Source organism: Agelaius phoeniceus, chromosome 1 (assembly GCF_051311805.1).
Source record: "Agelaius phoeniceus isolate bAgePho1 chromosome 1, bAgePho1.hap1, whole genome shotgun sequence".
NCBI lineage: Eukaryota > Metazoa > Chordata > Aves > Passeriformes > Icteridae > Agelaius > Agelaius phoeniceus.
The window spans coordinates 67998942-68071030 of record NC_135265.1 but is presented as its reverse complement, the minus strand read 5'-3'; the positions used below and the strand labels follow the sequence as shown (position 1 = coordinate 68071030).

The following is a 72089-nucleotide window of genomic DNA, read 5'->3' as shown; positions in this document are numbered from 1 at the left end:
CAACTGACCAGAGGAACATGACCCACCACAGGATGCTGCACTCATCAATAAAAGCTGGGAGAAAGAAGGAGAAAAAGGGAAGTTTAGAGTTATATAATTTTCCTTCCTAAGTCACTGTTATGGAAGATGGAACCCAACGCTTTTAGAGACAACTGAATATTTTCCTGCCAGTTGCAAAGTGTGAATGAATCCCATATTTTGCATTGCTTGTGAACACATCTTTTGCTTCACATACTAAACTGCCTTTATCTCAATCCATGAGTTTTCACACCTTGAGCCTTCTGATTTTCTCTCCCATCCCACTCACAGGGAGTGGCCATGAAGCTGTTTAGGGGCAGTTCCCCACTGGAGCTAAACTACAACATTTATCAAGCTACTTTTTGTAGATACTTTTTCCAAAAGTATCTACAAAAAGCCCAAAAGCCAAACCAAGATACTTTTTCAAATCTTTTACTTTTTTTTTTTTCTCCCCTTCTTGTTTGGGGAAATTTTGGAGAAGTTTTCTAAAACTACCCAAACTGAAGCTGTACCTTCCAGTCACAGTCAAAGGCTGTACTGAGAAACTTCAACTTAATGCTTGTTCACAGTAATTTGCAATATGCAATATGCAAACACTCAGTGTACAGCAGTAAATGCTATTAGAGCACAGCTGACTTCAAAACACCAGAAAAAACCTGGAAAATCAGAGCAGATTTTACTACATATTGTATGATGTGATAGAATACCAAGCAAAGGGAAAAGCCACTGGTCGTTGTAGTGCTGCCATTTGCATAAGCCAATGATTTACAGCAAACACTAGTTATTTTAATGTGTCATTTGTATCCTGTGTGTATCATTTAACTTACCATCTAAGTGTAGTTTTTTCATTAACTTTCCATTGTTAACTGTGCCTCTAACTCACACACACACAAAAAGATAAACTCTTATATGCAGCCCGCTAAGAGACTTTTAAAGCTCAAAATAGAGCAACTTGTATTTTGACAGCTGTCCTTTGAATCCCAAACTATAGCCCCTCAGGGGACACAGCATTATGTAATTTTAGTGACAGCCCAATTGTCATTCAGCTAGAAAGAAGGATGTTGTGATCTCAATGGAAAAGAAAAGCGATACTGCCATCTGTAAGCTTACAGACCTTTTTCTTTGGTAATTTGTACCTCTCATGAAGGGTTAGGAGTGGAAATTACTACAAGCTGTTGAGTAAAATGACATCACTTTGCCACCCACAAAATGTTACGACTTTGTCAGCCTTGCAAATGGCACAGCAGCAAGGAAAGAGCAGTCTCATGGCAAGTGAGGGCTCTTCTCTCTGGAGGAAACATATTCTCATTGTGCTGGCCAGCCACTGTCTCTGTGGGACTCTGACCACCGCGGCCACAAACCCCAGATTCAATGCTTGCTCTCTTCATTGTCTGCAGGAAAATAATATATATAATTGCTGGGAATGCTACTCACTCCATGGTCCTCTGATTTTTATGGTTCAGTCAAATGAAACTGAATTTTGTTTTCAGGCAATTTAGTCTCAATTGTAAGTCAGTATGTGGCAAAATTAATAAAGGGGGAAATTCACGTTTGCAATTAGAAGTTGTTAGGAAGAATAGGATAATGTAGATTGAAAATTTCATGGATCATAAAGAAGGAATTTCCTGCTATTAATTCTGCAGCTGCTTTAATGTATTCCTCTTAATGACGGAATACTGGAGGCTATTTTTTTTCCATGGTTGAATTCTCTTCCATTACACTGCACACACCCTCTTAAGTAACCTGCAGCTGCTTTTATCTGCCAGTACAAATGCTGATCCATTGTGATATTTGACACATTACAGAGCCCTTGTGATTTCTCCACATACCCTAAATAAAACCAACCAGAAGCTCAAGAAGTGGTGGCTGCAGGCATGAGAAGAATTTTAAAATGCTCTGACATATTGAGAAGGTGAGTGAAGATTAGGGGGAAAAAAACCCCAAAAAGCACATCGGTAGACAAGACTTACTCACTCATAGTTTTTGGCCAGCTCCACATGCTGTAAAGCAAGAAAACTGGTTTTAATTATTTTTTAATCAGCAGTTTCTCCCTGATCTGCCCTGCACTCTTCTGGTGGCTCACAACCAGCATACTCCAATATCCACCCAAAGAAAATTTGGACTCGGTTGTTACCCCTTGAAAGCCAGCTGCAATTAAGGGGACCAATAAGAGCAATTTTTTTCCCTTCGTTTTTCTCATTTGAACATTGACACCACCTCTTTTAGTAAAGAAGTCTTAAAACTGTAAGGACTGGACTGGGAAGGACTGTAATTCTAACTGACAAGGCTGCCATTACTTAATGTTTGTTTTATACTTGCAGTATGTCACATAATCTAATTTGGAAGTTTTGGAGCACTAATGAACTTCTTTTCCCTGCAACAGCTGATGTCAAATGCAGTCCTCACAGCTTCAGAGAAGCAAAGAGGGATGTACAGACATTAGAAAAATGAAACAAACACCCAACCTTTTAAATGGGAGCTAGCTGATTTGGATCTAAACACAAATGCCTTCATTACGTGCACTTCACTCACTTCCAAGCTGGCTGCTCTGAAGAGCACGAGAGGAGCTGTAACCTGCTCTGGCTGGCAGATCCCACCTGAGCCTGCTGAGTGAATCAGGGACCACAGAGCACACACCACACTCAGCACTGCAAAATGTTTGAACAATTTAGATTTTATAGAAACTCTTATGCAACTAACCACACTAGGTCAACTGCATAGTTAACTATTCTTTCTCTTCCCACTTAGATTCTGAAAATGAAGGGAAGATATTCAGTTATTTATACATAATGCTGAAGTTGTCATTGAGGCACATGGACTCCAATGTGCTATCCTACAGGAAAACAGCAGTAGCTTGCAAAAAGGCTGGAGCAACAGAAGTTACTGATGACTTAGAACATCCTACCACCAACCTTTGAACAATTTAATCTACTTTTTTCCTCCATCTCAAGCAGAACAACATTCAATTTGATCAGAAACAAGGAGGTACCAAGAATTGTCAGGGTACATACAACCAGTGGCATAAACCCACCAAAATTCCTGTTTCTTTGAGGCCACCATAACTGAAAACCCTTCACCAGGGAGTACTACCAGTTCCTCATGCTCTGTTGCAAGTCATGATACTCCTCTCAAAGACAGTAGGTCACCAGCAAAAGCCTCTCTACAGTTTCATTCTCTACAAGCCTTCCAGGTAAATAAAGTGCCTTTCCCCCTACCTCTTCAGCTACTCAACTGTCTGTTTGAAAAAGAGAGAGGGGAGAATCTCGCTCTGTTTTACAACATTAAAAATTAATGTATCCTCACATATCACTTACTGAACCTGTATTCTATATGCTGATCAATGATTTCATGTGCTCAAAACCAGCAATTGCCTCAGGGTCTGATTTTCTGTCACACTAAAGGACTCTCAACCTCTTCAAACAGCAGGGAAAAAAAGAAGCCATAACTGCTTGCTTTTCATGTGTACAAAGCACTACGTGGAGTCCCTGATGGCAAACAGATCATATCACTAAGTCAACAACACAATATAGGCATTTAACAGCCATTCCTGCTGGCACGGGGCACAGGAAGCAACAACAAACCAAGTGCCCTTCTCACACTGGAAAGAAAGGAAAGCACCTTTTCTCTCATACCAGCAAGACACCCTACACAGTGGATAAATTTTTTATTCAAATTACTAAGTTAAATTCAATGAATATTAAATTCTTCAGGAATATTGACTCAACTTTGAATCGCTATCTCAGTTTTGCACTGTGCTCTACAAACATTAGAAAAATAACAGGCAAGGGCTAAGCATGTTTTGCATGATAGGGCCAGGAGAGAGAGGAAATCCAGGGTTAACATAAAACACTTGTCCACTTGACAGACTCTTCATTCAGATCCATTCTACATAAGTTTAAATTAATTCTATTGTAAATCTGAAATTACTCAAGCAAAGAACAGGGCTGTGTGTCCTGCCTACAGAGTACCCCTGCTTCAAGGTATTGCAGTGAAAGCAACCATGAAGAAATTTTTAACATTCACCATTAAGGCTTATGTGCCAAGGAATGTTTCTACTTAGAGATTCATGTGATGGGCTTCCTTTGATTGGAAATATTTACCTGGTTCTAGGACCTGAAGAAGCTTTCAGCAAAAAAAGGAATCTCAGACTTTGAATTAACCACCTTAAAATGACAGGGCATAAAAAAATTCATGAAACCACCCTTTTCTTCCATGTGTGAATGAGATGGATCTGCATGAGCGCTGCCTGGAAAAAACATTTTGACCATAGCATGAGAAGAGAAAGACATTTTGGCTGTGCCTCAAGGCATGCAGGAGCTATCCCGGGGTTTACAGGCTCTGGATCCTGTTTGATACAGAGCAGATCCTCCTTGAGCAGGCAGCACCTATGACACAGGCGCTCATTTCATCCACTGAGATGTGTCCTGGCTAAGGTTTCTTTCTCTGTTATCTCAGAGCGGAGGCAATCTAGGGTTCTCTAGATAAGGCTGTGTACATAAGGCTTGTTTGGACACAGAAGTTATTTTTTAATGGCAGATCCTGCTTTTAAAGTTGATCTTTTATCGGCAGCATATGACTGACAGGCAGCTGGCTCGAGCTTCCAGCACTCCTGGCAGACAGGCACTGTCTGTGCAAAGCTACCTCAGTGGCCATCAGCCAAAGGATCCAAACCAAAGACTCCAGAGCTACCAGGTCTGGAGTGGCACAATAAGCTCAATATCTTCCTATTGAGCCACTGTATAGCGACAAGTCTGTACTTTTGCTTGGTTGAAAATAAATTTATACTCAATCCACAAGAGTATTGTAAGGACTGATTTATGAATACTTGCAAATTACTTTGGAAAAAAGATATAAATGGCAAATAAGCTTTATTGAGCAGTCCAGCTAGCAAATGCAGGAAAAACTTCTAGCATATGGTTAACTTTTGCTTCATTCTTCCTTTAAGTTTGTTGTTTCCTGTTCGTTATAGTTACTGAAATTAGGGTGGGGTTACACCTCTTAAACAACTCCACTTGGACATTCCTACTGTGTAGTAAAATATGAAAACATGAATTTCACAATGTGATTATGAGAAATCATGCTAAGAAATAAGCTTTGTAATATCTGCTGTCTCTCTTAACATCTCTTGCCACAGAGACACCTGGCTTGGGGCCTCTGTTTGCTGATAAAGTTCAGGCAGCAGAAGAAGGAAGTGCAGTTCCTTGACAGAGCCCCATAAGTCAAGAACATCATAAGCCGGTGTCACTGGCTTTATTGCAGTGAGTCACCCCTCCAAGCCTCTGTGTGCTCAGCACCTGCCAGTGAAAGGGCACTTCACCATTTCAGGTACCTTAGCACAGCAACTACTGCTCTTAGACTACAATTATGACAATTACTGCTTGTTGGAATCCCAGTCATAAATTTGAGATACACACCCAAGTTCTCACAAGGTTGGAGGGCACATTGACACCCAGGGCTTTGCCTCACTCTCATCTTCAGTGGCTCCTCACTGCCTCCAGATGCTTAAATCTTCAGCAGTTGTAGAAAATGAGACACTGTTGAGAAGGAAGTGGGGGTTTACATGCCACATTTCTCATATGGACATGACTGAAGTCTCACTGAAACAAATGGACCTGGCTGTAGTTTGTAAACTATTAATTTAATGTGGCAATATTATGCAACATTACATGTTTATAGCCATTCTTACAAGGCACTTCTGTGACATGCCTGGTACCTTAAGACATTGCATTTTCTAACTTTTTCAAAGAAATAGAGAGGGAAATGGGAAAGGAATCAGTTCATAAAATATACTAAAATTCTGAAAAAGGCTTTGACAGCAGCTTCCAGATACCACCTTCTGAACTGAAACCTCCAAACCAAGCTGTCACCCGACACATGCCTTTCTTTTGGTGGGGGCTGTCCCAGTGCTGTGCATGAACCATGTCTCAAACTCTGGGAAAGCCCTTGGTGTCCTCTTATTGAAGACAGAAAATTGCTTTTCCATGAGTGTATTTAATTATTAGTAGGAAGGAATTGTCCAGCTCAGAAGTATCTGTTGAAAAGTTAAGCAATCTTTTGGATCTCTAGGTTTCTGATCTGTTTGGATCCTTCTGGGGGACAGATTCTGCAAAACTTATAGATCTGCATTAAATTAGAATAGTTCTCACCTTGACCTGTAGCTGCAGGAAGGGTTATTTGCCTTTGCCACTTTCAAGTGCTATTTTGGAGCAACATCACGTGCTCCTTCTCAGCCAGTACAGTGAGCGTGTTTGGTGCTGTTTGTTCCTCAGTCCCAGAAACCCCTACCAGGTGCATTTGCCAGGTGCTAACAAAATAACGCTCCAGGGAGGGGGGAAAACCACAAACAGATGTGTCTGCCCATGTAGAATGTGAGATAGCAGTTGTAGGTGTTACTCAGCTTCTAGAGCCCTTTACTCTGTCAACAAATAGAAGGCTACTACCTGGTGCAGGTACCAGCTACACATTTTGGGTGTTGTCTTTAAGTTTGTTAACAATTGTGCTAAGAAAGGCCATGAAGAAGGACAAGATGCCTACTTAGAGTCCTCTAAGCTGATATTACTGCTGTGTGTGAATAAGAAACTCTAAAAGAAAAAGCTGAGGGTCCCAACACAATGCTCCCTTCTGATCTCATGAGAAGGTGTTCAGCTTCCTCTCTTCCTACATTCTCTTGGGAATCAAGTGTAGTTCATGCTCCTCATCCATATTTTGCTACTGATAAGACAAGAAATCTACAACACTTTATAGAATTACATAACATCCATTCAAGATGGAGAACTGCATTCCAGCTTCCTCAAATTCTTGTGAAAAGCCTTAGAATTCAAATGAAAAGCAGAAATGAATCTTCAGCAAAGTTAAGATGATGCCACAAAAAGGAAACTTAAGGAGATATTAGATGGGAAGGAAAGGGGAACAGTGAAAACACAATAGGGAAATGGAATCAATAAAACATCATTAAAAAATGTAGGTAAAAAAAAAGTACATCAAATAACAAACAGATTGCAGCATTCCTAATGCTTGTATGGCTGATTGCTTAGAAACACATGAGATAAGGTAATGGAGTGAACACCCCAATACCTTCAGGGGAATGAATATAAAAGGGTTTTTAAAGCCATGGTTGGCCTGTTGACTCTGGGGTAACGCTGGGAACAAAGAGCCACTCAGCCCCCACTCACCTGGCTGATGTAAGTAGAAAGTCATGATGGCATCAGCAGCTCCTGGCCCCTCCACTCCTTCTCCCTGCTCATCCCTTCCCTCTTGTGCTGGCACAGCTGTGCACACCTTCACCTGATGGAGCCCATTGGGGCACCAATCCTGCTCCAAGCACCTGGCACAAGGGAAGGGCACCAAGGCCACAAGGTAGGGAGCACTGCTGAGCCCCATCAGGGATTCAGGCAGCTCATGGAGCATCTCTGGCCTTGGCTCTGCAGCCACTGCCTGACAGTGGCTTGCAAGGGGGCTCTCGGTGACCGGCCCATAGTGCTGGTCTGCCTGGTCATTTAGGTGTCCCAAATGTCCTTGCACGGCATGGCAGTGTCTTTAGTCAGGAGCAGGGGTGCTACAATGAAGAGGTGAATTTCATTCATAACACTGGCTGTGTTGATTTGTCCCAAGAGCAATTGCATTTTGAAAGGAAAATATTTATATTTGTCAATTTCTTATTTTGCCTTGTGATCTAATGTACGTGTTTTTTTCTTTCCTTCCTCGGCACCACACTAGTTATTAGTTATTTATAGAGCAAGCAAAAATGGGATAAGCTCTTAAAAAAATATAAGTGGAAAAGGCATGGTCTCTGGTGCTAAAAATCTGACTTTATGGGGTAAAGTGGGAGTGAGAAGGGTGGAGGTTGAGATGGGCTCATAAACAAAGATTACAGCCTAAGTACATTTTGGATGTTCAGTTTTTATAATAATATTGGTGATTCAGAGGAAATCATTATTTTGCCATCCTGAACTCATACCTCAGAAATCAGTAACTTTCTCATCTCTTGGTCTAGTGGTTATGAAAAATTTCATTGCAAACCATCTTCATGATGTTTTTTTACCTCTGTTGTTTCTGCTGTGAAACAAAAATAATGTTAATAGTTCAGTAAAGCCTAACTTTAGAATTCAAAATACCAGAAAATTTAAAGTTTAAAAATTGATAGCAATTTCTCTGTCCTGTGTAGAAGGAACTAGAGTCCTAAATTAGGTACGATGCTTCATGGAAGCCAAATCTGAGATCCGAAGTGAGAAGTAGCATGATCAAACAAATATAAGTGGAGATGGAATTGAATACTTGTTTTGGGGGGGAAGCATGTGTCTCTGTGACCCTTGCAAAAAGCATGTTGCAAGCTGAAGACTAATACATGGTACAATAAAAGCTCAAATGAGAAAGCTGGATGAAGTTGCGGAAAAAACCACTCCTCAGAAAAAAAAGTGGAAGGATCTCAATACAATCTAGCTGTATTGACAGGGAAGAGGGAAAAATAACAAAAAATAATCTCTACCAAACCAGATTGGAAACACGGTTTCTGACATTGAGTCATATCAAGAAGTAAATTTGTTTTAAGGCATACAAGTGATGTAGAAAAAATTGCATGCTCCAGTTTCTCCTTAATCTGAAGTGGGTTTAGCATCATGAAGGCCAGCTGTCAACATACCACCACAACATACAATCCACAACATACCGTTTCCCTCTTCTGCCCACTCTAAACCCCCAGATTTTCTATATTCTTTTGTTAAACTAAACACATTGAATTGTATTTCATTAATCATTATGAGATTTGTGTAACAGAACTTTTATCTCCATCAGTGCTCTGCTTACATTTAACATGCTGTTTGGTAAGATGAGTCTTCTGTCCAAAAAGACATGCAAATATCAGCTGCAAAGCTTAATTTAGAGTTATCATTTTGGTGAAGCCTGAGTTTCTCTGATTAGCTAGCAGATGGATCTCCTCTCAGAGAGAACTGTAATGCAGTAACAAGCTCAAATTCTGATATAGTTTTTGTAAGAGAATTTGCCTCAGGTGTTGCTATAATTTTACCCTTGAGCAAAAGAGTCAGCCAGCTCAAACACAGAAGCATTGATATGAACAGATGATCACTATTTTGTAGAATAACACTGGAAAGAAACAGGTTGAAATGTCAAATGTGAACTGCTGTGAGCTCGTTTCACATCACCCTTACTACAGGACCTGACTGTTGCTCACATGTGAAAAACCCAGCACTTCACCTGAGAAGACCTCAACCATCTCAAGGATGTGTGTGCATTTTTGGACAACACTTACCTCAGGACCTAATTATCTCAGGGTTTTGTCAGTGTGGCTTTGGCACCTGAAGAAAAGCCTGCTGCATTAGGCTGGTACTAAGTGGTAGACCACTTAAAATAACTGGCTGGCTCTCCCGGAATGTTCCAGCAACTGCTGGGTGCCTCTGCCTCCTTCTCCTCCTCCACCAGGTAAAGCCTGCAAAGCATGTTGGCTCTGGGCTGCAGCCTGCTGTTTATCTGTGGCAGGCAAGCATCAGCCCCTCTGCTTCCAGAGCTTCTGCCTCTCCCTGTGCTGGTGATAAGTTACTCCTCAAGTCCTTTCTGTCAATTGTTCTTGGCAAAGGGACCAGGGAAGACTTTTGTTGTTACTGGCTGTTATCTCTGCCTCTGACTCCACTTGGCAGAGGTGCAAATCCATCTCTCTGGTGTGGAAACAAGCTGCTGGACTTTGGATGAGTCAACTCATTAATAAACAAAGAGTTACAAAGGAAGCAGGGATCAGTCTTAACAAAATAAATGCTTTGAAAGTTTGGATGCTAAGGTATTTGTCCTCCCCAGCATGACACTGCTTTATCTTGGGCCCCAGCCTTCCTATCAGAAAATGGGGAAGTTAGTAGTTTATCAAATTTTAATCAGCTTAAATGTTGATGTATTACTTACATAGCATGGAAAGTATTTTCTCTGTTGTTGGTGGTGAAAGTGGGTTATTTTTAATTATTAATTTATATCTGTTTCTATACCTTCCCTGCTTTGTGGAATATGCCAGTACTAACGGGAAAACCTTCCATCACCTACTGCTTACCCTATCTCTGTGAAGGAACCCAAGCCAGCTGCTCTGTGGGAAGCTCAGAACTGAAGTATTAAGTTCTCATGGAATTCTTCTCTTTGCTGAAGCAGAAGTATGTGATCAGATTCAGGAACATGGGACCTGGAGGATGGGGGATTGCAGCTTTTGGTGGATGGGGTTGATGGGGTTTACTTCGTGTTAGTTTATTTTTTTCCAAGGAGAGGATATTTGGATTTTCTCCTTGTCTATAGCCCACTGTTGACCAGGAAAAATTTCATTTGGATGACGCCTTAGTTTTTGTCCAGCAGCATCATTTTAGTGTAAAAGGAAAGCCTGGCTCAGCTTTCTTGATGCTCCTTATGCCACCCTTAAGGACAGCAACGCTACTTTCCTTGTGCCAGCACTGGGAAAACCTCACAGTTTCCTCATCTGCAAGATGCCCTTCTCTCACCTTCAGAAGTCAGTCTTGCTCTCCAGCAGGCACTGGAGTCAGCCTCCACTGAAGTGCACAACTATTCCAGTGGTATTAAAACAGAGAAAGATAGGTATGTTACACTTCAGAAAAGCTGGAAGCAAAAGGAGCTGTAGGCAAACATGCTGCTGGACTATTAATTCCACATAAAGCAAATAGGGACACACAGATAGAAACCTTATTTACAGCAAACTCTTAATAAGCAAGAGCAACAAAGTATTACAACAAAGTATAAAGTTTGGCATGGACTGCATTCACTTTGCCTTTCAACACCTTTGCATGGTTAAATTCATTTGAAAGCCCAGAAAGTAATTCTAACGGCATGGATGTATTTGCTTTATAGGGAAAAACATAATTGGATTCTTTGTATTTTCCTAGCAGAAGCAAGTCCTCTCTCTCCCCCAGCCAATGTGCTATTTAGTTTCCTCCCAGGGGACCTATCAAAGCCATGCAGGATCCAATGTCACCCCAGCTCCAACAAGGTATTCCCAACCAACTGCACTGCTCATTCTTCCTGCCCAAAATTCACTGACAAGTTTAACACTGAAAATAAACCAGATATGACCAGATATGTACATTCTCCTCTTCAAGAATTTTGTGAAATGCACATGAATGTTTATCTACCCAGGAAAACAGCGAGGTGCAATAGGATGTGGGAATCTTAAAGGAAAAAGGATACATCATACTTCCAGTAAAATGTGACGTTTTTTGTTAATTCGTTCCGAGAGTTCCCTAAGAGTTAGATAGCAACTGTTACACAATATACATTGTGAAATAAATTGTTTGAAGAACTAAAATGCATAGATAACACATACCTTAAGAGAGGTGTCTGATGAGATGCCTTCATCTGTGTTAAAAAGTGTTGTGCAAAGGATAGTGTTCAAGAGCGAGGAAAGGTCACAATGAAATTAGGCCAAGAAAGCCAATGGAAAGTTTCCTAAGCAGAGTCCTTCGATGAAGTGTGGACCATTTTCCCAGAAAGTTCACCAACAAAGCAGTTGGCCAATGACAACCTATAGTGTGGACAACAAGTCAATTGCTGTTATATAAAATCAATTGTGTTATATAAAAAACTCAATTTCTCTAATCAGTTGTAACAGTCAAATAGATTTAATCCATTTTCTCTCTACTCTTGGATAATAAAGGAATTTGAATAGATCTATGATTTACTTTGTGCTGTTTACTGTATTAAAAACTTCAGACTCCACACCATGCCTCTAAAACTTTCTCCCTACATACACACCTCTCAAAACTTCATTAGATTTTTCCTGTCCTTTTCAATCATATTTCTTCTGAGGTGGACCAGACTGTATTTAGTAGTCCAAGTACATACTATATATCAAGGTTTTACATTATTTTAGTACTGTTCTTTATTCTTCTCTTAATACTACCTCATTTCCCATATATCTCTTTGCTTTTCAGCCAACGTGGCATGATGGAAAGATCCTTTCTCTCAATTCTTCACAGCCACAGCTGTGTCTTTTTCCCAGCTGGTTTCAGTGAATTAAAATCCAGTATCTACAAATAGTCAACATTGTTCTCTAAATCACATTACACTGCAATAGCAGCTTCACCATCATGTCAGATTGCCTGATATTTGTTACATCCTTCCACATTTCCTTCTCCTCCTCTCTAAATGTGACTGAGTAATTTCTTTGGGGCACGTGTTGATTTTACGATCCCACTGCTTGCGCCTTCCTCCAAATCAAACATTAGAGAGCACCAGCACAAACTTTGGGGGAACTCCACTTAACCTTAATTAAACTCTATGAAAACAACTTGCATCCACCTTTTCCGCTGTAGAGCCTCATACTTTCTACCATAAAGTAAACCAAACTGACCTTTTCATGTTAAAGAAAGAGGAAAAAAAAAGGAAGAAAATCCCCAGAACTGTGCAATAGGCTTTTTGAGGAGAAAAGTGGGCAAAAGATGGAAGTTAGAGCTCAGAGGGCATCATTGCTCACTAGGAAGCCAAGCACAAAATAGAAAGGAGAGGAGAGAACTCACAGGAGTGAACCTTTGGGACCCTTGAGGGCGAGTCCCACACCACTCAAGGAGGCCGTAACAAACGATGGCCACTCTCTTGGTCAGACCAGCAACACCTGGCATGGTCAAAGAAGGGACTGGTCATTGCTGAAACATGCATGTCCTCGAGGACCTCATCTCCTGAAAGTCGAAAGGCAGCTGTTGTACCCATTGCCAAGGGTTTATGGGATGCAAAACCAAGTCATAAAAAAGGAAAAAAAAAAAGAGAGGGAAGAAATGTGCTAAAACTCTCCAGTCCTCCCAGGTATAATTACAGAAAATAACAACAGAAATAAGGTGGCTTTGGCACTTTTGGTGTTCTGAGGTGTTTACTGTTTTGAGTCTCGACTGCGGTAACGTGTAGGATGCATAAACTGTGGAGTTGGCCAAGCAGAACGGGCACGCAACCTGCTAATTGGGGAAACTCTGCCCGGGCATCTGGCCACTGGCATCTGGCAACACAGCAGCCCCCAGAAAGTCCATTTTCAATTTTTAATAATTAACTTAAACACTGGCCCAACCACCAGTCTAAAAATTAAATGAATATCCGTTTAATACAAAAAATCAATGGGTTTTGTTCTGAATATGCATTAGCTTTGATCCCTTCTCTCTTTGTAGCATTTAATAGTAAGAAATACATAAAAATAACATAACTGCCTATGTCTTATCTATGTAGTATTTCTGTCTCTACAGTCTGGGTTTTCTCCTTTTCCTTAGTTACACAGAAGTTACACAGATCCCAGGAGCAAGATATTAAACTTAGCACAAAACACAGCAATTCCACCAGCACATTCAGGAACCACCCCCCACAACAAAAACCCCCAAAAAAGCCCTACAACTCTCCCTGCTACTATGCTTGGATGCACAGTAAAGTTACCTGTTAGAAAGAAACACAATTTGAGACCTTTTCTTTCTCTTTCAATTTCATAGAAAATAAATTTGGAGCCTTCATGGCTCAATTATGTGCACACTAAGAAAAGGTGACAATCCTGTTTTCTACAGACATTAAAATAAAAATAATAAATTCCACTCCTCTCTAATAAATTCCACATTTTTAAAAAAATATATATAATAGATTGTCTAAGGTTTCTAGACAACATATTCTAAAACATATTTTGTTCCCAAGCAAGCTGACACTTGAGTCTTCTTATCTAATCTTTAGCTGTTTATTGCTCAGTTCAATTTCTTCTGATCAAAGGGCTTCACAAAATATCAGAATAGATATTATAGAATACCAAGACATAATGACTCTTCGTTTGCTTCACTCAATTCTCTGGGACTGTTTTTTCTTGCCTCCTTTTTCTTCCTTATGATCCCATAATGGAGTGAGGATCTGATTCTCAGCAGTTAGGTTTTAGCTAACTGCATGGGGCCACAAACACTTTGAGTATTAGGTAGGTCAAGTACATACTTCTAATTGTGAAAGGTGGCAACCAAAATAATGTTTCACATTGTAAATTATCTGACCTTTCAGTTAAACATCTGTTACTGGCTTAATGGCCACTAACCGTTTTGCAGGAGCAGAAATAATTTACTGCCTTTTACTCCTTTTGTGTTACACTGCCAACTCAGCACTGAGCTGAAGTGAAGCCAAAGGGACAGCACTGGTGGAAAGCAGAGCATCAGGTCCTGTGGCAGTCACAGCTACAAGGCCATGTGAAAAAGGACAGAAGGTGAAGCCTGTAGGGCTCTACCAAAACAATTGTGGAAACTATTAGCTTATCACCTCTTTACTATGAGCAAGAGTAGAGAAGGCAAAATGGAAATAAGAGGTTCACCTTCATACGTGCCTGTTTATGCATCCAGGGCTATCAGGTAGGAAAAGAAAGGTCTCCTTAACAATAAACTAAATTTAGCCTCTATTCTTTTTTGGTTCATGTAAAAGCCACTGTGACATTTTGGCTAAAAGACAAAGTACTCTTATTACCTACCCTTCACAGCCTACTATTCATAAAACATGGCATGAGCCATGAAACATGCTAAAGTTCTTTGACCTCATTACTCATGAGATGCCTTCCAACTTTAAATGCTTGGAAAAGGTACTTTTGAGTTGTGGTGAACAAATTAAATCTTGATACAGCAAATGGGATCCCATCTTCACTATTTCATAAAACAGAAATAAATAAATAAATTGAAAACCTCCAACAGTAGATTCATTTGACAAAGATCTAAATAGCACAGGCATGAAAGTTCAGTGGCATGAGAATAGTGATTACATTAATCAGATTTCCTCACCAGAGTTCAGGGTCATTATTTGAAAAAGGGACTACTTGCTTCTGTGCCCAAGAACTCATGCCTGATTACAAAACCCCCAGATAAATTCTAGCTGCTGTGACATTCATGTGAATTTTGCTAAAGGTTTCAGCAGGAGCAGGATTTTGTCCTGTTTTCCCTGGCACAAACACAACACAATGTGGAGACATGCAAAGCCCTCTGCTGAGTCCAGGTCTTTCTGGCCAAGCGATCCCTTGTAAATGCTGAATGTGCTTCCAGATGCTGAGTCCAGACAGACTCTGCAGCCTCTGCTGCCGTGCTACAAGTGATCTCACGCAGCCCGGGAGCTGGTAGAACTCTGTCAAATCCTCTCAAAGAAATAAGAAAATGAAAACAACTCTAAGGAAGGTTTTATGATATCTATATATTCTCATTAAATCAGAAATATCTCCCTTAATTAAATGGAATTGACACCTTCACCTTTTAAGAATATTTTCTTCATGCTCCATCCAGATGCAAGAATGAGAGTAAATTCAGTTAAGGGCTTCTGGTATAATACTACTTGATTTTTGATGTGCATTGACTTGCAGTTTCCTTGTTATCACTTCACAAATTTAATAGTGCAAGGTTCCCTGTGCTGCCGCCTTGCTAAGATTCTTCATTTTGGATCCAAATATACACCCCTCAGAAGTATTTTCCATTTCCTTGATTATTAAACATGTAAAAGGAGCTCGTCAAAGATCAAGGGCATCAACTGTTTTCCCAGGAGCAGCGTTTCATTTTTTTATATGCCAATATAAGCTCTATCGTACAGTCCAAATTGCAATCCCCTCTAAGACCTACTCAAACACAAATTAATGAGTAAGCTGAAGATTAACCTGCAAAAGGAATTATTATTATTAAAATCATTAATAAAACAAAACAAAAAGAAGAGGCATAAAATGAACACAGAAAGCGGATGCAGTCACTTCTGAGTGACAGAAACTGGACAAAGATAATGCTGGTAAAAATGACACTGAGTTGAAAGAGGTAAAAATGCTTTGTCACCACTCATTTTTTCCCATATGTTTTCCTGGAAGAGCACATTTCTGAGACCATGTCACTGGCTTTACTTCACAGAGATTAAATGTGAAAAACAATGTCTTTATTGTACTTTCCTATCTCTAAATAAATTTGGTTTGATAAATGTACTTGGCCATCAGGTTCCTGTTCCTTCTATGTGTAATTTATGTGACTGCTAATGAAAGCTCATTAAGAAAGAAGCCTTTGCCTGTCACTGGATAAAGGAGGATGTAAAAGCACTTCATTGTTCCTGCTCTGAAGGAAAACAATTTGCCACAGCCAGACCCCCCTCCCAGCAGTGCCAAGCCCATGGTAATTTATTACCTCTGGATGTCTGATTCCAAGCAAAGGGAACTGAAATGTCATACCTTCATTCACAACACCATCTCATGGAATTATTTTTTCCGGATTCCTGGGAAGTTGAAATATTTGAGAAGAATATCAGGAACTGTTGTTTTAGCCTGTTTGGTGAGTAGATAATTGCCTTCCAACTCTATTCTTTCAGGAAATGATGTGAGTGTTGCATTGTTCCTAGACGGGGGCAGCAATGTTTTTTAACAAGACACACACATACATATTTTTAAAAGAAACAAAACACAATAAAAACTTGCAGTATAAGCCACTGTACTGAACCAGACTTTTTGAATCTGGCAGAGATAAGGGGTTGGCCCAGACAGCATGTCCACATTTCACATAACTCAGAGCATTCTTTAGAAGAGATGTAAGCAACACTTTTTGTTGAAGTACAAAAAAAAGAGAAATTTCAAACAAAACCTTTTATGATGTGAGAGTAAAAAGTTCATTATGTTAAGTGATATCAAGCATGACCAGAAAAGACCCTAGGGAGAAATTACACTTTCTTTATTGGATTCTGTGGGACAAACCAGCCTGGGAACTTGAAAGCAGAAGGAAGGTGCACGTGGAAATCACATCATATATGAAGAATAATTTCTTACCGTGTGAAAATTATTTGGAAATAGTTTTCAGCTAAAGTTTCTCTTTCTGGCAGCATTTTCAAAGGGAGCACAGTGAGGCAATGACCTACAGTAGCACTGATACAATGGCTGCTGGATAACCTCCTCACAGAGGTATGTGGTCTTGGTCCAGTTACGTGTCAACAGGGAAAATATAACGAGGACTGAAACTTTTAAGAACAAGGGCTCAGTTTGAGCCTCTTTCTTTATTTTGACTAAAGATAATGGTGAAAATTTAACAGAGTTAAACTTCAAAAGAAAAAAAGAAAAAGTGACACAGTTAAATTTTCATAATTTTTCAATTCAATTTAATTTTTGATTGAAGTAAAAATCGGGCCTAGAAAGGGTGTACTATTCCTTCTAAGGGAGAGGGGTTTAAGAATTAAGGGACAGCATACAGGAACTCTGCTATGGCTTTCCATGCTCCAGGTTGACCACCGTGCATTTCTCGAGGACTTGCATCTTCTAAAAACAAACTGAAGGAAGATTTTTGCATTTAGTGACCATGTGCTGATGGTGACCACCTCAGTGGTAAATACAAACTGTACAACAACCTGATGAAGGGGGCTGCATCGTCCATTTCCTTCCTATCCTCATCATCTGGCTAAGAAAAAAAAGTCAATAATAAGACAGTTTTATTACATAATATTCTATCTGTGGATGTTTTAAAGGAAGTTGCATTTGCTGTACCATCTGTAAGTCACAGCTGCAAGAAAGTTTCAAAACACAATGCATTCTGGTCACCCCAAATATATTATTTTTTAGTACATGTGTATATATTTTGAGATTTGGTGTTTTGGTTTTTGAGTCTTTTTACAACCAGAGATGGTAGCCAGTGAGGCCTACTTGTCCTGGATACATGAGTACACAATAATTTTTAAACAAAATGAGAGAAAAGTGCTGTGCTACACTAGGTATCTGTGCAGTATTTGTATTCTGTACAAGGTGCCCCAGACAACAAATTCATCACATTGGCTGATAAAATGAGCATCCCTAGAGTTGCTCAAGACACAAATATCACAATCCTGTTAGCTTCAAGTACCTAGTGATTCCAGAAAATTTTTCCACTCTGGCAATGTATTGCAGGCTGCTTATTCTAAAAAAAATGGAATCCTTAGGACTTTGAGAGCTTGATAGTTAACTCCTCCTTAGGATTCCAAAAGCTAATTTGTCGTTTGAAACTAAGCTGCCACCTAGGCCTACTGCTGTAATTCTACTTTGCAATGTTGAACATTCAGTGTTTAGTAAATAAACTATGCTCAATTTTCTTTCAAATCAGTGCATTGGAAGGATGCACAGTGTTTCCTATTTATGTAATTCAGCTTAGAAGGTTTCTGGTTGACATAGTAAATATTGGAACATATTTAGAGCCATCTGGAGAGGGGATTTTCAGGAACCGGAATTTATTTAATGAGGGCTAAAAACATCTGGAAAGGACAAACTTGTGTCCACTCATAAAGGACTTCCTATGACCTCAAGCAATCCTGAACTAAATTTCCCAGGGCTAAAGCTACTGAAAAGTGCTGTGCATATTCTAGAGCATGTTGTAGCAAGAGGCATTTTTGCATATCCTGGTTTGGGAAAGCACTGACTAGCGACCACCCCAAAAGCCTTCCAAATCAAGATGGCAAATTTATTTCACAATTAATTTAAAGACAAGTAAAAATGCTTATCCAGTTCCTGCAACATTTCCTGCAGCAAGAATAAAGGTTTGGGTTTTTTTTCCAGATTAAAGAATATTGGGACCATATGTCATGAAATGCTGGATAAATTTATGGAATATGTCCATCTCAAAATGTTGGTAATGAGTTCCAAGCAAAAGCCATAAATAGTGCTTTGGTTCCCACTAAATTCCATTACATCACATTTAATGCAATGTCTGATAAAAAACAAAAGTAATAATAATAATAATAATAAAAAAATATATATATACTCAATTGCAGGTCTCCTTGTATCCACCCAGTGAGTCATTAGTGGGGAAGACTGAGGAAATACAAGGTTTTAGTTTAAATTACAGTTTTAATATACAGTATTGTTCACCCTTCAGTACAGTTGTCTCAAAAGCTCATCTTGAAAGGGTTGTCTTTTTCTTCACCATCTAAGAAATGATAGTAAATAAAAATCTGAACCTCTATGTTCTGATTTGGCCCAGACTAAGCATAGAAGGTGGCAGACTGAAAGTTAGCTGGATAGCTCGACATGATTTCTAGTTAGGAAGTATAAGCCTGAGCCCAGATTTCCAAAGCTACAGCTTTACACCTTAGCAGGACTTCTGCAAGCTTTTCTTCTTTCTAATGCTCACAATTATCTTGAGTAAATTTGTTCCTACTTTGCTCATTGCTTATATATGAAAGCACCAAGATACTGCATGCAAAACTGTACACTCTGCAGAACTGGAAGGAAAATGGATATGGAGTAATGTATTTTTACAGGATTTCTTTTGACCCCTAGAAAACTCCCTTTGTTAATTGCTCCAAAATAGACTCTGATGCTTTTGACTTCTGCCTTCTCTTTTAAGTGTCTACATTATCTGGATTTTTTGAGCAATCTTTGACTATTAAACTATTTATGAAAGTTGCAGTAATCAGTAATATCCTACTACAGCTGCTGCAATTCCATCTTCCTGCAAATTCTGCTGCACCTTGACACACAGATCAGAATCTTGGCCAAGAGCACTGGGCATACTGCATCTTTAATACTTTGAGAAGTCCATTTCATTATAAGCAATTAAAATAACTGGTCTGTTTTAAAAATGTGTGGAATAGTGATTTGGTTAAAAAATTTTATTTGCAGAAGATCCCATTTCCTTTTTATGGCATAATCTCCTTCAGTAAGCTTAATTTTTGGCATCAAATCTTCAGAAAACCTGATCCACTAAAACCAACAGTAGTGTTGGAATGCAGGTCTTCAAAGTTTTAATTTCCAACATTTGAGTCTGAGATTATAATACATTTTAATTAGAATGCAAAAGAACTGCAGACACCATTGTTCACATCAGCAGCACATGTTACATAAATAACTTTAAGAGTGTCCTGTTCTAATGGGGCAAATGCCACTGGTAAGTAGTGTCACTCTATATTATAAAGTATGCGGCTTCGTCCATCAAATGTCTTTTACTTGCACAGAACACTGTGTAAGTTACTGTGTTACAACCGAACATTGTAAAGCATTTCTGTTTCATACCTCGTATAAACCAGGCTTCCTCGTGCTCCTTCTGCAGACTACACTGACACCTGCTGGGGAACTTCTGTCAACCTCAGAATCCACACCCTTGAGACTATAATCAGCATTTTTCAACTCGGCAGTGAACTGATTCAATTTACTGCCTGATTATGCCATGTATCTGCTGTATAGTTTGGCTTCTGAAAAAAAAAAAACCCACAATTTTTGAGGAAAGATCTAACAAGCCATAAATTATCAGAAAAGATGTGATGTTCCAGTTGTAACTATCTACCTTTTCTTTAAAATGCATTACCTAGTGTCACCATGGAAAGAAGCAGAGGAAGAACATACAAATCAGCACCCTCCCTCATTCCTAGGAATAAAACAATGCGGTAGGCCTTAGACATAAAACACTCCAAGAGCAGTACTTAGGTTCGTTGTTAACATAAGGCAGTTAAAAAAACCCCCAAACCCTTAAATACCCCTTCATTTCCTCAATTTGTTATTGCTCCTAAGCAGGGGTAGATTTCATGCAGCAGTTCCAAAGAAGACACCAGCTTCTTGCTATGTGTTCGTTAGAACAGAAAGACTAAGAAAATATTCCAGTGGTTACATGACACCCAACCCCACTTTCAGTTCCAAAGAACTTTTCAACAAAATAAGCAGCACTAACAGTTAAACAAGAAGTTATACACATAGTCTGGTATGAAAAGGATTGCAAAACTCACCTTTCACACTGGAAGTTAACTTAATATTGAGGACCTTTTTCAACTCCTTCATTGGAATCCAATGCAAACTTCTATCAGGCTTAAGAGGGACTAAATAAATCCTCAAGATTTTTAAAGCTATGGAATTTAGTGATGTAAAATTGCAAGTATAAGGTGAAACACTTCCTTCATGCACCAATGGCATAAAACCAACTATTAAAGCATGGATTTTTCTATCTCCCAAATAGCCGAGACTGTGAATAACAAAGTCTGGAATTTTGCAAAGAAAGTTGCACTGTGGAGAACTATTGTGTTCAGACAGACCACAGTCCCACTTTGATAAAAAAATTCTGAAGAACAGAAATCTTTATCAGTCGGACATACTGAGATAGTATTGGACACATCAGGTATTGGTTGAGATTTTTTTAAGCATTTGGACAGAAAAAAAGGTTTTCCTATAAATGTTGACAAGCTGCTTCAAAGATGATTAAGCTTTTCCAAGCACCTACAGCGCATCATGCAAAAAAAAGGTGAAAGTTACTAAATGAAATTATTTCAGGAACAGATATTTTTCATTAAGTCCCCACAATGAATAACATTGGCCAAGAGGTAGACAGATTTTCAAGAAGTGTGTTTTCAAATGATCTCCAGCATAAAAGATTCTTCAGCATAAAACATCCTGAAAGAGCAAGACATTTTCAGTGCTAGTACTTATTAAGCTTTCAAAAAAATCAGGAGCACACATCCCAGGTTTTGGAAATACCATTTTATTTTCCAGTGAATATTCAAATGTAACACTTGCATCATTGTTTATCAACCATCAAATTGATGAAATACTAAAACCTACTGCTCCAGTGCACAGTTAATTAGATATCTAAATCTTAATAAAAATTATCAGTGCAAAAATAAAAATTAATTCAATATGCAGTTAAATGCATTTTGTTAGAAAGATATTTGGGCTTTGAGCACGTATACATCAAATAATCTGGTAAGAGAAACCACTTCCAGTCTGTGCTCCAAACAAAACTATTCCACACCCAGTTCTAAAGACAGGCAAGAACTAATTTTTTTCTTTTTAAATGAGAAGTCTGAGCTTAGTTACAACATTCACCACGGGTTCACAAGCTGAGAAATATTACAGAAGTCACTCTCTATTCAGATAGGAGTTGTTCAAAAAAGAGGCTTACCTATTTTTTATGTGTGGGATCCTTTTGAGACATCTATGTTTTTTCCATTCAGAACAGAGAATTAACAACATTCCAGTGTGCCCCAGTGTTGGCAAATCCTCTTTTCAGTCCAGATACACAATGATGATTGATGAAGCTGTTGGGCCCACGGTAGCAGGCAGAACAGCTTGGCAGGAATTCAGTGTTATTGAAAGAAATCTCAAATACTCCTCTACCAACTTTAATCACACTATCAACATGCTGCCAGGAATGGAGCCTTGAAACCAAGCCATAAACCTACACAAGCAACCCTTGTTGGTGTATTACTGCTGCAATACAGGTAAAGTGTAAATTCTGTTTATTTTTACCTGTTTCCATTCTACATTGGACACCAGCTAAATTATGGAAAGATATTTCCTGCACTAACGGTTAGCTTGCAGCAAATTTCATTAAGGTACTACGTCTCATTTTCCTTGGTTAATGAACTGATTGAGTTAACTTCTTCAGTTACACTGATGGTAACTGCAAGTTTGGGATAAAGGAAAGCAGTGCAGGAGAGTATTTCACATATGCTGTAAAAGTTGGTAAGAAAGAAGATCAGTACTACAGGCATTTAACCACTAATCTGCTCATTTGTTATGCTGATAAAGAAACAAAAATCTTCCCTCAATTGCTTCATAAAGTTCTGACAAGCTTATCCTAAGTAAACCAACAGCATGCCAAATATTTAAGGTAAAACTGTACTAGCTACAAAGCTAATACAAAGACTGATATGCTTCTCATGATCACTTTTTTAGCTTGTTTTGGCTTTGCTTAGACCAGTAAAAGAGATGCCTGAGACATTTACAGGGAGAAAAAAGGAATCGTTGACCAAGCTTACCTTACAATTTTTTTGTTAACAGAAACCATTCAAATTGCAAGTCTCCTTCATAATACTGAACATTCAACCCAAAAGTTTAAATTACAATTGGATTTAAAACTCTGTTGAGCTCTTTCACTGGTTAATCTTCAAAGTAAAATATTCCATAAGACAAGTTTATTTTCTTGAAATCTACAAGCAGAATATAGAGTTTTCCCAGTGAATTCTCAGCTAACTATGGCTGGAATCTATTAACCTACTTTTTGGGAAAGGGCTGTGGCTGCACACCAGGATAGCTGATATTACATTAGTCTCTGTTTTCCCAAATGATACAATACTCTGCCGATGGGAGAGAACTCCAGTTGGCAACTCCCTGAGCTTGATGTAGTCACACAATTTTCAGCTCCAGCTTCCAACAAACAAAGAAATACTGGCATTCCACCTGCCCTGAACCAAAAAAGCATAGATAGGCACTTAAGTTGAAAGTATACAAAACTTTTCTTCCCGTACCAAGACTGTAGAGGAAATCCTCCTTTTTTCTATCAGCTTCAGCTTTCCAAAAGAACCTCAATTCAAGTCAGAAGCAACTGAGCATGGCACAAATCCAGCATTATTGAAAAAGGTGTTAAAAAGAAGCGTATTTGGCCAGTTCCTTCTCCATCTCAGAATACTGCTCTTTGAGGCGCTCCATAGCCTTTCTGTGCTCTTCGTCCACCTCTGCACGTTTGTTCTGCTGCTCTCTCATGAACTCCTCCCAGTGAGCAATGCACTTCTCCTCACGAGCCATCATCTTGTCTGCCTGAAGCTGACAGGAGGAAAATAGGAAGCTTTTAACCATCATTTCCATAGTAAAACGGAGGTTAATGAGAGCTACACAATGTTAAACTATCTGGAAACTAGCACGAAGTCGTATAGAAAGGAGAAACTAAAAAGAAAACATTTATTTTTGTATAGCAAATCCAAAACAAGTGGTAAAATGTCTGCAATACTATCAAGGTGATTGTATTAGCAATGAGCTATTTATATAAAATATTATAACAGAGATAGTAAATGTTTTGAAACTGGCAGCTAGTGTTCCTGCTTTAGCCAGCTAGCTCTCACTGTGATTAATATCTTCCTTTATAAATAAGCTATTTTTCCCCTCATATTTTCCTACTGCTTGGCTTCTGCTAAGTTTAATTCCATTCAGTATCTTATCTTGAAAAAAAAAAGTCTAGATATCTAGAAAAAGAGATCACAGACACATCCAATGCACATGACAAAACACAGTGTAATTCTGTGGATTGCTTGGGAGCTGTATTGACAGTCTGGCCCCCTTATATTACAAGTGCAGAAGCCAAAATAAACCCAGGCAGTTGTTCTTCCATTTGCTCCATGTCCCAGCAAAACAGAGTATTAATCCTTCTTTTTCTCTCTCCTTTTAAGTGTATCAGCAATAACTGTTTCTTATGTGTGGCATTTTTGTCAACTAAAGGCACTGGGAACCCATTTATGTATTTTTATATCTCTGCTGTTCTTCAAGATCACACAGCAGGGGCTAAATAAATGACTTTTTTCAGTGCAGCTTTTGATACACCTTAACAACATTGTGTCAAGATCCATTTTGTTTGCACCCAATACAGTAACATCTCCTGACAAGATACACAAGTGTACACTAACAGTTTGACAGGTACACTACTTTGTATTCAACAGGTCTTGAAACATTGAACTTTTGAAACATTTGAAACTTTTTGACACAATTACACATCACCTACCCAAACCTAGCAATGCTTTCTGCCAAAATCTCATTATTTTTTCAGAACACTTAATTTCAGAAAAGTAAGAAAAAGGTATTTCTCCTCAAGTGGCTGCATTACAATGACAACTTTTACCTGTATTTTTAAAAAAGCTACCTACAAGTTACTACTCCCATTTGGAAAGTTTCAAGCCAGCAAGTTGTACTATGCAAACTTTAAGAAATGCTATTAATCCTGGATACTTATAACTACTCTTTCCCTACATATTAAAAGAAAAAAAAAAGTGGAAACATCCAGCTAATATTTTTAAAAAAGAACAGTCACCATTCTTACTAAGACTGTTCATTTTCTAAGTTAAAAATTTCTTATTAAAGTTTTACTTCAAACAAACAGTAGCAGAACTGTAAGAATTTCCTCCCTCTCTATGAGTATCTACTCTAGTGTCAGACACAAGCAAACTCTGTCAGTGCTCAGACATGTGCTGTTTGCCCAGTACCAGTGCTCAATTGCAACTGGACTGCCCATCTTCATCAGTTGCAAAAAAGGAAAGAAAAACATGACTATCAGCTTACATCCATGAATGCACAGCCTGTTTTGCTTGATAGCCATGGAAATGTCTTTGGTTTTTCCTGAACTAAATTATAATCAACAGCATTTTGCAAGTAAAGAGATAACATAGGAATACAATAAAGAAGTAGGACTGGGAATACATGAAACTAATTTAATGTATAATTTTCCAGGTTTTAGATTCAGAGCACATGTATTTCAAATAAGCAAAGTGTGTAGCCAACTGAAAAGGTTCCAATGATTCGCATGTTCCTATAATATACCTCTTCATTAAATAACCCATCCACAAGTGAAAAAAAACACTTCCTTTTCAACAAGCAATATATATAATATGGTCAATGTTCTCAGCTAACTAGGAAAGATTTACATTTCCATTCTGGTAGGTTAGTAGATGTTTTTTGTTCCACAGAAAATAAGCTTTTTTTTATATTTAAGCTTTCCCTGTATGTGACAAATGTTATAGTCTGAGCTAGGAGGAAAAATAAAGCAAAGGAAATAAAAAAATAGTTTCCATATATCAGGAGATTGTAGAAAGAGTTAGCTAGATCATTAACTTTGCAGTAAGCATTTTATAAGTGCAGAAATCACCCAAAGTGAAGGTTTACTGCCAGTATATAAGGTACAGAAAAATGTTTTTAAGTTTTGCCATGCTGAAGGCAGACAAACTTGCTGTGAAGCACAAAACTCTTAGATCACAAAATAAAAATCCATCCATCTATCCTTTACCTTTCTCGCTTCACACTCCCTCTCTTGGAGTCTATGGATCATAGCATTGGCAGCTTGCACTGAAACAAGAAAATGCAGTAGATCAGTCTGCTGTTGGAAATCAAAGAAACTTGCCTGAAAGGGATTTAGAAGATGCAAGGCTGTTGCAAGGTGAAGATTATATTCCACTGTGTCACTTAACTGTGCCAAGAGTCACCTGTACTTGCAGAAAATGCTTCACACTTACAACTTTAACACTTATAAAAGTAAGCAGGCTTATTGCAGAGTTCAACCTTTGTGTGTTCTAGAAGCCAAAAGCAGGAAGGCAGTGAGGTCCTCTTCTGCCCACACTCTTAGTGTTGCTGATGAGCGCGAGTGCACTACTCAGCACCTCAGAAGACATCAAAAACTACTCTCAAGTCAGCAAGTAGAAACAGTTGATCAAACTCTAACTCTTGAGTTAGTTGAGGGGTTTTTTAATTTTTTTTCCCCATCAGCTGTGTATAGACTCCACAGGTACAACATCTTTATGCTCTTTAACATCTTTATGAGTCCATCTCTTTTCTCCCTGAGACTAAGCCTGGGAAAACTTGTCAATGGAAATAGGAACTGCATTCCTATGCACTTCCCCTCCCCCCAACACAAGAATTAAATACACTAATTTCCCAAGCAGCAACTGGATGCAGTCCTGGACAACTGGCTCAAGCTGCTGCTGCTCCAGAGGTCCCTTCCCACTTCAACCATTCTGAGATTCCATTACTGAAGATGTAGGGAGTAGCATTGAAGGTTCACCCCAGTTAGATGGTATTAGGATGCCTTGTCTGCATGACTAAATTTTAAGTTTCAATGTTTTCCTGCAATCCTTTTGGTGTGGAAAGTACCATTTACCATTTGTTATTCTGCATATGCCAGATGCCATATAAATAGGAAATTAAATGCTTATACAGGAAATTATATGCTTATAGGAAATTAAATGCTTATACAACATGCCACACAAATTGTAACAAAATCCACAGTGGCATGTTTCAACTGCATCAATTTGGCAGCTAAAGCTGTGTACCCACACTCTCTTAGAATCTCTAAGAGAAGAATCTCTCTTTTGAAAAAGCCATCCTGCTAAACGAGTAAGGGAAAAAAAAGCACATTTAAAAACTAGTATAAATTTCAAACATTATTCTAAAATCTGAGCAGTAAAGAAATATATTAATAAGGATGAAACTAAAATTAGCATGCAATTACTATTACTCCCCAATTTGTGACTGAATAATAGTAATAATAATAATAATAATAAATTTCATAGCTATACAGCAGAAAGTTTTATTTTAAAGGATTTAAGGGAGACAGTATTATGCACTCCTGTGGGAAAATTAAGAAACTTAAAGTTCTCATCACAGCATGGTTGCAGCAAACCAGGAAACTGAAACTTTTGTCCATGGCTTTAGTCAATGTAGAACACTGTTTCCAAGTGAACAGGAAAAGAATGAGCTGAAATAGCTTCTACTTAAACCAACAAAAAACTCTAATGTAATCTTAACAAGAGCTGATTAGCTGGACTACCAAGTATCACAAAACGTCCCTGTTGTTTCCTTTTCAAAGTTGCACAGAAGTGAGAACAAAGCACATAAAGAATAGAAAATTACACAAGAGTGGCAATTTTTAACAGATTATATTTTGAATCCAAACTACTTAAATTACTCCTCAAAATGATGCATCAAGAGCAATAAGAAGCAAACTGCTTACATCTCTTGAAGGTTTCACTCAAATTGTCCTGCATTGCCTGCTCACACTTTGGAAGAACACGTTCATTTGCATCAAAGATCGTATTTTTGAGATTTTCAAGTACTCGCAGCTCTCGGAGGCCACGTTTTTCCTGCCACAAAAATGAAAGAAAGTGAGTGGCTAGCAAGGAATTCCACTTCACAAATTAGAGATGGTTTCCCAGTTGATAAACTAATAGCTTTATCTCAAAGACTAGACCATTGTCTATGGAAGTGTTACTCTACTTATTTAACGACAAAGATAAAATTGCCAAAAAAAGACAGCAATGCTCCAATTCTTCACATTAAAATACAAAAAATCCTCTGAATGACTCCTCTGGCCCTTGTGAGAAAAGACAGTATCAACTATTTATACACTGTGGGGAAAAATGTCCTGTTTTGTATAGCTAATTTACAGATCTCTAAAACAACAGAGAGCAACAGAGCTTGAAAGCATTTCATTTTTATAACTCAGTTGGTTACTGAGAAATAACATAGTAGTGATTCTGCTTGCTTGATGTCTGACCTTTCATATTTAGTATGGCAGGAGGTGAAAACAACGCAAGTGATATTGTTTTAACTGAAATAAAGCAATGAAATTGACTAAAAAATAATATAACACAGCTCTTCTAGATCACTACTCATCATGATTAATTACAAGTACAGCTAGATCTTGTTTTATTGTCTAAATTTACAAAATAATCTATTTTTCTGAAGCCACGGCACTATTCCCACTCTGAATTTCATCAGCATTTTACTTTAGATAAAAACTCTACATAAACAAAAAATACCCTATCACATGAAGTGGGACAGGGATCACCACGTCTGTTTTAAAACTTTGGAAACAGAGCACAAGCAAGCAAAAGTCCTTAATTATACAGGCTCCAGATTTCCTGAATGCAAATCTCCATTCCTTGCACACTAGGTGCCAATCATTGAAAAAATAAACACGTATCTCAAAGTTAGAAACAAGTGGAATTTTTGGGTGCCAGTGGTCCTAACCCCACTTAAAAGAAATTCTAGATTGCAAAAATTTAAATAATCCTCTACTTTGCTATTTTCCCCCCATAAAAGTATAAAGCAGTAACTAAATTAAAAAAAAAAGATCTAAGAGTTAAGAAGTTTTATTATATTAAGTTTGTCTAAGAAACAGAACAAGACTTCAGGTGAAACGAGACAAATACATGAATTATCAATCTATATATACAAGTTCTAATTTTGTCCATGAGTTTAATATTTTCCTTCCTATGGAATGACATTTAAAACTACTTACTGTATCCTATAGCTTAGTTAGGGAAAGCAGAGAAAAGAAATAACTTCTGACTCTCAAGTCCATATGATAAAGACCTGATGAGAGTTTATTTCATATCCACATTTTGCTAAACCAGCAGAGACAAAATAGACCTGCTTGAAATATAAGCTACAATCTAGGTTGTGGGGGGTGAGGGGGAAGGACACTTTAATGTCTTCAAATCAGGTCTGCATACTGGAATTTTGAGGTGTAGCTGCATTTTCAGTTACATTTTTAAATTCCACATTCTGTAAGAAAGAAAATCTATAGAGAAACAGCCTTTTGCTGGCAGAAGATTCCAATTTTCTAAACTTTTGCTGCCATCTTGTGGAAACCAAATTATACTTTCCAGGCAAAACAGGTAATCAATTTTTAATGATTTTATTGCTTTGCACAAAGTGTTCCTCTTCTCTTCCAGCAGCATAAGTTTCTCTTGTGTAATGAAAAAAAAAAAAAAAAATATATATATATATATATAACTATGCTAATTGAACCCAGCAGAGGCATAAAGTAGCTTCTCAAAGAGATGTAAATCCACACTGGCCAACAATACTTTCCATGAACCAACCGGATTTCTCTAAGATGTTAGGACTATATTATTCCCTAACATGAATATTATTGACAGTCTTCTGCAGGAAAAAAAAAAAAACAAACAACAACCAAAAAAGCATATGTTCTTTTCAAAAGTTTTAAAAGAAAAATACCTAAATTACTGCCTTGTTTGCTAAAGATGCAGACATATACTACAGGTTTGTTATTTTTGGAAAAAAAATCCATGTCAAGCCTTTTTGAAGAAAGCTATGTATCTACTATGATATCTAAAAAGATGCTAAAGCTGTTCAAAGTTTCAGACCCTGCCAGCATCCAATAAGATACAAATACTTACTTCAAATTCTTTAACAAAGTAACGTATTTCTCCCTGAATTACTGGTCGGTGATCCAGCAGTCTTGAATAGACTTCCCCAACATCTAGAAGATTAATGAAAGACAGAATTTTAGTTTTTCTCTCACTCTCACACCAGGCAACACAACACATGCAGCACACTGTACCTCAGTGTGAGGAAAGACTATTGTTCACCAAGAACATACAAAACCAATAGAGCACCAGAACAGAATTTTCAGGGTAACCTATGTATCCAGCAAACTGCCAGCTTAGATAAAACACAACAAACCAGATTCCAAAGACACCTTTCACTATTCCAGATGCCAAAGACACCTTTCTGGAAGGTGAATGCTCTCCTCTGCAGCTCAGCACCCTTTGTCTCAATTCCCTTTCTCCTCAGTACAGCTTCCATATCTGATTTTTACTACTGGTAAAAGACCAGAGCTAAACACTGCAGCTTAACAGAGATCCACAGACTCAGTGTGGGAGTCTTCTGCAGCAAGAGACAGGAGGAATCCTCACTACAAAGGAAAATTGTCAGCATTTTCTTGTATTCTAGGGCCAGACTTGAAATTGAGTCTTAGAAAAGAGTATTTACTATTTAAATATATGTGAAGAAACAGGCTCGCCTGTTACAAAGAAAAAGCCTGCTAAATTGAAAAGCACTCTGAGAGCATAGCAAATACTGTTTCAAGAAATATACAATGTAGTCCCAAAAAAAGACTTTAAGATGGCACTGCCATCTAAAGGATGTGTCCTCCCGTCCTATCTGATGGACCTGCCTTGTGGCTCTATTGTATCCACCTGTGTTTGTTCAACACCCTGAATCCCAGCACGTTCAAAACGGTGCAGAACGATAATTTAGAAATTCGGGAGAATCATGACTGCAGTAAATAACGCATGGGCTGAGTATGAACGGTTCAGAGCGCGGATTAACCACGACAAAACTTGGGTGAACAAGACCAAAAGTAAGAACTTCCCAGGAAACTCCATGCCCGTGGCAAGAGCCTCGGTGGCCGACTCGTCTCCCCGAAAAAAACCCACAGAGACACCCAGGTTTCCAGTTCGGAGAGACGAGAGCCAGCTAAGCCTGCCAGGTGTCGAGCTTTAAACCCCAGCACACGCCCCGCACCTCGGAGGGCTGGCGGGCGCTGGAATCCCGGAGAGAGCGGGACCGGTCCTGGGGGGTCCCGGCACACTGCGGCCGCTCCCGGGGCCCTGGGCTGTCTCTCCGCGGCTGCCGCGGGGTTACACAGCGGGCTCGGCGCCTCCGCGGGCCCGCACCGCTCCCTCCTTACCCTTGATGATGGGCTGGATCGGGGACCCGGCGGCCGGAGAGTCCCGTCTCCTGTCGGCGGGCGGCGGGGCCGCCGCGCTGCCGCGGCCGGGGGACGCGGGGCCGGCCCCGCTCATGGCTCTCGGCGGCCCCCGGGCAGCGCAGCCCGGGCCGCCCCGGCCCTGGCCCGGCCTGCGTCCCTTGCCGCAGCGCTTCCGCCGAGCCCGCTGCCGCGCCGTGAGCTCATCGCGGCGCGCCGGCCGCGGCGGCGGAACCGCCCCCAAGGAGCTCCGAGCGCTCCCGAACCTGCGGGCCCGGGGGCGGCTCCTGTGGGGGAAGAGACGCGCACGGGTCCGGAGAGGGGCTGGAGGGCATGGCCTGAGGAGGGCTTGAGAGAGCTGCGGGTGTTAGCGTGAGGCAGAGGAGGCTCAGGAGAGACCTTACCGCTCTCCACAAACGCCAGAAAGGAGGGTGTAACCAGGTGGAGTCAGTCGCTTCTCCCGGGTAATCAGTGACAGGACAGGAGGACATGGCCTCAGGGTGTGTCTGGGGATGTTCAGGTTGGACATCAGGAGGAATTTCCCCACAGAAAGGGTGATTAGACACTGCAATGGGCTGCCCCGGGAGGTGGTAGAGTCACCATTCCTGGAGGTGTTTGAGGAAAGATTGGACGCCAGTGGCGCTTGGTCCAGTTGGCATGGTGGTAGCATGTCATAGGTAGAATTCGATGATCTCAGAGGTTTTTTCCAATCTAATTGATTCTCTGATCCAGTAATTATAGTACGAGACATACATTAGCCCTGTTTGCTTCTAGGTGCAGCAAACGTGAATAACAACTGCTGGACACATGGGCTACAAATAAACAAAAAACAAATGAACAAATAGAAAAGAGCAGCAGACTCTTTTTACAACTATTAAAAAAAGCAAAAAATGATGTAAAATCCCTGTACATTTCTTTTAAAATATTTTCAGAGTACAAGAGACACTCTCAGTATGAGAAAGACTTGTAGCTCTTCAGTGGAGAGCCACAAAACTGATTAGGGGACTGGAGCATTTTTTACAATGAAAGGCTGAGGGAACTGGACTTGTTCAGCCCTGAGAAGAAACACCTGAGAGGGAACCTTAGCAATGTCTATCAGTATCTGAAGGGAGGGTAACAAGAGGATGGAGCCAGGCTCTTCTTGGTGCCTATTGCCAAGCAATAGGACAAGAGGCAATGGGCAGAAACTGATGCACAGGAAATTCCACCTGAATATGAGGAAGAAGTTTTTTACTGTGCAGGTGACTGAGCACTAGAACAGATTGTCCAGAGAGGTTGTGGAGTCTCCCTCCCTGGAGATACTTTAATACCTTCTGGATGCAATGGTGTACCAAGTGCTCTGGGATGACCCTGAGTGGGGAGGTTGGACCAGATGAGCCACCGTGGTCCCTTCCAACCCGACCCATCCTGTGATTCTGTGAGACCATTAGGATATTTTCAATATACTTCCCCTCCTTCTTGGCCACTTATAAATTACGGTATATTAACTTCTGTTTGTGACATTTTTCTTCCTGCTACTCAATAAACTCAATAATTTCTAGAACAGGTTGATTCTATTTAGGCCACTGCATCTACGTTTGTTTCTTCTTTTACACATTTTTTTTTAATCTGCAATACATACCACACTTCTCAGTATCATTGTATGGTCAATAAAGAATAAATTAGACCACAAATTCTGCTACAGCTACTGCAGCCTTCAGTGTCCCGAAGGCTTCCTTCCTACCTGGAATACCAGAAAGGTGCCAGTTTAGCTGGAACAATTACTAGTTTATTAGCAGAAAACAGGACTAGTATGTATTCTTTGTTAGAAATTAGTTCTGCCCATGTTCTACTCTGCATAGCTTTTATAAATGGGAGCAATTTTGTGGCTCAGGAAAAGGGAGACTTTTTAAAAGCTATCAGAATTGACACAAAATGATTCTATTATTAAATCCTGTGCCACATCATAAAAGCTTGGAAACTGCTCATGGAAATTACTATATGGGGTTTTTTGACAATGTCTATAATCTTCTAAACTCAGGCTTAAAAATGAGTTAATTGGTTTTGTTGTAACAATCTCCCCCAAAATCAGGCCAAATATAGCTGGAACCTGTCTAAATAATAAAATGACTTCTTACGTTGGGAAGTAAGTTCAATACTTCAACTAACATTATTATTAAATTTAGGATAAGTATATAATGTAAATAGTTTTTCACTCCTTCACTGTTACATAGTCTGTAAGTACTACATTAATTAGGCAATTAGTAAATATAAGAATTACTTCAAAAATAGTTAATTTGTACATTATTTATTTCCTAAAAGTGACCAGCTATTGCAACCTGTAAATTAGTATTTTTCACTTGAATCCAAAACATGTAAGCATTTGACAATCACCAGTAAATGCTAGTCATGCTCATATATTAATAATATCTGCAGGATATTCCAGCTGGCTTAATCATCACTACTAGTTTAGGCTAGAATTGGTCGGATCTTAATTTTACCCATTCCAGCTTAGCTGCCATTCTTTCATAGCCTCTCAGACAAGTTATTTGCCCCTCTAAACCCTATGCTCCAGCTTTTTATTTGTTAAGGAAATCCTGTAGTTAAGCAGCATTGTAACTACTGCATTTCTAGGAAAGAGTTTTTACATCATGACTAATGTCAGGTTCAGAATTATGGGACTGCAACAAGGGCAAATCCTGTGACAGATAGTTCCATTGGTTTCTAGGACAACTGTTCTGAAACCATTCCTCCTTTGTTTGAATAATATTATTTTTTGCTTTTTTTTTTCTTTTTGCCTTTTTTTTTAAAGAATATGCTATTTGTTGTATTTATGCCTGGTTTTGTTTTTTGTTCCCCTGCTTACTCTCATAGCCCAGTCGAGCTTATTTTCAAAACATATTTTAAAGAAATTAAGGAGGACTTAAAGAGGTGATGGCTATAAAAAGACAATACTTGTGGAGCCCCTAACCTGTCAGTTTGTAGAAAGTAGCCATCAAGTCACAAAAATATGGAAATAGTTATGGCTTGCAGCATGAAAATCAACATATGTAGTCATCATGTATTTTTTTGGAAGATAGGCTAAACAACCTCTGTCATTTTTGCCGTGCAATGGAACCCGCTTTCTCTTTTAGGGATCACCCTGCCACTTCCCATTAGCATTAGCAGCACTCTGAATTGCAGAATCTTCAGCTGAATGTGCCGAGTCCTGTCATTTCCCCCACAGGCTGTCTGGCGATGATAATCCACGAAAGGATTATTTCATCCAAGTGGCGGTGTCCTAGTCAAATGCCGGCAACAGGCAGGAAAACCCAAACCTGTTGAGGCAGACATCTGCCCAGATGGGAGGAATCGGAGCGACGGCCCTTAAGAGGGCGAGGCGGGGGACATACTTTGTGCCAGCAGAATAAGTCCATGGGCTGCACCCGTGATGGGAGAGCAAGACCATGATGGTGATGGCTGGAAGTTTGCGGGCTGCGATGCCGATGCTGGCCAAAGCAGGCCCCGGGCTGCGCTCTTTGGAGCAGTGCCTTGTCACATTAGCCGGGCGGCCCCTGCGTTTGATGCTCAACCTGGACAGACAGGCCTGCCAGGCAGAAACTGCTCAGGCAGATGATGCTGGGGAGGACAAAAATTATCCAGCGCAAGACTGAGAAGACAGATGACACCCAGCAGGAACAGCAAGCCAAATCTGCAGAATCCACAATGCAGCTGGCTAGCCTGGGGCCACCTGCCTCTTTGAAGAGGAATAGACATCACCTACGAGCTGTCAAATTAGATCACCAGCCTGAAAATGCTGAAAGAGATTTAGTTCTTCCAACAGAGAAGGGAAAGTTTAATGGATGAAAATCTTCCTAAAGGGGCCAAGGTAGTGTGGGAGGGGAAAGGGGAATCCTTCAGATGCAGCAACAATGAAAAAATTAATCACCTCCTGCCTGCCTGCAGAGTGAGAGATGGGATGTGTGGTGTTCTGTGGCAGCCACGCTGGCTGTAGTCACTACCAGCGTGGAAAATAAAGGCCACGCCTGCAGGAACGTGCACAGAGCAGCAACAAGTAATGCTTGCTACAAAATCGATCCCCCTTTCCAAATCTGTGATATGTTTATGTTGCCCGGAGCTGGGCTCTGAGGTATGATACATCTCACATTCAAGACATGAAGCAGTGGGATACAAAGGCCCAGTCTGAATCTGAAAACTCTGCAAAGCAAGAGGTGCATGGTGGCATTTCCCCTTTAATTTCCTTTGCAATACAATTCCAGCACAAAGAAAATGTGTGTAATCAAAGTCAATTTTGATAAATAAATAGAAAAAAAAAATTAAGATTAGCAAGTGAGTAAGCATGTGCTCAGGTGTATGGTGAATATGAAACCTGGCATCTGCATCAGGGACAGCAGTAGCATGATCCAATTATAGATGCAAAGAAGAAATACTGCTCTTAGGGGGAAAATATTAAATGTAGCAATCCATTAAGCAGCTGCATCACTGCAATTACACTTTGAAGTTAAAGACTGTGAAACGCACCAAAGATTAAAAGAGGTGATAATATTAAAAACCAAAAGGGGAAAAAATCAAATAGGCCTACTGATCTCTCTTTCTAGCCAAAAAAAAAAAAAAAAAACAAAAAGATAGAAAAAAATTACATACTAGGTTCTGTATATACATACAATTGTAAAATCAATTTGTGGCCATACCAAGCAAATCTACTTGAAAAATCTATTCCCAACTTCAACATTCATATAGCAGACAAACCATAAATCACCTGCAGAGATGCAAACAAGATGCTAGCAGATCAGAAAGAATGTGAACCCTGACTTCTGAATAGAAGAGCTTACACTGGATTTTTTAATAATGATTTTACAGTTCTATCTATTCTTTTATTTTCATCTCTCTCAGCTAATCACTTTTTAAGTACTTTGTCCTCTTCCAAATCAACATCTGTGTTTTGATCATCTATTGTTTTTTTAACCAAGCAGAAAATAAAAGATAGCTAAGTTCTACTGCTTTCATCTGTAATGTTATTAGGGTGTATTTCACAGACAAAGCCACTTCTAAGACACATTTTCACATAAAATAATGAATATAAAATAATGTCTTATTTGCATTGCAAAGTACATCTACATTAAACCTTACTTAAAGTGTCTCAGCTCCCTGCAAGTAACCCAGGATCCACACCCACATTGAAGGGTCCAGATTAATCTTCCATCAGCTATAATTGAAATTAATGTGTGTGTATGCCTGTGAGAGTGAAACAAAGTGAAGTTATAGAATTATCTTATCCAGATATTCCAAAGCTGTAGCACCTATTGGGAAGTCTAAGGTGCACCTCACCTTAAAAATCAGTCCCCATTTCGAGGCCTATGTGCTTCCAAAGATTCAGCCAGTAGCACGAAATTCTTGAGAGAAGGTCTACTTTAATTTACAAATGTTTTGAAGAGGGCTGGATAGACCATAGAGAAGGAATACAAGATGGAAAAGATTAAAAATATGTGAAAATATCAGCTCTTGCAGGCAAACAGCTAAGGTGTTTGCTAGGAGATTTCATTGGTAAAAGTTACACTTTCTACACAAAGAATCTTGGGAAATTCAATAGATACAAACCTATTCACAGAAAGTACTTACTGTGAGTGGGCGGAATAAAGGTAACAAAAGTGCCTGGATTGGACTCTTTCAAGTGTGAACCAGAAGTGATATCTTCTAACTCATTTTCTGTGTGAAACACTGGGATACCAGCCTGAAAGGTAAAGCACTCATGACCAGGAACAGGACAGAAAGCATGTTACACATTTAAGCTATCATAAATTATTTCTTTAGTTTTGCTGCTCAAAAGCCTTCACTTTGGTTCCATTTGAATGGTCACATCTTCTTAGTCCCCAGGCCTAAACTGGAACTATTTTTTGTTTGCTCAGTGTAATCTTTCCAAAATTCTCATTCCTGCTCAGTCTTTCCTAATCCTGTATTAAACCTGGACTTTTCTATAAATTACTCTTGCCCAGTTACAAGTCTTAGAGCAAGAAACACCCCTAGAGACTTCAGAAGTCAAACTGAACCCTAACTTAAAAGTGAAGCTACACACACAAAGACAACTAAAAATTATCAGCACATTTCTAACATATCTCATGCTATACTTGAACAGCTGTTTCAACCTGGTTGGTCTACAAGCAGTCATCTTGGCATCAAGGGGAAAAAGACAAAGTGCTAAGTGCAGGATTTCACTGAACACTTACAATTATCATATTTATTTCACTGTTGAATTCTTCTGTTGCTGAAAGGTTGTCATGCAGCACTATCTCACCATATGGCAACACACTCAAGTCCCAGGGGCACATACTTATAAGACCATAACATGTCAGGCCCCTTGAATAAATTAGAACAATTATGCAAAATAATAATACTGCAATGATGAGATACATTAACAAATGAAAGTGGTGCTGTTCATGAAATGCTGTGAAAATAAATTCCACACATCACTGTGGTCATCATCATCATCAAAATGCAAAGCAACAAAAGTAAAACATCACAGTGCCCTTCAGCAACTGGAGTTATAAGAACGGAGAAAGGGGTTGCAAGGGAGCAAAGTCTCTTTTACTAATGTTCAGTGAAAGTATAATAAAATATTACAGAAAGAGGAAGTAATTTTAAAAGCAGCTGAACATTTACCCATGCAAACCCTTTACATAGACCATCAATGTTAATTTGAGAGCTCCCACTATACATCTCTTTTAAAATTATGAAGCATAGTTGTAGTATATGTACCTCATACAGTCTCAGACCAACTCAAATAGAATTGTGTGATTTTTCAGAAGTTTTCTTACAGATTTATTTGTCCTTGATCAAAAGGCATTAGATAGAAAGGGGGAGAGGAGACAAAAATCAATACCATCTGGTTTTTCCCAATCATCTCTCTAAAGGCAAAGTCTCAATTCATCCTTCTTTGCTTTTAACCCTCTATCCCCTAAAGTTTCTCCAAGCAGGGGAAAGAAAATTGAATTATGCTCAAGTTACTATATGATAATTAACAAATGCCTTTTAGATAGTAGGGAGTTAAATGCTACTAATCCACTTCTAAACATTTCATCTTTCTACTAGGTGAACTTTTTTTTCAACATTTCAGCAGCAAGTAACACTTTTGTTCTACACCAGAGAAAATAAAACTGGCACAAGAGGCTAGGGGATACTGCAGCAGTAGCATGTAGCCAGCCTGAGAAATCCCAATACTTGCAAAACAGCAGCTGTTTGGGATTTAAAAAAATATGACATTTTGTAGCATCATCTCTACAACAACCTAACTGAAAACATGACAGTATTGTTCCCAGCAACATTTAGCTCTGGCTCAATTTCAGCATTCTCAGCTGTAATGTAAGCTATTTTCATGGCTGAAGGCTTGCACATTCACTTTAAAGAACTTAAATCATTCTCACTTGCAAAAGCATTGATAAAAACAATAAATCTGTAAGATGAACGCAAAACTTCCCTAAACCCTGACTAAATGCACTGATGATTCACATCCATACACCCCCTCTGAAAAAGAAAATGGTTCATTATAGTAGAATTTAGTAGAAATGCAGGTATTTTTATAAGTATTACCATCACTTGCTGCCACACATGAGGGAAAAAGCAAACTCACTTGAATAAATGCTATTAGGTAACAAATTTTTGAATAAATTGGATATTAAGGGTACAAGTAATAACAGTAAACACCTGAAGCACTCAGGGAGTTGAATATGAAAAGCTTTGAGAAAGAAGTTTCTCACATACATTTGTACTAAAGCCCACTCCACAACTCTTGAACAGATGAGAAGATTTCAGAGAGGTTTTCGTAAGTACATAAGGTGAGCTTCTAAATAGCAAGGAACAAGAGTAGCGAGAAGCAGAGAATTAAGTCCCCAGGAAATGGTGAGAAATTGCTGAAAGTTTTGCTCTTAAAGTAACTTGGTGTGCCTGTAAACCTTCAGTAAAAGAATAAAGAATAAAATTATGTATATCTACCGAAAACACCTATTAGAGCCTGGAATTGTCCAGGCTATGCTTATCCTTCCAAGTTTCTTCTGTCCATTTATGTGTCAGGATATATTTTAATTACCTCATCTCATTATATTTTTTTAAGGCCTTTTAACATTTAAAATGCTCAAACATCTATCCAAGATAGCTTTTCTTATATTTACTGGGGGTGAGAGGCTTCTAAGTAGCACATAAAACAAAAGAATGTACAAGTGAAGCCATCTGCTAAGCACTGCTGAAGAAACCAACGTAGAAGTTCATTTGTCAATTAAAATATCAAAGTATTTTTGTATTTCTTTTGTGTCTTAAAAGAAATGTTATCTGAATCGTGCAGAAGGTAATTAACCAATTTAAGTTAGCACTTTTATACTTTTTACAAATAAAAATCAAGGACCACATTCTACAGTAAAATGACCTATCCAAATGTGTGACTCAACAACGGTGTAGTTGGTTTTAAAGCCCATTTTAAACATTGGTAATGAACTTGATAGAGCAGCAAATTATCTTGAGGATTTTGGTTGTTTTTGTTTCAGGGTGAGAAAAGTGCACTTGTGTAAAAAAATGAAGCGAGGCACATGCAAAATCATTAAGGACACTAACTTTGCTACCCAGTTTGAAAGGAAATGCTTCCACAGTCAAAACAGTACACCACAAAATGAAGCAGAAAGTGAACTAGCCTTTTGAAATCTTCTTCACTGAAGAAAAACTAAGAAGTTCCACAGCCAAATTAAGACTACAGTTTTAAAATAATTTATTCGGTCACATAAATACTTTGTAACATTTGCATGTTCCCTTTTTCACATCCTTGGCACACAATATAGCTCTTAACTTGTACAAAACTAGTGTAAACATCCATGGAAATGAAAGGAAAGCTGGTTGACATACATAAACATTCAATAAATAGTAAAAGGAGTGAATAATTGATGGTAAAGATCATGTAATTTCACTTGAATGTTTAATTAAAAGAACCTTAAATTTTTTTAAAAATAGTGAATTAAAACTCCATTTTTCCACCTTTTTACCATTTTTGCATTTAATCAGATACACAATAACAATTCTTTAGTTCAAATTCTTGAATGAACAACAGCAATTCAATGCAGTTGTATTACTTGAGGCATTGACCGTTTCGGTTCACATACAGAAGGTTACAAAACAGTATTTGCAGGTTAGTGGCTTTGGACAGCATGACTTCTGAACTCTCACACCTCATTCCAACATGACATTAAGATTTGCCCTAATGAGCATTAGTGTATAATCTGTTCTTGATAAAGACGACATCGGACAGATGCTGTCGGACACCTGGGTAATGCTGGATGTGGTTGAACCAACGAGACACGTTAAGGTATTTCTCCTTTTCTTGCACTGTGAGGTCCGCCTGCATGGGGAATAAATACAAAGCACCAGTAACACCAGGCACTGCATCATTAGAGTCATAACATGTGGTAAGGCAGAATAAAAGTGGATCATTTTACAAATGATTTAAACTCAAGTAACTTGTTACAAGTCCAGCAGTCTTCTATCCTAATTTCACACAGTAAAACTCAAACCCATAATACGTATGGAAATTTAATCTACTCAAAGGAACAGACTTGGAGGTGGAACACAGTTGCATGACAGAGAGGGGGGAAAAGCTTGCATGAATTTAAAGCATCTCTCTATTCATGGGGTCAGGATACAGTACAGGGCAGTGCAGGGAAGAGTTCCACAACATGCACAATCCTTTCATGTTCATTTAGCAGACAGTCTCACAGGCAAAGTGACTACTTCATGTTTCAGGGTGTATTTTAACTACAGGAGTAAACTTTTTCCAGGCAATTTCAGACTGGATAGGATAATTGGAAGTTGTTTTGTATGACTATTGCTCAAAATGGAATAGTCACTAAGAATCAGCATAACTTAATTGCTCAGATCTGCTAGCTTTCATTATTAAGTTTGCAATGGCATTATTCAAATTACAACAGTAAAACAAACTGGAAACCTGCCCATACTTCATAAAAATATTTAAAGTACTATCACACAGAATAGCTTCAAGATCAATCAGGAAGAAGTCTCTATCACACTATTGCAACAGCTCCTTGTCACAGGTTATATGGTTAAGGTTAATGCAGAGCTTCAAGCCTATCCTTAATCAGAAGACTGGCTTAGGTAAAGTTATCTACAGTTTCAGATCCAAATTCTACCTTTAAAACTCTTTCAAATTTAGGTCAGCGGAACCCTCAAAGCTTTACTACAAAATCTGTTATTACTTTGGAGTCTTTCAAGCCAGCTGTAGAACTATTCCCACCTTGTATCACCTGTATTACTATTCTTGATTAGCAATTTTATGTCTTCTTATTTCTCTGTAATCAAGGTAGCTTATCAGTTTAGACCATAATCTCTTTTCTCACATTAACATACTACAACTGAATTACAAATGGGGCAGTCCTCAAAACAGACTATAAAAGCTGCCTCAGGAACAAAATGTGATGTTCACATCAGCTCCCCTATCCAATACTGAAGCTCCCCTATCCATACAGCTCCCCTATCTCACCAATACTGAAACCAATCAGTGCAGGATTCACCTCACTTCATTTTCAGTTAGCCAATTAACCATCAAGCTTAATTTAAATCTTGACAATGCTGGCAGTCAACAAAAAAGGGCACATCTGCACAGGACAGTTTTACCAGAAAAATAATGATCTAGACATGCCTAATATTTTTCATGTTTAGATTTCTAAAGCTAATCAAGGTTAATCTCCTCAAAAGCTAAACAGATGGTGTATTCCTTACACTTTGTTCTACAAACACTAGATTTTATGGATGCTGCAGGTTCACTGAAAATTTGGTTTTGGGCATAAGACAGCTGGAAACAAATCTGTTTTAACAAACTTTGGCTCACAAAGAGCTAAACATACTCATTTACAGATATTCAGGTATATGAGTAAAAAACCTGATCTTTAAACCCTCATCTTGTCTTATATTTCACCTTGTGACATGCTGCACTTTTGATTTCAGGAGTTTCCTATCAGATTTGCTGCTTGTCCTTGCTGTTCTCTCACTCAGCCCAGCACTTGGCTTAGAACTGGGAAGCTTTAAACATGTAGCAGCAAAAATAATGTAAGGATATATACTAGAAGATGAACCAATGGGAAAATACTGAGGGAGAAGAATTTCAAGTATTTGCAGAAGGAAATTCTAAACCAATGGAACAATAGCATTAAAGCTCAATTAATGGGGAATTAGGAGCATAGTAACTGTGGCAGTAGCCAAAAGGCAGGGATCTTGCAGCTGCTCCTAAACCCAAGTAGCTTTTCTTCCTAAGGAATGTACCTGCCAGAATACAAGCACAGCACTACAGATGTATTTCCTTCTGCAATTTTGTACTGTTATGAACCCCAGCTCAGGCATATGAGAAAATCTGCTCTTCCTGCTGCTGGCATGGAAATGCAAACATTGTTCCCACAGTTGTATAGTCTGATAGAAATGCACAGAAAAACCATAAAAATCAGCCACATATTTTTGCAGATCTAGAAATATAAGAGAGTTATTGGCAATTAACCAAGTAAACAGCACTAACCAGAACAGCACTAACAAAGGGGGGAAAAGAAGTATAGAATTTTTAAAGACATTACAAATCAAAAGTGGAAGCTATGGTAATATAACACTGTTTCACAAACTGCCTGAGTTTCTCCAAGTGCAGTATATTCAGGGCCAAAAAAAAGCAGTACCGTTTTGGGAAAGATGCTTTTGATCACCTGCAGTGTATTATAATTAATGGTAGCTGGATGCTGATGCTCAGTATGAAGCTGGGGGACCATTTACAAAGTAACAGTGTGTGAAAAGAACAATGTGTGTGCTCTAAGGCAATCTAAAACTACTGGAAGAAAGGTATTTAAGTATGGGCAAATACTAAAATACTAAAACTTTAAGTTCCTTGAGTTCAAGTAACCTTTTTTGAAGCCTTTACTGGATGAGCACCTGGTTATGGAAAGGCTGAGCTAAATTTTATATTTTGCAGGAGATACAGTATTTCCTTCCCATCATCTTTTATTGGTAACTCTTGATCTTCACATTTCTCCAATGTAAAGCAAAAATAGAAGTCTGAAGTCTGAAAAACTAGTCCTCTTCCATTCTGTTAGTGTAGTGAAAAAACATCTGAAGGGCAAAACAGACAGCTATGCTAATAATAAGACCCCTTTTTGTACTCTAGGCACAACAAGCGAGATATTTTTACTTATTTACATAATGTACTCTATCAGTGAAATATATTAAAAAGCACTTTGTGGCATGCTCTACTTTTTACTCTGAACATAACTCTTAGGTTAATTGTTTAGAGATCACTTCCATGGCATTTTTTACAACATTTTGTTAGATGGGTATTTTCTGTTCTTCCTCATTAAATTAGATAATTCCCCCAAGTTAAGAAAGGCTGCTGTTCTGCTGTTAAAATAATTATTTGCTGTTAAAGCAATTATTTTAATAGCAAAGAACAGACACTTAATTTGACAGACCTTTTTTTCTTTCATGTCATGAAAAAAAAGCCTTTTTGTTCTACCACAAAGCTCACTGAGGGGCACCAAGGTGGTTATCATACAATGCAACTTTAAGAGTTTCTGAAAGGGCTAAAAATACACAAGCTTTAATTATATTTTCTTTCTGTAGCATTGGGGATGCAGGCATAAAGCCTCATTCCCACAACCTGCAGGTCATGGAAAAATCTAAAAATACCTGCCTACATATGAACCTCTTCAGCATCAAGAAAAGGATAGATACTATCTGACTTTTTAAACTTAGCCTTTAGACAGGGGAGAAAGACAAAATAACCCAACATCTGGATGGTATATTTCATGACATACATGTACTTTCACATAGTTCTGCCTAAATTTCTGCTGTTAAAGGAATAAGCTCAAAATCACATTTTTTTTAAAGTTAAAACTACTTCTTTTGCAATTCAGTTGAAGAACCATTTTTAGCATCATTGCTTAGAAGAAAAGCCTGTTACCTCAGTACTAAAATAAGTAGCATATCAGTGAATCTTAACAAAAAGTCATGGCAGTTTGTTTATTACAGGAAATGTTCCTTATGGAAAAAATAACTCCAAAATAAACTACTATTGTAGTTTACTATAGTTATTTATAACTCCTTGAAATTCTTCTCCCTCAGTCTCATTACAGTTCAATATTATTGGTTCTGACTCACGGACAACTACTTAGTTTGTTCTGTACTTGATCATATTTGGTTTGACACCAACATTTTGACTGAGGCATCTTCCATTTGCAGATATAAACTTCACCCATAAGTAATCTTCCAGACCTTTTTAAAGAAATTTTCAAGTCAGACATATAGATTCGAGACCACTTCCTTGGTTCTGACAACATTTTTGAAGTATAAAAGCAGATCAGTCATCATATTGATTATTTCTCTTAAAATAAAACTGGACTTGTGCTGGTCAAAAACATTTAAGAATGCAGACATCTGGAAACTTTAAAAAAAATAATTTGAAAAATCTGCCAGATTAGAAAACAAGTTCATTACCACAGGAGGAATTTAATGCTTACTGATTGCCTAAGCTAACCTCAAGCAATGCTTCTAAATTCAAGTTTTCGCTGCAATCTATGCTTTAACCTAGCAGAATTTTATTGTCCACATATATCCACATATGTATTTCTGGAACTGAAGTGTCTATAAGACAACAATATTAATCTTACATACACAGAGACATCAATTATATATGACAATGTAGATTATATTGATTGAAAAGGCAGTATCAAGCATTACATTTTTTTGTTTGTGACCTATATTATGATGCAGAACAGCGTGTACGATTTAATTCCTGCCTTATTACTATGAGTGTGTATTTTTAATTAAAAGACCCAAAACAGATTCTGTGTGCAAGAACCCTGAAACACTACCTGTGAATCTGATTCTCACTGATTGAAATAACAATTTTTTTCCCACAATATGGATTTTTAAACACATTGCACTATTATGTTTATTAGCATAACTAGAAGGGACAGGGAGAATGAAAGGCACACAACAGCAGAATTAAGGGCTGCTGCTGTTCAGTAAATAAACTGTCAGGTCAAATGCATGAGCCTGGACAGTGAAGAACCAGACTCCTGAACCTCTCCTGGATAATGGGAAGAGGAAAATTAAAATGGGAGAGGGGAATGAATTCTATGATACATGATCTATACTCAGGGAAACCAAGACACCACAGGTGAAGAACTGAGCTATAGGAGTGGCTGGTCTTAAAAACTTTTCCAACAAAACGTGCATCAGAGGGTTTATAGTTTTACTACTGGCTTATTCAGGATGACCATGGTATGTCAGTAGTATTTACAGTATCCTATCACTAATGTCTGTGTTAGCATGTAGTTTTTAGCCTATCAAAAGCAGAGATTAACCTTTAAGGCACTACCAGGTACTACTGTTTTCAAATTTCTAGGTAAGTTGATGGACAGCAAGATCTGTGGGTTTGCCCTATGACCCATGTCTCCCATTTCTACCTCCTTTCTTAAAGCATCATAGGAAATACATATTGATATTTTGCACAAGGCTTAGCTGAAAGAGTGGTGGATTTGACAAATTCTTTCTCTGAACCACTTCAAATGAGGAGATACAGCAGCTTTCCCTGCCTCCCCCATAAAGCTTAGGGCAGAGCAGCTCTGGACATATTCCCTTCTGATTACAAGAATAATAAAAATAATTAAAAGACATTAAAAAAAACAACACAAGATTCCACAGGTCAAGATCCTGCCTCTATATGTTTATCAACTCTGAAACCTTCAAATGACATGTAATTGCTAGTTAGTAGCTTCTAGATTTTCATATTCATTTAGAACAGTCACCCCATTGCTTGCCCTTTATACCTTTCTGATTCAGAAAATTACCTTCGATGAAATCAAACATTTCAGAAACAGATGCTGTACTATAAACTTGTCCCAAGTAGTGTCTGGATGGTTGCAGGCACACAGGAGCACCAAGTCATTTGTTTTTACCATCTGTTCTATTTCCCAAAGCAATAACTTGTATCTTTTCATCTTGATTAGGTGGTCTACTCTAGAGCAAACTCTAAATTTAAAATACGCTTGGATTTTCCCCTGCCAAGTTTTTTTTTTAAAGTCTCATTTGAACTTGTACTCTCTAACAGAATATACAATCATCTTTTTAGAAAATACTTACAGTCTTTTTTATGTCTGCATATCATATGTGAAAGGTAACCCATTCTGACACTATAATCAACACATCTATCCTACTGCTTAAGATATTTTACAAGGTAAATATGATTTAACAGAATTCATTCTATGTGACTTACTCTAGCAGGTTTTCAAAAACCTTTTGAAACGAAACTTTCATCTCCTCTGCTTGACACTTATTCGAACTTTTACTCCTGGACAGTCAAGATACAGATACATATTCTTTCATTTCTGGTAGAATTTCACTACTTGATTGCCCCTCCCCTCTGCTTCCATTTTGAAATGTATTCTTCTACACTTCTCCCAGAGCTCTGGTTTTAATTGTATAAAAGTAACCATTCACCCAGTTGATTGAATTCAATTCTCAGACACACATGCATTTGTCAGAGGCATCTTCTTCTAATTATCCTCACTCCCCCCTTCAATTTTCTAATGTAAAACTGACTGATTTCATCTTTTCCCAAGAATTAAGAAGACCTTTTTATGTGAGTCCTTGGGTTTCTTCCCACTCCAGAGAATGACAATGGCTCATTTACAAACACATTCCAGCTACCAAAATGCAAATAGCTTCTACTGCTTTATCTTTAAATTAGCACTTGGGGGTCAGAACTGAAGGTGCACCAGTTTTTAAGCACTTCATAGTAGCCTAAGTGGACTACAAATAATCTCAACATCTTCCCCACTTAGAACAAATTTATTGTTGGCATGGGTATTTTTTTTCCTTTTCCTCCTAAGCACCAGCTCCCCATGTTATTTTCATATTATGTACCTTATCAAGTCTTATCATTTAAGTCTGGAAACACAAATGACAATTTGTTATGGCTCAAACTTTTTAATATGCATTAAGGAGCTTAATTTACATGCATTTGTATTTCTCTAATGCTAGCGAAATTATTACTTTTAGTTCTGGCACATCCTTTCAGCTTCATTTATCTATTTGCCCATGTACTTCTGTGACTGTAGTTCAGTGATGTTTCAGACTTGAAAAGGCAAGAGTCCTCAATGATAGAAACACAGGGATAGGTATCATCCTTGCTATATTTTGCAGAGGAACTAAAGCATTCTGACACTACAGGTCTTTTGACAGATACACAGCTAAAGATTAAAGAATAAAATGAAAAACTTGAAAACAAGTTTTATCTCCCTCTGTTCTGTTCCATTCAGTAAATTAAATTCTATAACAATAAAATGCCCTTTAGATAAATAACAATTATGATAGTTGGACATATAAAAATGATGCAAGTAATGCTTACCATGATATGATGCAATCCATAGTACATCAAAATGTCTGCTAAGGTAAAAATGTTTCCTGCAAGGTAAACTTTATCTTCAAGGTGCATGTTAAGATCCTAAAAAGGAAAAAGTCATTACACTGCTGTAGTATTTACTTTGTGAAATGATATATTAAGGCAGCTGTTAAAAAGAATAGAAATTTCATCTGGAGACCATGCATATAAAATAAACGTCAGTTTTAAGTTATCCTAACTCAGCAAACAAAACAAATAATAAAAGAAAAAAATTCTAGAAAGTAAGTGATAAGATAATAAAATAAAATATCAATCTTTGACAGTGAGAATTAGGTAAAATTTAAATGCTGGTCTCTAAACAAAGTAGTTTATACATAGCAAAATTTTTTAAAATACAAATGCAATTTATTTTAAGCTGACTCCACTGAAATACTTTCAAGTCTGACTTTTCTTGGCTTTAAATTACTGCAATTCAAAAATCAGGAGAATTGTGTATTTATTATGAGTGCAAATTCAAATGTTTAACATTTGATTAATAGAAAATGCAGTCCTATGACAAAAGGACAGCATACTATTCTCCCAGCAGCAGCAATGCCTGTCCTCCAGGACTCCATGCAGCTGGTCAGCAAGGTTCTGGAACACCAAATGTCTAAGAACCAGGGAAGCACACAGGAATAGTGGGGTGGGAGACAAGTTGTTTCAAGCTTGATGCTGGTAACTTCATACATATCAACTGCTATCACTTGACACCAGCTTTTATTAATGTTGAAATTACTGCTAGCAATTCTTTGTGACTGATATTGTCAATTCAGCTGCTGTCTAAGTCTCTAAGAAGAGAGAATTTCAGCATTTTAAGACCATCTCTCAGGAATTCCAGATCAGAGTCTATCAGGGTGAGTAGTAGGTTTCTGTTCAGGTTCAGTAAATAATTATTTAAAATGCCTATTAACATAAAGACTCATTTTCATGGCTTTTTGAATGCAGCCATTCTCTACCAAAAACCAAGAGGCTGACAGGCTCACTGTTGCTCAAGTTTATCATTCTGAGGACACAGGCAGCACACAGCAGCTCTACCTCTTTTACCTGTCCTTCCTCTTCTCCAAATCTTACCTACTTGTCATCCGATTTATACACCTTTTGCCCCCCCACCCTTTTCTCTAAAGAACTGTAACAATAAAATGATCTACTTTAACCTGGATCCCTGCATAAGCCAGCTTTAGTTTTACAATATTATTTTCAGACATCTACAAAAACAGTTTCCCAGCTTTCCCTTGGATTTGGAAACTCCCCTCATGTGAAGAAAAAAAAAAGAAGCACACAACATCTGCTTAAGCCACTCCCTCTCCCTGCCCTAGAAACAGAGGTAAGCAGCTTAAACACAACTAACATTTTCAAAAATTTTAATTTTTCAGTCGCAATTACAGCAAATTCCATTTTCAGACATTTTATTGAAAAAACAAATCTTCGGCAAGGAGAAAGGGGTTAATATTTAGTGAACAATTAAAAAAATATATTTGGCCTTTAGCATGTTTTTGCGGTTACATAATTTTACTGATAGAGGGATTTCCTACAATGCATTTATAGAAAATAAACCAAGAGCAAAACACAAAACTAGAATGTTGAGACTTTAAGACATCTAACCTTGCATTTGCTTTTGACAAGTTCGACTCCATTTAAGCCACCTTACTATTCTTTGATAACCTCTTCACGACAGGACTCCTGTACTTCTGTAATATTTGAACATCCCCATGTCTGCTTTGATTTCTTTTATTAGAGCAAATCAGGGAAACATATTAACCCCTGCATAGTTAAAATTCTGTAAGGTCGACTGCCCCTGGCTATGTAGCTTCTTTTCTTTAGACTGGTTTACTGCTTTGTTCATGTTAGTGGGTGCTCAAATTACCTCAAACATGTAACTACAGTCCTGTGGCATTTCCTACAATGCAATACAAAGGAAAATCCAGTGTTAAGAAGAAAAAACTTGCAGGAAGGAAAAAAATCCCCAAACTAAAGATCTGCTTTACTAGGAAAAAAACCCAAAAAACACAAACTTGTCTGTTTTGAAACAAATTCTCTGACCAGCATTTTTCATTTCAATTAACCAGAAATTCCACATGCATTATAATGAAAACTAACACAGATGAAATTATATCTTCTCCTCCTCCTCCCTCCATTCTTATTAGCTTAGGCTATGGAATCAGGATTTCGTAAAGGAAATAGCTCATTATCTTTGAAGGTATCATAACCACAGTTATATACCTGCTGAAAATTTTGGATTTCTGCATCAAAGAAATTACAGCATGCTAATTCTGAGTTTTATATTGCATATGTACACTCAAAATAGTCATCAATAAAAAAATCCTAAAACTTTAAAGGCAAGATAAGCCATTATAGCGTGAACAATTATTTATTCTGGTTAATCAAATTTTATGAAGTCAGTTAACTGAGCAAATTAAATTTGACAAAAATGGTTTAGTCTTGTATAAATTAGCATTAGTTTACAATTCTGTTTTTGAACATGTACTTGTCTCCCCTAAAATATAGACAGATATTTTCATTTCATTCTGCAAGTCACACTAATTCAGAAACACCGTATTTTTTTCATGAGCATTAGGCACATTTAGTTAATCTTGCTGCATGGGTTGTGCTTCCCATGGATGATTATATTACTGGCTAATAGCCAGATGTGTTAAAATTCCTGAAAGTCAACTTTGCTTAAGTGACCACTGTATTAAAGTGAAATAAGTGTTCCAGTCCTGGAGAGATTAATGAAAATATGAACACAAAAATCTATACAACTTCTATCACATGCAGGAAATTCAGGTCTGCTGGCTGCCATCTGAATAATTTGTCTTTCATGTACTGAACGCCACTACTTAAGTGAATTGCATATATACAAACCCAGGATTAGAAGACTAAAATAGTCCTGGAAGTTGCTTGTAACTATATAAACTTACTGTTGCATTCCCTCAGGAAACTCTCAAATTTCAGACAGATAGTTAAGGCATAGCTGCATTACAATGCATTAACATACACTGAACAACTGCAGCAATTCAAACACCATTTTGAGGGGGAGAAAAGCAACAGAAAGAGTTGTTGCATTATTTATGGACTAACTGATGTATTTCCATTTGCTTGTTCTATGGGAAAAAAAATCCAATTTGCAGCCTGTATCTAGCAACAGCTCAATGCATCCCATCCAGAGCACACTTCTGAGCACCCCCAGCATTGCTTACTGCCTGTTAAATATGCAATCCAATGGCCCCTAATCCATTTAATCTGCTCAAGCTGCTGAATCCCCGCTAGTCACTGCCAGTTGTGACAGCAGCTTGGATAAGGAACAGTTGCCTCTTAGGACAACTCAGGAGCTTCCAATGGACCTAACCACACTCTGATTTTGTTCTGGATATTTTGCCCACAACACCCTGCTGGTGTATGTGCTTCTTGTACACACAGGCATCCTGTCCTTTCAGTCAGCAAGATTCCCGAGGTCATTTATGCCCTAAATGCTTTTATGTCTCTCACACCATGCAAAGACAAAAAGCTGAGCACTCCCAAATGTTTCAGGAAAGCCCCTGACAATGCAGAACCCAAGAAAGGGTTTCTGCAGCCACATCCAAGAAAAGCAGAACTACACTTTTGATACATAGACATATTTTTAATTCTCATGCAAGACTCTTCTCTCTAACTGGCAAACTATGAGCTAAACCTGATCTGGAAAAATATTATATTACTGAGTTTCCTGTGAAAGAAGAAAAATAATCAACAAATGTTGCTGCAGTTAAAATAATAATAAAAATCCAATCTTTAAACCTGTAAGTGTGCAAAAAAACAGTGTACAGAGCTGTGGATTAATGGCATGAATAGAGCATGGATTAACCTGCTTTTGCACTGGTGGAAACAGTAATTTTTCAAGCAAGTACATTAAACAGAAATTACAGCTCTCTTATTCAGATTTCTATTTGGATTTCATTATTACAGCCAGGCAGCACAGGAGACTGGGGTAAAGCTAATTGAAATCACGGAACATTGTTCTGTATGAGACACTGGAAGTAGTACACAAAGACTCTTAGTTATTATCCTTCACAGAGCAGAGGTTTCTACATTTATGTGAATGCTTTTATATGAATTTAACAAGCTACCAGTTATTTGTCAGAGGTTTCTGAAGATGGAGTATGAGGGGGGAAGAATCCTCAGGTATAAAATACCTAAAATTGATAAAGCAGAGACATTAAAATCTTCTGAACAGAATTCACTAACACCTAAGTAGACATCTGATGGCACAGAGAAACAGATAAAACACTAGTTATCCTGCATGACAACTCAGAAATTTTCAGATTATTTTTTCCTATGCAGCTTAATTTACCACTTACTAAACATCAAAGAAACAAAAGATTATACTCTTCACCCTGTGGAAAAGAAAGTTAATATAATGCACTGTGTATTATGCTATCACTGCTATTGACATTCATCATTCCTACTGATCTGCTGAGGAACAGATTTGGAGCAAAAGTACTGCTCCCAGTTATTTCCCAACAGAAATAACAGAAGCACAAATCAAAATTAGACAAAACTCAACAAGCCCTTTATTGGTCCATTCTGAACACTGTGGCATTTGCTCTGGATGAATATAAAAACCCTGGTTGAGATGGTCTGTTTCACCATAATTTTCCTGCCAAGTAACAGCTTTAGGCAACACATTAGTAAGAACAATTTAACAACCTATTTTCGCAAAGCAAACAGAAAATCCTTCCCGTTCAAATTGACAAACACGAAACCAGTTATTTACTGACATTTTGTAGAACCACATCAGTTAAGGGTTAAATAGAGGCAGCCTAAAGTTTATAGCAGAAGTTACTGAACTGTTTTTGGCGCAGCTTATTATAAATTGTGGCTCTAGGCTGCAACCGTCCCAAGACTGCCATTGTGTATTCCAGACACGTTGTAAAACTACAGCCTCAGACTTCCCTCCCTATTTTAGGTCTTCTTTTTTTTCCACCCGTACTCCCTTTTGGCACAGTATACTTAAATGGTAGGCTGCCACTTTTCTGATTAATCATGGTGGCAAGAGAACAAATTACCAAAAAAAAAGCTCTTAATTGCTATACTGTGAAATTATTAGTGCTGAAACAATTCCACAGCAGACTTGTGTTAAAATAAATTCTGATTACTCAACACTTGCTTAAAAAAATCCACAGAAAAACTTGTAAAGCACTTAAAGGGAGAGATTCTCTCTAAAGTAATACTGATTGTTTCTCAGTAAGGAAATTTTGCTTTGCTTGGAAACACTTGATATATCTACATATTTGTATTCAGCATATTGTCTTTTTTACACAATCAGTGTCACTAAGGCCAAAGATGGAAAGAGATCCCAGCTCCAGCAGGAAACTGCCATATCTCTGCATCTGGTTTTAATGCTTCAATGCAGTTCTGCAAATACTCTTGCATGTATTGACACTGCAAATATCGTCCCTAAAACGATCCTGAGCAGATAAATTTTGTTATAACAAGACAGAAAATTTGCTTTTGGTTTTTATAAAAGGCAAGAGAGACAAATGGAAGTTAGTTATTTATTCTCATATGGTTTTCTCACAGTTTGGGAGAACATATAGCATCACAAGTTTCAAGTTTGTTCAAAGAATGACTGAAACTCTGTGACACTTGTCATAAAAGTTTAGACAACAGGGACCTCCATGAGCCACCTCGTCATACCACAGCTAAACCTGAAGTTAAACCCTGATTAGTCAGTGCCTCCTTCAATGAAGTTCTAAAAATCCTACAGGGTAGACAGTTTTCATGCTGTATCTGTAAAGTAACCATGAATGTGAAGGTTTTGATAGCATTTGCACATAGAAAGTAAGAGCAGGTATGTTACAAAAAGAGAAGCAATGTAAACAAACTCACGATTAACCAATGGAAGATATTCCCCAGATACAATGAAACCAAAATAACTCAGATTATATGGGGTTCAAGTGAGAGAAATGGTTTGTCAGGGTTTTCACCAAGTTGGTAGGTAACGCAGGCAGACCAGCCTCAAGATCAAGAGGGCTATCAGCTTGAAGAGTAACAAAGAGTTATTTTGTATCACTTTAAGATGCATTTTCCTTTATTTTAAGTTAAAATGTTAATACTTCTTCAGTTTATCTTCGGTTTCTGCACACCTTGCCAGAGCCAGGAGTTATTAGGACTCTGCCAGCTTCAAGTAGAGTCAACCTTGCAGCTCACAAATTTCTAAACTCTGACTCACTGGCAGCACTGACCAATGTTACTCTCAATCTAAAGCAAACTTTTAAAACTAGAAAAAAATTGATCAAATTTTACTGCCCTTTTATACAAATTTTGAAAACAGTGCTTAACACCGTAAAGCAAATTTTGTCTTCAAGTTGTTCCCACAAGATTGCAAAAATACTTATTACCAGCTGCAAGGAGTAAGGAAAATAGAGTAAGTTTTGCTATCTGCTCCTTGTCACCTGGCTGCTCAAACAACAAGGGGGACTCTCAAGATTTTCTTTTCTGCTTCCACGTGTTTAAGAGGAAGTAAGCTTCAGCCTACAATAACAGTTTAATAACAGCAGACAAAGGACTCCACACAAAGTAGCTCAGTGTTAAGGACAGTTTTGTAGTGGTTCCTTTCTGATTTCAGTTTTCACACACAATTCTGTCTAGTACCTCCTTTTAGCATCAATACCACACCATCAAGTACGGCTTGTATCCCATAATTGCCACATCATTAAGAATAGCCCTTAAAGCAATCAGAGAAGTGTTATCCTGAAATACAACACCAACTTGCTTATAACCAAGGGTTTATGAAGATAGTAAGAAACTGGTGCCTCACACAGGCAACTGAACAGTCTCTAAACTGTGTGGAACACCGTTCACCATTTAGAGCCATTGAACACTGCAAGAACTGTGCTTCATATATGTTACAGTTTTAGCTGTTTTCCTGTTTCAGGTTGCTGGGTTATTTTTGTCAATAAAAGTGAAAAGCAGCAAGAGGAATAAAAGCCAGTACTTACTGATACTGTCAAGCCCTTAGCTTAAATTTTAGCTGTAAAATTTTATCAATTGGGTGTTCATACACACATTAGCACTGTAATCTTTAAGGTCTAGTTGCTCCAAAATTCAGTGGCAAGGTAATTAAGCACTCCTCACCTTCAGAATTGTTCTGGTATCCTCCTTGCTGGAGCCTCCATTGACCCGGGTCACTCTGTATTCCAGCCACTGCTGCACCACAGCCTTCTCCTCGGCAGTGCTTCCCAGCAGTTGGTCCTTCCTGGCCTGCCTGACCAGGTGGGCAGCGATGGTCATCAATCCCCTCAGCCCAGGGCCATTGTTGGTTTGCAGAACAGGAACCTGGAAGTGGAAACACAAGTGGAGGACTAAACAAACAATTGAAGAAAGGAATCTTTATATGAATTGCTATTGGTTTGGTTTTTTTTTAATGCTCCCTCAGAACTTAGAAACATTCCTGGTAAAGGCAATGCCATCAAAACCAAGTCTGTGCTGTCCACTTTTTGCTCTTTGGGGTGTTTTATTTTCAATTCTTACAGAAGAACATGAACAAACCAGGACACCCTTGGCTCCAATTAAGCAAATTCTGCCAATATTAGGCAGAAAACGCATTGTGTGTTCTAACACTGTCAGAAATCTTATTAACTGACTTCTAACTAATTTCCAAATTCAGGACTCTGACTTCAGACTGTGAAGTCAGTAGCATCCAACTTCTCTCTGAGCAGGCAGGTTGCAGTAACCACACCTCCTGAAAAGCTTATTCCTACACACTGCACCATTCCAAAAGGCCCTAAACAGCAGCCAGGAGCTCACTGGTACCAGCAGGAGAGCACAGCACACCTCCAGCTCTAGCCATGATGTCTTTGTGAGTGACAGCAGCATGTGTTCAACTGTGGGATAGGAAACTGGACCGCCACCTCACTTCAGAAATGAAGTGAGGGAACTGGAACCCACTGCAATAGGCTGAAGCCCATTCAGGCATTTATGACATAAAATGAAAGAAACTGATTAAAATGCAACACTCTTTCTTTTAAAGTATTTGACCACACAGAGGAGTCTGTTTATGTCCAGATTTATTTAATCTAAGCTGAAAGCATATTATTTTTGTACTTGTATCAAGAGTCTTCCACTACTATTAAGTTTTTTTTTTCCACTGAGCATCCAGCCAGAAAAACTACACACAGACCTAGTTACTTGAATTTTTCAGCATTATGCTTTATGGTAATAGCACTAAAATACCAGCTGGGCTGGAAAATAATTAAGGCAGTTTTTGCAACTGAAGAACACACAGAGATGTTCAAGACCCGAATCATAAACAGTCAATTAAAAAAATACAAAACAAAACAACTGCAGAGTTTCATTTCTCAACCAACCTTCTCCAGGAGGGAGGATCAAACAAAGGGCTCATAAATTTGTGACACTCCCAGCTCTAAATTGCATTTTTCATGCCTCGGATGCCTCTTAAACAATGGAAACTAATGTTTCCATACAAACTTTGAAACATCAAGACATCTAGAACCATAGAATCATGAAAGTTGGAAAGTACCTTTAAGATCATACAGAAAAGCATCCATCCAGCACTGCAACCCTAAATCACTGAATCACCACTCAGTGCCACATCCACACAGCTCTTAAACATCTCCAGAAATGGATACTCCACCACCTCCCTGGGCAACGTATTCCAATGCCTGATCACCACAAGAGGGAAAAACATTTTCTAATATCTAATCTGAATCTCCCCTGTCTCAGTTTAGGCCATTTCCTCTGGCCCTCTCAATGCAGGCACAAGAGACAAATCAACTCCCACCCCACTACAACCTCGTGTCAGGTAGGAGTACTCTAAAGAATAAGATATTTAAGAGCAACACGTTCTCAGTACAGATATCTTCCTATTATTAAAATACCACCTTTTTCTTCCCACGTCATTCAATCAAGATAGCACAGGCATAGGGAAAGGAAAGTGCTGAAAGAAAAAGTATAAATCAAGCCGAAATCCCTTCCATGACACATGATGATCCTTCCAACAAGCAGAGGGAAGGAGTTTCCAGAACCTACAGGCTCGCAGGCAGCGAGGCCCTACAACATCCACAACACAACATATGGTGAGGGAAGGACTGGAGGGAGCACAGGTGAGACCCCACTCAAAGAGACGTCGGCTGGACTGGTATCTGGGGGGCCGCAGCCACGTTCACATCGGTGTCTGAGGGAATTGCCAGGGGGGCGGGAAGGGAAGCTCGGAGGGAAGCAGCGACTGGGGAAAGGAGACCAGATGACGCCCACCCTCCCAGGCGCGTCGCCACCGCCACCCGCTCCAGGCCCCTCCTCGCTCCCTTCACCTTCCGCTCCCCCTGGACGCCGTACTTGTTCCCGCCCGGCAGCCCCAGCAGCCGCTCCAGCAGCTCCAGCTCCTCCGCGCCCCGCACCACTGCCGCCATCTTGCGCGGCGGGACACGCGGGACAGGGAAGGAGGGCGGCAACAACCGCTCGCCCCATTGGCGGACAGCGCCACGGCGCCGCCGGAGGAAGCGCCACTGCCATTGGCCCGAAAGGGCCGGCCAGCCAATGAGAAGCCAAGAGAGGCTTCGCGTTCAGCCTTTCGGAGGGGGAGGGAGGAACAGCAGGGTCACGGATAGCGCATGCGCAGTCGTGCCTGCACGTCCCCGGCCGCACGGTGGGCCGGGCGCGCGCGCCCCAAACCGCGCCTCCGGGGCGGGGCCTTGCGGGGGGTGGGGCAGCCGTAAGGGGCGGAGTGGGGGGAGCCGCCCCTTTGCCCATGCCCAGCGGGGCGGGGGCGGCGCGGGAAGTGTCCGGGGAGGTGTCCCGGCGCTGGGGTTTCACTGGATCAGTTTGGTCGGAAAAGACCTCCGCGATCATGGAGTCCCATCTATGACCCAGCGCCACTGTGTCATTCGGACCATGGCACTGACTGCGACGTCCAGTCTGTCCTTCAACACCTCCAGAGATGGTGACTCCACCACCCCCCCGGGCAGCCCATTCCAATGCCAGTTCCACCTTTTCTGTGGATAAATCCCTCCTGATGTCCATCCTGAACATCCCCTGGCGCAGCTTTAGGCCATTTGCTCTTGCTCTATTGCTGGTTGCCTGGGAGAAGAGTACAGCTACAGCCTCCTTTCAGGCAGCTGTAGAGAGCGATTAAGGTCCCCCATGAGCCTCCCTCTTGTCCAGGCTCAACATCCCCAGCTCCCTCAGCTGCTCCCTGTAGGACCTGTGCTCCAGACCTTCCCCAGCTTTGCTGCCCTTCTCTGGACAGTTCCAGCTCTGTCTCCGTGTCCCCACACCCCCGGTGTCCCGGCCTGCCGGCCCCTTGCTGCTCGGTTCCATGGATGGCTCAGTGCTACACAAGGGGCTGCCCTGATGTGTCCCTGAGGGATGCCCTCCACACAGACCATCCCTCCCTTCTCCTCGGCTTCTCAAGAACCATTCTCAGGCACCACTTCTATCCATCCATTGGCCTGTCCTGTCTTCCGCCATTTGGCAAATATTGAACTCATTGTCCAAGTGCAGCCAAATTTAGTAGGGGAGCTGAAGTTTTGTGCATAGCTACATCAATAGGGATCTTGTGAAAAGATCAGCCAGAACCAAGGTGCTACCCAAGGGCATCAAAGGAGGAGGAGGAGAGATAAAAATAGGGTTAAGAAAATCATCTTAATCACCACTGTTAATAGAAGTAGTGGAGTTAAGAGATAAACCTCACAAAATCTCAGCTGGCCATGAAATAGCCTTATTTAACTGCATTTTAGTGTATTTGAGATTTGATGAAGACATGATTTAGTCACCTTTCTAATGCAAGATACTCTGCTGCAGATGTCATACTTTTACATCTGATCATAAATGTTACAAATTAAAAGAGTTTTAGACTTCCAGGTTTATTTGTGCAGAGTATCAAAGTGCAATTCTTGATAGAAGACCATTAAACACCAAATTAACATTTTCTTTTTACTAGAAAGAATGAGCTAGTCTTGTCCTACTACTGACATGTTCATAGTACAGACTCAGGGCTATCACTGTGTTAGTCATCTCAGATAAGATGATCCTGACAAATGTCCTGTTTCTCCAGTGAAACACTTTATCTTGATACAAGGTGACATTTAGATTTGTACATTCTGTTATAGAAAAAGTCTGAAAGTGGACACTGAGCCTCTTGCTGGGAAGCAAATCTGAAATTATGAGTGGATTTTTAAGGTCTATAGGATCTTTTATATTAACATCTGCACAGCACTTAATTAAAAAAAACCAAAACTTGAAAATGGCCTTGCTCTTTGCAGAGCTTTTTAAAATTAATCACCTCCTTTCTTTAAGCAATATTTTGAAATTATATTGTTCCAGTAGTGTTCTAGTAGTGTTCCAGCTCTGTGATATCAATGAATGGTCTAAAATTGTACAGAAGGCTTCCTTTTCAGTGGAAAAATTGAAAGAAATGCTTTCCTACCTTTTTGAAAGCTAGTTGATAGTTTCATTATTAAGCAATTTTACTTTTGTTAATGAACCATCTATCAGTAAATATATGCCTACACTTACAGGTTATTTTATATATTTATAATTTTTAGATGTTTTGGAACCTAGAAGATGTGATCCACCAGTGTAAAATTTAGTATTGATGTGTTGAAGTATCTATCAGCTAAAATAAAAAGGTCACAATTTCAGTCAGATGAAACCTGGGGGTTGTTGGGTGGTTGCTTGCTGCTTGCTTTGTTTTTTGGTTTTTTTTTTGTTTTTTTTTTTTTTTGTTATGACTTTCTACCCTCAAACCTCAAAGTTTTAAAGACCTTGGAAAAAGAGACTTTATAAATTAGATGGAAGAGATAGGAGATTAACTGCTCACGGTTGTGTAGTAGTTTTCCCTTGATAGCAGTGTTTAGCCAAGTCTCTCTTTTCCTGGGCACAGTTCTCCCTTCATTCCATTAGGTGGAGCTTTGTGATTAAGGCTTCAGAAGAAGCTTGCATCTCAGTGCAAAATAATTCACCACGAAATGGCTGGGGGAGGAGGTGAACGAAGCCTTCTTTGCTTAGAGGTATCGTTGTCCTGTACGCAAGCTCGAGACACAAAAATCTGAATCAAGACCCTCACATACAGGGAAAATAAATTGAAAAATCGATTCTGTCAAACAGGGCCCTGCTCTAATCTGCTGTTGTCATAGTCAAGTTCCGAGTCTAAAATACCTTAGGTTATAAATTAAATGTCAAATATAATTAATTTGCCACTTGAAACATGAAGTGGATGACTGTCCTTTGGAGAAAGCCTGACAGCTTTATGTATGTCACATTGGTATCTGTTAAAACAAGCTTCACATGCCAGACGATCCTTGTGTGAATCATATTGCTGTTAGCTGTACCAGAATTTTGTCGATGGAATAAGTCTCAGAACAGTTTTCTCCTTAATTGTCTGAAGCTTTTGCAAGACAATATAAATCAAGTGTCATCTGCATCATCTGTGCAGAATAGTGGTTTTATCATACATCAAATAAGCAATTTATTTCTTATTCATTACTACAGAAGCTATTGTTGAATATTTACATACAAATCTATATTTTATACAAATGGAGAATCTTTTCTGCCCTGCGCCTTGAACCCACTGCAGTTACAATTTGAATCCAGTTTTCCTTCCATCTTCTTAACTTCAGCAACAGCGGTTGTAGCCCTGCCATCCTCTTCCACAGGGAGGCCAAGGTTATAATTGAGTACCACTCCTTCCTCAGCCACTTCCCCAGGGCATGGAGATTCCATTTGCATGGCCTCCTACCCTTGCCCCAAACCAGAAGCAAAGAGGTCTTTTTCACATTTTGTGTTTTGTGTCCTTACTTTGCACAATGAACTACGCTCACCTTAAGGCTTGTTTATTCACAGGTACACCCCAGGAAGTGGAGGAGGCAGGTTTGCCCAATGGACACTTTTACACAGTTTTTGAGATAAAAATGTCAGTATATCGTGTTATTTCCCACTAACAGGACCAGTAGGACCTTCCTAATCCAAACCTCATAAAAATTTCCCAAGCAGCGTACTGCAGCAAGGTTTCACCATTAATTTTAAAATGTGGGTAACAAACTGGCTACATGTTTGTGGGTGATACCCTTTACACTGCCTGTGTGATCAGGATATTCATTTAGCTTAAGAGGAAAAAAAACCAGACTGAGACCATGCTGCTCACTGAAATGAGGGGAACTTGTGCAGACAAACTGAAAGATCCAGACTTGTTCCTGGTTCCTGCAGTGGCTGAATAAAGCAAAGATGAAATTGACTTTTTTTTTTCCAAGTGCTCTTGGAAAATCGAACACATGAAAAGAATAGTGCTTGTAGCAGCCGACTCTCCTCTGCTTCACCTTCTTTCTTCCTGCTCAACCCCATGGTCTATAAGAGAAACATGAGCCCTAGGTCTCTGTTAAAATTTAGCCATTCTTGTATGTGTCAGGCAGAAAACAACTCCAAAACAATACTTTAAACCTAAGAGGCACAAAAATTTTTTCTTTTTGTCTCATTTCCACTAGGTTACACTGACAAAAGGACTGCTACTTAGAAGCTTTTCTGCAGGCAGGCACTCAGAGAGGTTACTGTCCCAGCAGCTGATTTTAGCCTAAGAGCATATTGAAGGAAACAGGGAAGGGACCATTGCTGTGTGATTACTGCTGTGGTAGTGCACCACCAAAAGCAGGGAAAGGGACACTTGTCATACTTCTGAGAATACTGACCTCATGCACATGTATACCTGATTTAGCAAGAGATGCCTATGTTTATATTCATTTCAGTCAGAGCAATAACAGGATTCATCACTGACCTTTATTAAACTGACTGATTTCTTTTTCACTTCTGTTCCATGGAAGACAATTGCAAGTCATGGTGCTGCCCAGGCACTGCAGTGAGTTAAGATCATCATCTTAGCTGCAAGACAGGGCCAGATCCACAGGCAGAATAGCTGCATTACTGCATGCTGCATGAAAGCTAATCAACTCGGGTAAGAGAAAATCAGCTCCGCACCACCATGCCTAAAATGTTCCCAGACCTGACTCACTTGTACATAGCTCAGAGATCCCTGAACTTTGTCTCTTATAGGCATATCTGCATTTGGGTCTCAAAAAGTTTGTAACTCAATTTTGAAGTTAAACAACTTTTGAACATAGGTGACAGTTTGGGTTTGATAATTCCAAAATAACTTTGATTGTTTTCCATGGATTTGGAGACCAATCAACAGAGTGTGTATGTATTCATAAACACATATATTCATCTATAAAAATTGTCTCATTGATATTCCTTTTGAGTATTTTTTAAACAGAAAGTCCAGGAAACATTATTCTTCAAGAAGGAAAGAGTCAACTCTTAAGGACTGATTGTTACGAAGTTTATTTCTCTGAGACAGGGAAATATGAACCTACACAGAAAATTTACTGAGAGTTCTGTAGATACATATTTTGTTCTCAGCTTCATCCTTTTAAGTCAAATTTACTATCCTTTATTTCTCAGTTGCCTTCCAAATTTGAAGATATCGTTAAAGAAAAGCAACCATTATTTCTGGATGTATGGAAATTCAGGCTTACAAAAACTGGCACAGAGGAGAACAAACTGGTGTCTGACATACCAGCCTGAATGCTAAGGTTTGGTTCAGCAGGGGACCACTGTTTCTTTCAGCAGTTGTGTGTATCTGGCAGAAGCAGTTCTGCCCCTGACAGCTAAATAGATGAAGCAGATAACAGATTTTAAAAGTGCTTTACCTAGAAAGCTACACCTGGTTTATCATGTGTAAATGTGGTACATTTGGTTGATGAAATATAATCTGCGGCTTCTTTTACAGGTAAGTAAGTGCTGGGTTTAGTCTGTTGTGTTTTTGAGAACATGATCATTGTAAGAAGAAGCTGTTTTAGGGGAGTTTGCCCTAATTACATAATGCAGAGTCCTGAGATGAAAAGGTTAAGCTATTTCAGTGTATCCTATCAGTAACGTGCCACGTTTGTCCAGACTAATTCTGTTCTTTGTTCTCCAGCTATGGCTGTGCTGAGCTGGAAATATGTCCTGAACATACACTAGATGGCAGGCGGGTCAGGAGGCTGGAAGCGAGCCTTGCCCATTCATCACACAGTCTCTCTCCTGTCTCCAAAAGATCAATTGGCCTTCCCCAGGCCTCTGCAAAGCACATTTGGCTGGCTGTACTAAATATGAGTATGCAGTCAGCGGACTAGAAGCTGATGTAGCCCTCTGCCCACAGGACGCTAGGCCATGTTGTTTCTGACAGATTTGCTTTTGCCTTTTAGCCGACAAAGAGAAGATGCCTGATCAGTAACAGCTCGATCAGTAGCAGCTGTTGTTGAGAATAAGGCTTGTGTTAGAGAAGTGGATGTGTTAAAGAAGTGCTGTCAGCACCTGAGGCAGGCTCTGATGGCTTGTCTTCAACAGTAGACTCCTGTATTTGCCCTGCAGGAAGTGATGGCAGCTTGTCGCAAATTTTTTGTAGCAGAACATCTTTCCAATGCTCTGTGATGCCCCAGGATGAAAGATGCCCTCAACGTTGCCCTTAAAGTGGTGATCTCATTGCAATGCCAGTATGTACAGCCTTGAATACATTATTGCTTACTGGAGGATCCTTCGGGAGCTGTCGAGACACAAGGTCAAATTCAGCCCTCATGTAAACTTGTGGTGCTCGCTTGACCCACAGCTCTGTCAGTGTAACAGAAATGCTGTCAGCTTTCACCTCTCCTGATGTCCTTGAGGAAAGGGTGGATTTGAAAGGAGATGTCACATCACTATGAGATTATGCTAATGTCATAGGTGAGTCTCACAGGGCTCTAAGAATGAACCACATTTTAAAATAGTCTTTCCTGTAGTTCTGTGTTTTTTCATTAGTGGTAGTTGCAGGAGAGCCATGAGTGGCCATCAATTGCTTTTCCGGTCCCAGACAAAAAGTTTCCTCAATGTTGAGTTGCAGTCAGATGCATTTAGGATTCCTGCTCTGGTGTGAGAACTTCTGAACTGGTGCACCTCTTCTAATTTTAATGATCAAGTATTCTTCTGATTTTAAGGACACAGCTACTCTACAGACAGACTAATGGTAATGTAGTTATTGGTACAGATAAAACAAGTCTCTACTGAGAATCTTAGGTAGTTTCTTGTATCTGTTTCAGGGCTCAAGTACTTCCATAGAAGCGAGGCAGTTTTTATGGCCAGTTCATCTAAACATAATCAGCACATCTCTGGATAACAAATGGTGGAAAACATGGGTTTTTTTCTACACTCCTCTAAACTACTGCTACTTGTGGCTCTTATCAGTTGAGAATTCTGAAAAAAGCAAATGCTTATGTAGTTTCAATTGCCTTACTGAGTAGTGAAATAGTTGGGGCTCTTGAGAGTAGCAATGGGAAAATCTCACTGAAAAGAGCAATAGAGACTTGGCAGAGTGAATAGGCAGGTGTGTTTATCCAGACATGAACACCGAGAGGCTCCTTCCCTGAGCAGCAGCCAGCTCCAAAGGAAAGCTAAGAAACCCTTCCTCCTGCAAGTGTGGTTTGAGACAAGTCGCACGAAGACAGCCGGAGAAAACATTGGGCCACAACCGGACAAATGAAAATACAGAGCTGATGACTGACCATAGTTTGAGATCTCTTTCATATACATGCAGTTGCTGGGTTCATTTGCAGTAAAGCCCTCTGAAGCTGATATTGCTAGTGAAAGTAAATGTGAAGTAAAAATGAAGGTTCCTGCATTTGTTCTTTGCTTCTCTTTGCTTGGTCTCTTTTAACTTTTAATTGCTGGAGACACAGATCTACAAAGTAAGATAACAAATTAAAAATATAGAATTTGAATTAGGCAGTACATTATAGAACTTTTTAATGCTTATTTTTCCAGGAAAGCAACTTTTTAAAGGTAAAATGTGTTTGGAATATAATTTAGAGACCCAGGCCAGCACCAACTCTGTCTGTGGGTGGCTGCCTTTGTGAGAGGAAATTTACATTTAGCTTTTAGCAAGTTTGTTTGACATTAGCACATACATCTCCTAAAGGGAAATCTGTATGGGTATGGAGATGTCAGATGAAGCTCTGCTACTGTGATTCATGGCACTTTACCCAGGATTGCAGGAAGGAATTACACACCAGCCTCATGAGTTTAAGAATTTCAGGTGATGTTGACCATAACCCATGAGTTTGATAATGGGCCTACTAGAAGAAAGCAGGGTCACAAATAGAAGATTATCTTGTTTTTCAGTGCCTCTGCAAAATCACACAATTCTTCCTTTTACTAGGCGTTAGGGTGGTTTTGGTTTTGTTTTGGTCTTCTTTTCTAAATTTCAATTTTTGTACTGGTCTCCCCTCCTTTTCCCTGTTCCTTCCTGCAGTGATCTTCAGTCTTGTTTCTAGTCTCCATTCCAAAACTTGTCAAAACCATATATGGTGAAACAGACATTTTTTTAAATCAAGTGTTTATTTACTGCTGTTTTGGAAAGCATTTTATGGAGGTCAGGAGCAAGGATTTTGTGATGATGAGTATTTGAACTGATTACAGCAAGGAACTTTAATGCAAAGGAAGCAGGTTATGGTTATAAGCTGCTGGGTTTTGTTCAGCACATCAATGATGTTTTGAAATATCTGGTTTAGAATTATTTGAGCCTATAGTCTGGGTGCCTGTAATTTTACTTCTTGGGAGCTCACAGAGGTTCAGACAGTGGCTTACAAAATATACATAGAGATCAAGTGGTTTGAAATTCAGATTGATTTTCTATCTTCTTTTTTTTTTTTTTTGGTGTGGCAAAAAGGAATAAACCCTCAAAACACTATCATCCAAGGCCAGTTCCTGCCAGCAAGGGAAATTTAATCCACGCAAGCCACCAAATCATTGAGTACATTTATTCATTAAAGTAATCAATCAGTGGAAATAGGTTTTTCTTTTTATATATTAAATGGCAAAAATGATGAGTTCATAAAAATGTCAAGAAATTTTCATCTCTGCTATCTCTTTTCTAAGGTCAGCTGTCTTCAAACATATTATCCCATTTGTGGGAATCTTACTTATTCTGTCTTTCTTGTAGAAAGCTGAGCATTGAGTATTACACAGAGATTAAAATTGAGTAGAAACTATAGAAAATGTCAAACATAGCAGAAATCATGACACTTGCTCTTTTGACTAGGCACAAAAGCATCAACAGCTGTTAATTTTTGAAGCTAGTACTCTGGCAGTGTTACATTAATACATCAGTCACAGCAACTTCTTGTTTCCATTTTTGCTAGCATCTACAAGTTTGTCAAGATCCATTGTCTCTTTCCTTTATGCAGTTGCCTTCTCTTATTTTGACAAATGGATCCTTGCCAAGAAGTTATGCATGTGCCTTGCACATCATCATTTAGGAGCAGGAGACAGCGTTGGGATTATCATTTTTCTCTACCATTTATAATGCAGTCTGCTTCTTTGAGATCTTTCTGTGGAAAAGACTGGATGAATAAAATAATCAACTGTCCATTTGCCATGGGAAATAAAATTAGATGCATTGTTTGCCTGACTCACTCTAAATCTAGAAATTAAGCTCCTTTTATTTTGGAAAAGATGAAGTTCCTCCCGGGTTTGTCTTTGAGCTCTTGTTCATTTAGGAAAGGAGGAATATAAAGCAACCAACTGAATCATGAAATCAGTGTCTTACATCTGTAGACAGTCCTTTAAAACAGACTAACCCAAATTTATGAAACACTCTTTAAGACCTCTGAGTCAGAGACCTTACAATTGTTATAATGATTCTAAACCTAAAAAATGTTGCTACAGGTAAGGAAGAGATGAAATAAAAGCCATTGCCAATATTTTGGGTGAAGTAGCAATTTCTTATGTGGCATTTCCAGATCTTCCCAAGAAGATACAGGACTGTGAGCCATGCCCTAATTTCCAGAGGAGGAAGCATATTCCCAGGTGATTTCCTGAAGTAAAATTCTGTCCGGAAATATGTTGTTACCAAACCATTAGCTTGTTAATATTAAATCTGGTGATGGGTTTAACGGTATGTGTGTGAAAAAGACATGCTGATCTTCCTCAGTAGTGCCAGGAATATCCACTACCTCCCCCAGCAATGCAGCTCCATCTGTGGCCAATTGACAGAGGAAATTGATTGACAGCAGCCCTGAAGTATGGACTAATTAAATATATCATAAGTAGGTTGCAGTGAACACAAATCAGCTTGACCCAAAAAATTTTGGTTCCCAGATGTCAGCAAGATTTTCTGTTTAGCTTTGTAATGTGGTCAGGGTCCAGAAGCAGTCTTTAAATGACAGGGGCATCTTTGATGCCAATTTTTACTCCTTACAGTTTTAAAGTTGACTAACAAATATCCGTGGAGCAAGCAGACTCTAAAGGGCAGCCAAAGGCCTGTTTGTGTGGAGAAATCAGCATGGGGTAAGGTAAGATGAAAACTGAGGGTACAGAAGCTGTCTGCACTCATTCTTCACAGGGAGAGTCGTGAGCCCTCAGGGTGTGCTCAGATGGCCCCTGCCAGTGCTTGCTGAGGTAGTTTAAGGGGTCACTGTCCCTGGGTGTCTGCTTTGTCCTTTTGCTGGAGGTTATGGCCCTTATTCCAGTGGAGGTGGAAAGAAGATCATGGCCACTCTTCCACTGTCCTCTTTCAAAGCCTGCTGTGTTCATTGAAATTAGCCATGGAGACTGATTGGTGTTTATAAGCTGAGCTGCTGTTGATGGAGGCTGAAGAACTAAACCATGCTTGGGTTTGCTGCCCCAGGTAACGGAAGAGAACTGCTCTCAGAAGCATGGGCATGTGCCATAATAACATAAAAGTTTTAAGAGCAACCCTTTGTGAATGTAGATATAATGCATTTAATGATTAAAAGGCAGAATAGCTGGTGGCTTGTATGTTTTCAGATTATGGTCTTGTACTACTTGGGCTTATCAAAACATAACTCTGCAAATTTCAGTTATTCAAAGACACAATAAACCTCTTTCTTTTGGGGCAGAGCAAGACCATATTATTTAGTTATTTCACCAGAATTTGTCAGTCCTCCTATGCTGGATGACATTAAACAGAGCAGAACTTTGCCTGAGTAAGGAAGTGCAGCTACAATGCAGCAGCTATCATTATCCCTGTGAAAGAAAAAACCTGTTCAGATCCTGCTGAGCATTTCCTTATATGTCTACTGCATGCACTGCAAATCAATTTTTCTTGAGATTTCTTGTCTAGTACGACTCTTAATTCATATCCTTGGCCTTGGGACTGGGCTGTATCAGCTTTCTACAGAGATGCAGCATTAAAGTAAAGAGAGCAAAGAGGCTGAGATGCAATCTTAGAGAGAGTGTATGCAACCTGGACATCAGTTGTCAGTGTGTAATAGTTCCTTGAACACTCAGCAGAGAGCTAACAGAATATCTTTAATAGCTTTGCATTTTTGAAGGAATTCAGGTATGCAGAAAACACAGTTACGTGTCAAGCTACTGCAGTTTGGGCTCACAGCCTTAGCATCTTAGCCTATGAGCTAGAAATAACCAATCTTTACTACTCATCAGAAATATCTATGGATGAATGATCATTAAAAATATTGTGAATACCACTTCATGCTTGCAAACTAAGCTTATCTTCTGCTCCTTGGCAAAATGACCAATTTGGGATAAATGGGCTATACACTGAAAAGATTGATATATATGCCACAAGATTTAGCTCAGTTGGAACATGGTGCTGATAATGCTAAGGTTGTGGGTTCTATCTTTGTATAGCCCAATCAGTTAAGAGCTGGATTTGATGATTCTTCCGTGTTTTTTCCAGCTCAGAATATTCTGTGGTATTCTGGCTGTAACACATCTTTCTCTTCTGTATCCAATCTTTTGCTATGTGTAAATGAACATACCCAGTAGCAGGAACAATTCACAAAGTACAATCTAACAATACACCATGCAACAAATACTAAGGTGGTCTGCTGTAGCAAGCCCACCAGCACTGAAACTTTCCTGACAAAATTTCATCTGCACTTGGCTGGGTCTAGTCAAGGGAGAAGAGTTCAGGAAGTTCACGCAGATCTTTTGTAACAGATTTCCTTATGATAAAAAAATACCATGTTCTCCTACAAATGGTTTTATGGACACCATGAAAGGCAGCTGGGTCAATATTGATGTCTAGGAGGAGGAGGAGCAACTTGGAGATCTGCAGCTCTTCCATGCACCATTGCTCCCACTGAAGAGCAGGTGTTTGCTATTTGGCACGTACAGTTACTTTGCTGTAACAGAGGTACCCTGCTCTGCTCTATTTCAGTCTATTCTATTTCACAGCTTGTCTTGCTTCTGCTGCACTTATATCATCTGGATTCTGTAAGGGCAATGGAGCATGTGTTGGTTCTGTCCTATGCTCTCTGCTGCTGGTCAAAAGGCTCTTATTTTGTGATTCTACCAAAGCTGGAATGCAAGTGGAAAACAGGTGGAAGAAAATTATCAGTGCTACTCGAAAAGGTTCCTGTCCTATTCCAATACTTGGACTTGAGTTTTCTTCTTGAAACTGCCATATCAACTGAAAATGCTTAGTGATTCATTCAGAATCCTAAGGAGAGGGAAATCCAATAAAACACACCATTCTAGGCCCAAATAGACTTCTACTCTTTACAAGGGGAGTTCTGCCACCAGTTCAAATGAGAGTGCTTGGGGTAAGCCTTCTGCAGCCACTGATCCTTCCTTTGTTCATTCATATGATAATGAAACCACACTAAAACAGAAAGGAAGAAGTACTTAGAGCTCTGAGGAAGCACAGGGCCGATCCTTGAGTAATTAAATTAGCCCAGTTTCACTGTAGCCAGTGATATATACTGTATTCATTGAAGTTACCCCAGTTATTCCTGTCCAAGGCTCAGGCTGACAGTGTTTGAGCATATCATTGTTCCATAGGCTGCTGCTCTCTCTGTACATCTGGGTGGGGTAGAAATAAGAGGGCAAATGCAGTCTTTGGGCAACACTTTGGAAGTGTTACATTTTGTATTAAAAAATGTAAGTAATTTTCAGACTGACTTTAGTTAATTTCTTGCAGGCTAGTTTTACAGACATGTGTAACTGCAGCTGGACACTGCTTGTAGGAGTTAAATTTTATGGTTGTTGTGAGGGTCCAGTCACTTGGAGGGGTTGCAAGTGCAGCTGCTTGGTCCTTGCAGCCACACCTGAGTCATGTTGGCTTTCACTCACCTGCTTAACCTCACAGAGGACAGGCAGAAACTTTTCACCTGGCCTGATCTCTCACATAGGTACAAATATGCTTATGTAATTATGGCTGCAAATAATTAGAATATTTTAAAAACAAACACAATAGAAGCAAACATGAAATGGAGACATAGGATGTGAAGCACATAAGCATGCTGGGGGTAAGGCCCAGTTTCCAGAGGCTGCTGACAATTGCCTCGTGCCACAGGGAGAGCTGCTGCTTTCCATAATGCATGGAGCCAATTATACCAGTGTCTTGGCAGAGGGGAAGGGGGAGAAATATTTCCACTGACCCTGACAGACAACAAACTTCTACCCTGAAGCCTGATGTCTGGTGAGTTTTTCAGTTTTTACTGAAAGGCTGTTAAGTAATAAAATAGTTTTTTCCTAAGACCAATACTATTCCATTTACCAATATACCATTTGATGTATTCCTCTTAGTTTTTTTCTGACATCAACTTAAATACCTGTTCTTCCTCTCCTGAAGATGTGGAATTGATAACTGACAAGTCCAGTTAGTGGGATCTGAGTCAGTAATACCTCCAGAGATTAGGGGGGCAGAATATTTATAAGCCATTTAGTGTTTTAGAGTACTTTTCATATAGAAAAAACCCTAAAAATTAGGTACTAATATAAAATGAACCAAATAGTAAACTACTAAAAGGTCAGGTTTATGTATGTTTTGTACTTTAACCACACAAAGAAGAAAAGTTAAGTATTTGATTTCATTCTGAACTTTGATAAATTTAAGATTATTATTGTATTTAAGCCATTTTATGTCCTCAGTGGGAGTTAAGGCACTCAGCACTTGCAGAATTGAAGTAAGGATGTGAGCAGTAATTTGACCACTCGAATTGTATTGTCTAACATCTGAGAAGGATCAGGAAGACAATCCTTAGCCCTGAGCATTATATACAAATGAAATAGGGGTTATCTGGGGGCAGCATAATTCATTAAATGTTCCTTCTAAATGTAAAACACCAAATTCCCTCGACACAGTCAGCCTTTCTATCTGCAGTCTAGTTGTGACATAAAAAAGACATTACAGTAAGAGTAAACTGAAATTCAGAAAGGCCCAGTTCACTGTTAAAGCTCGTTCTATTTTCTCATTACATCTTTTAACAAACAGACAGAAAAACATTACAGGAATCACAGTCCTCTGCAAAAAAAGTCTGATTTTAGAAGATGGGACTGGATTCTTAAATGGTATCAATCAAGAGATTTACATTAATTGTAATCCAATTACCCTGTAGCTCTATCAGCTGAGAATCTGATCCAGGAACTGTAACAGAAAAGCATCCATATGTAGCTTCATCTTTCCCTCATAGATCTCTCTCTTTTACTTCAGGACAGTCTGAGAATTTCAAACAAATACTCTGATCAGATTTTTATGAAGACTGTATAGACTTACACTGGGGCAAAAAACCCAGTTTAATTCAAGGGAAGATGTAAGGTGACCAGACCAAAGTTCAAAAAAAATCTCATAACTGTCATTGCACTATAAGACATTACATCACCGTGTTACACAGACTGTGTGCTCTTAGCTTTGATATAGTTATTCTTATACCAAAACCTCTTGTGGAATGAGGAAGGGTGAGTTGTCCAGTTTGGCCAAACAGGACACAACAGGGTAAGTAAGTGGTTTGCTCAAGGCTACCCAGGAAGACCTATCAGAAGAGCATGAGTCTTTCTCATGCTGGGCTAATGCCACGGTCCCCAGACCACTTCAGCCTGCTGAGGTCTCGGTGTGTTATTTAATTAATGCAGAGGCTATTGATAATCTTTGGAAAGTCAGTAATTTATGCTCCAGCTTAACCAACACAGAAAAGTGGAAACGTCTGTCTTGTGAGCTGACAAATGGAGAGTGTTATATAAAGGCAATTGATTTTAAATTTGCTGTTGCCACATTGTTAACAGGAGAGCAGCCCAAGGACTGGGATGATTCAAAGGCACTCCCCTTGGCTCCACCAGCACTTCCCAGTGTCCAGCTCGTACTCATGGATGTCAGGGGAGAGAGAGGCAGATAAGTAACCTGGCTGGTCTCCCTGCATTGTACAGCTCCATCTGTGCTCACAAAGCTGGCACGAAGTCTCAGGGTCTGAACGAAGGTACTGCTGACCCCAGTGGACATTCAGTTATGCCAAGTGACACACACTTTCAGTTTAAATTGCCAGCAAATAGGAAGGAAAGATCAAGAAGTCTTGGACAACAGTTTTGTAGGGTTTATCCTAAATTAGACTATAAAAATATATAAAAATTTGTGGAGAGAAAGGAATGGAAAAACTTTAAAAAGAAGAATTCATGTTTCCTTTTCCAGAATTATGTTTTATAATTTCCTCATGGAAATGCTGCTGATTTATGTATTTTAAAAATACTCTCTTCCTAGTCAGCCTTTCCCGCAGTAAGCCAGTCCTGATTCACTGTCCACTGAAGTAGATATTTGTGTTTCCTCATGTTTGCATTAATCTTAATACATCTAGGGTCCCTCTAAAACTTTAGAATAGTTTTTAACTACAGATATTTTTAAGTCCTTTAAGAGAGTATATACTAAAAATGATGTTACAAGTGGGTAG

The 72089-nt window shown here is 39.1% G+C and overlaps 2 protein-coding genes across 3 annotated transcripts; both read right to left on the bottom strand.

The window, feature by feature from the left end:
• Positions 1-21413: 21413 nt before the first annotated feature.
• Positions 21414-31151, bottom strand: BLOC1S5 (biogenesis of lysosomal organelles complex 1 subunit 5). Its single transcript, XM_054627661.2, has 5 exons — positions 30930-31151; positions 29635-29717; positions 27441-27570; positions 25722-25780; positions 21414-23497 (listed from the first exon to the last, which is right to left on the bottom strand). Exons 1-5 carry the CDS (start codon positions 31042-31044, stop codon positions 23318-23320), a joined length of 567 nt encoding a protein of 188 aa, XP_054483636.1. The 5' UTR covers positions 31045-31151; the 3' UTR covers positions 21414-23317.
• Positions 31152-39658: 8507 nt separating this feature from the next.
• On the bottom strand, positions 39659-56913 carry EEF1E1 (eukaryotic translation elongation factor 1 epsilon 1). Of its 2 annotated transcripts, none has more exons than XM_054632441.2 (4): positions 56722-56913; positions 54502-54702; positions 47356-47451; positions 39659-40299 (listed from the first exon to the last, which is right to left on the bottom strand). In XM_054632441.2, the coding sequence occupies exons 1-4, from the start codon at positions 56896-56898 to the stop codon at positions 40159-40161; spliced, it is 615 nt and encodes a 204-aa protein (XP_054488416.2). In that variant the 5' UTR covers positions 56899-56913; the 3' UTR covers positions 39659-40158. The 2 variants fall into 2 exon arrangements, with proteins under 2 accessions (XP_054488416.2, XP_054488425.2); XM_054632450.2 differs by having other exon boundaries at positions 56697-56853.
• Positions 56914-72089: the final 15176 nt, after the last annotated feature.

What these genes read in the sequence shown, in the direction of transcription:
- EEF1E1 (XM_054632441.2), bottom strand. Translation starts at nt 56,898, where the DNA reads ATGGCAGTGGCGCTTCCTCCGGCGGCGCCGTGGCGCTGTCCGCCAATG. An exon ending in ATACCAGAACAATTCTGAAG is followed by an intron (nt 47,452 to 54,501) that starts GTGAGGAGTGCT and finishes TTTCCTTTTTAG; the next exon opens with GATCTTAACATGCACCTTGA. An exon ending in ATGGATTGCATCATATCATG is followed by an intron (nt 40,300 to 47,355) that starts GTAAGCATTACT and finishes TTCCCCATGCAG; the next exon opens with GCGGACCTCACAGTGCAAGA.
- BLOC1S5 (XM_054627661.2), bottom strand. Translation starts at nt 31,044, where the DNA reads ATGAGCGGGGCCGGCCCCGCGTCCCCCGGCCGCGGCAGCGCGGCGGCC. An exon ending in GATCCAGCCCATCATCAAGG is followed by an intron (nt 29,718 to 30,929) that starts GTAAGGAGGGAG and finishes TTAATCTTCTAG; the next exon opens with ATGTTGGGGAAGTCTATTCA. An exon ending in GGGAGTGTGAAGCGAGAAAG is followed by an intron (nt 23,498 to 25,721) that starts GTAAAGGATAGA and finishes TCCTCCTGTCAG; the next exon opens with CTTCAGGCAGACAAGATGAT.